The 55,560-nt window shown below is 43.2% G+C and overlaps 1 protein-coding gene across 2 annotated transcripts; it reads left to right on the top strand.

Annotated features, from left to right (window-relative positions):
- The first annotated feature begins 17,610 nt into the window (after window positions 1-17,610).
- sepsecs (Sep (O-phosphoserine) tRNA:Sec (selenocysteine) tRNA synthase) lies at window positions 17,611-52,864 on the top strand. Of its 2 annotated transcripts, none has more exons than XM_029760704.1 (12): window positions 17,611-17,778; window positions 18,192-18,316; window positions 22,248-22,402; window positions 22,539-22,657; window positions 25,340-25,498; window positions 28,318-28,471; window positions 28,718-28,820; window positions 30,185-30,314; window positions 31,754-31,845; window positions 47,323-47,416; window positions 48,160-48,250; window positions 52,129-52,864. In XM_029760704.1, exons 2-12 carry the CDS (start codon window positions 18,203-18,205, stop codon window positions 52,370-52,372), a joined length of 1,455 nt encoding a protein of 484 aa, XP_029616564.1. In that variant the 5' UTR covers window positions 17,611-17,778; window positions 18,192-18,202; the 3' UTR covers window positions 52,373-52,864. The 2 variants fall into 2 exon arrangements, with proteins under 2 accessions (XP_029616564.1, XP_029616562.1); XM_029760702.1 differs by having other exon boundaries at window positions 17,611-17,963.
- Window positions 52,865-55,560: the final 2,696 nt, after the last annotated feature.

Below are 55,560 nucleotides of genomic sequence, written 5' to 3'. Positions count from 1 at the left end.
GTTCATATGTTCATAAATGACCAGCATGGTTAAATAATAATAATCATAGTAGTTGTCGAGGGTGCAACATGTCAGTAACACAAGAGTAAGTGTCAGTTGGCTTTTTCATAGCCGATCTTTGAGAGTATCTCTACCGCTCCTGCTGTCTCTAGAGAGTTGAAAACAGCAGGTCTGGGACAGGTAGCACGTCCGGTGAACAAGTCAGGGTTCCATAGCTGCAGGCAGAACAGTTGGAACTGGAGCAGCAGCACAGCCAGGTGAACTGGGGACAGCAAGGAGTCATCAAGCCAGGTAGTCCTGAAGCATGGTCCTAGGGCTCAGGTCCGTCGAGAGAGAGAAAGAAAGAAAGAGAAAGAGAGAATTAGAGAGAGCATATTTAAATTCACACAGGACACTGGATAAGACAGGAGAAATACTCCAGATGTGACAGACTGACCCTAGCCCCCCGACACATAAACTACTGCAGCATAAATACTGGAGGCTGAGACAGGAGGGGTCAGGTGACGCTGTGGCCCCATCCGATGAAACCCCCAGACAGGGCCAAACAGGTAGGATATAACCCCACCCACTTTGCCAAAGCTCAGCCTCCACACCACTGGAGGGATATCTCCAACCACCAACATACCATCCCGGGACAAGGTCGAGTATAGCCCACAAAGATCTCCGCCATGGCACAGCCCAAGGGGGGGCGCCAACCCAGACAGCAAGACCACGTCAGTGACTCAACCCACTCAAGTGACGCACCCCTCCCAGGGACGGCATGGAAGAACACCAGTAAGCCAGTGACTCAGCCACTGTAATAGGGGTAGAGGCAGAGAATCCCAGTGGAAAGAGGGGAAACCGGCCAGGCAGAGACAGCAAGGGCGGTTCGTTGCTCCAATCTTTCCGTTCACCTTCACACCCCTGGGCCAGACTACACTTAATCATAGGACCTACTGAAGAGATGTGTCTTCAGTAAAGACTTAAAGGTTGAGACTGAGTCTGTGTCTCTCACATGGGTAGGCAGACTATTCAATACAAATGGAGCTCTATAGGAGAAAGCCCTGCCTCCAGCTGTTTGCTTAGAAATTCTAGGAACAATTAGGAGGCCCGCGTCTTGTGACCGTAGCGTACGTGTAGGTATGTACGGAAGGACCAAATCGGAAAGATAGGTAGGAGCAAGCCCATGTAATGCTTTGTAGGTTAGCAGTAAAACCTTGAAATCAGCCCTTGCCTTAGCCTCTTACATCTAGATGTTCCGCTAGCGGAACGTCTGCTCCAATATCCAATGATGGGCGGGGCGCGAAATACAAACTCCTCTAAAATCCGAAAACTTACACTTTTCAAACATATGACTATTTTACAGCTATTTAAAGACAAGACTCTCCTTTATCTAACCACACTGTCCGATTTCAAAAAGGCTTTGCAGCGAAAGCAAAACATTAGATTATGTCAGCAGAGTACCCAGCCAGAAATAATCAGACACCCATTTTTCAAGCTAGCATATAATGTCACAAAAAACAAAACCACAGCTAAATGCAGCACTAACCTTTTATGATCTTCATCAGATGACACACCTAGGACATTATGTTATACAATACATGCATGTCTGTTCAATCAAGTTCATATTTATATCAAAAACCAGCTTTTTACATTAGCATGTGACGTTCAGAACTAGCATTCCCACCGAACACTTCCGGTGAATTTACTAAATTACTCACGATAAACGTTCACAAAAAGCATAACAATTATTTTAAGAATTATAGATACAGAACTCCTCTATGCACTCGATATGTCCGATTTTAAAATAGCTTTTCGGATGAAGCACATTTTGCAATATTCTAAGTACATAGCCCGGCATCACAGGGCTAGCTATTTAGACACCCAACCAGCTTAGCCTTCACCAAAATCATATTTCCTATAAGAAAAATGGTCTTACCTTTCTTGTTCTTCGTCAGAATGCACTCCCAGGACTTCTACTTCAATAACAAATGTAGGTTTGGTCCCAAATAATCCATCGTTATGTTCCATCAACGACGTTTTGTTCTTGCGTTCTAGACACTATCAGAATGCTAAATTACGGTCGCGCGCATGGCGCAGAATGTGACAAAAAATTTCGAAATATTCCATTACCGTACTTCGAAGCATGTCAACCGCTGTTTAAAACCAATTTTTATGCAATTTATCTCGTAGAAAAGCGATAATATTCCGACCGGGAATCTGCATGCCTGTAGACTGAGGGAAAAACCGAAAGCCGGGGGCGGGGCGGGTCGCGAGGGTAAGCATTTCCCCACTGAGAGACCACTTAGCTTTTGCTCTCCTTTGTTTCAGCCAGGGCTTTGAATTACGTCATTCCTGTTTTTCCCGGGCTCTGAGACCCCATTGGAGCCGTGGGAAGTGTCACGTAACAGCAGAGATCCTTAGTTTTTGGAAGAGATGTCAAAGAAAGCAAATAAATGGTCAGACAGGGTACTTCCTGAACAGAACCTTCTCAGGTTTTTGCCTGCCATAGGAGTTCTGTTATACTCACAGACACCATTCAAACAGTTTTAGAAACTTTGGAGTGTTTTCTCTCCAAAGCTAATAATTATATGCATATTCTAGTTTCTGGGCAGGACTAATAATCAGATTAAATCGGGTACGTTTTTTATCCAGCCGTGAAAATACTGCCCCCTAGCCATAAGAGGTTAACAGGAAGCCAGTGTAGGGAGGCTAGCACTAGAGTAATATGATCACATTTTTTGGTTCTAGTCAGGATTCTAGCAGCCGTATTTAGCACTAACTGAAGTTTATTTAGTGCTTTATCCGGGTAGCCGGAAAGTAGAGCATTGCAGTAGTCCAACCTAGAAGTAACAAAGGCATGGATTCATTTTTCTGCATCATTTTTGGACAGAAAGTTTCAGATTTTTGCAATGTTACGTAGATGGAAAAAAGCTGTCCTTATGTTCTTCAAAAGAGAGATCAGGGTCCAGAGTAACGCCGAGGTCCTTCACAGTTTTATTTGAGACGACTGTACAACCATCCAGATAAATTGTCAGATTCAACAGAAGATCTCTTTGTTTCTTGGGACCTAGAACAAGCATCTCTGTTTTGTCCGAGTTTAAGAGTAGAACGTTTGCAGCCCTCCACTTCCTTATGTCTAAGACACAGGCTTCTAGCGAGGGCAATTTTGGGGCTTCACCATGTTTCATTGAAATGTACAGCTGTGTTATCAGCATAGCAGTGAAATTTAACATTATGTTTTCTAATGACATCCCCAAGAGGTAAAATATATAGTGAAAACAATAGTGGTCCTAAAACGGAACCTTGAGGAACACCGAAATTTACAGTTGATTTGTCAGAGGACAAACCATTCACAGAGACAAACTGATATCTTTCCGACAGATAAGAACTTAACCAGGCCAGAACTTGTCCATGTAGACCAATTTGGGTTTCCAATCTCTCCAAAAGAATGTGGTGATCGATGGTATCAAAAGCAGCACTTTTGATACCATCGATCACATAATGTCACGCCCTGACCTTAGAGAGCCGTTTTATTTCTCTATTTGGTTAGGTCAGGGTGTGATGTGGGGTGGGCATTCTATGTTGTCTATTTCTGTCACGCCCTGACCTGAGAGAGCCTTTTTATGTCTCTATTTAGGTTTGGTCAGGGTGTGATTTGGGTGGGCATTCTATGTCCGTGTTTTTATGTTTGGGATTTCTTTGTTTCGGCCAGGTATGGCTCTCAATCAGGAACAGCTGTATATCGTTGTTGCTGATTGGGAGTCATACTTAGGCAGCCTGTTTTCCGTTGGGTTTTGTGGGTAGATATTTTCTGTTTAGTCATTTGTTACCTGACAGAACTGTTTGGCTGTTGTCTTTTGTTTATTTTGTAAAGTGTTCTCTTTTTTCATTAAATTACAAAGATGAGCACTAACCACACTGCGCCTTGGTCTACTCCATTCAACAGCCGTTACAATTTCTTTGTTTTTGGCTGAGTGTGGTTCCTAATCAGAGGCAGCTGTCTGTTATTGTCTCTGATTGGGAATCATACTTAGGCAGCCTTTTCCCACCTGGTTTTTGTGGTTAGTTGTTTTCTGTTTCGTATCTGTACCTGACAGAACTGTGCGCTTTCGTTTCATTTTTGGTATTTTTATTTGAGTGTTTTTGGTGAAAATAAACATCATGAACACTTTCCACGCTGCGCTTTGGTCTCATTCCGACGACAGCCATTACACATAAACTGATATTAGGCAAACTATTCAAATTTTAGCAAGCAGGAAATGGCGGTGTGATTTCTGCATAGTGCATCTTTAATGTAAATGTATAGCATGTCTCTGTACGAGCCATTGGACAAAGCAATTAACAAAACATTATACTTTGTACTCTCACACAGGTTCAGAGTGTTAAGTGCTAAAATGTTAGTGATGACCCGTTTAAAAATGCTATAACATTAAAGGGCTTAATATTATGTTTTTCATCAATATACCATTGCAGAGACTGTCGACATCCAAACAAAGAAAGTGTTTGACCATGTTATGTTGGTCATGCGTCTGACAGAGGAGAAGCAAATTCTTCTGAGGGAGATAGGACAGCGCTGCCAATACCTGAGGGAATTGGTCCAAACTGTCAAAAGTCTGATGTCCACCATTAGAGGACACACAAAGTAAGTATAATCCCGAGGTGGCATTTCAAAACTATCATTGGTAATGAGTCTTTGAGGGTCCAACCAAGGGACATGGTTGACCAGCATCCTATCGACAGTACAACTAGGGCATACCCTCAAGTGGACCCAGACCTTATTGTTACTACCAACCAGGATACAGGTTTTGCAATGATTGCGTTAGTTTTGTATCCGGGGTACTTCCACTCCTCAGCTCAAGCCATGTGCCTAGTTCTAAGCTGACTGTGCGCAGGCTCACGTTTCGCTGCGTTGGCGGCATTATTGGTGCAGCATTATTAGTGCAGCTCCATAATAGCCGTATTGGCGACTCCATAACAGCAACAATTTACAACCACCGCTAGTCCACTTTACATTTTGGCCTTGCCTACTAGTAAAAACGGTAGACTTTTTAGCCTACATTGTTTTGTTAAATTGTAACAGGGGAAACAGTCAAGATTTTTATCTTGCCAACTTTCAAATGCAGAGACAGGCATAATGCTCCAATCGCGCATCTTCATAGCTATGTTCATTGGCCTATAGGTCTAGGCTACATACCCATAAATAGGCTGACATTGACCTAGGTCTATACAGTATGTTAAGATAGCCTATGTAAAAAAACATGCAAATAAGTGAACAGTATGAACTTACATTTATTCTCTCTGGTAGGCTTTTGTGCATCATATTGCATAGGCAATTTATGCACATGATGAAGAACATGTGTGTCCATCTCTTGAGCCCGACTTGTCCTTGGCAAATATGATTAAAAGGTAAAACACAAATCATGGCACTGCCATCTGCGTGGTAATAAATTCAGTGCATCATTGTCCATCAATTTCCGATGTAGACAGCCTAGGCCTATGATTTCAATGGGATCATGGTAAGTGTGGATAGGCTAATGCACCTGCATGATTCAGTTTGAATTTAAAGATTATCATTATCCTATGCACTAATTCACTCCCATTCAGTAATTCAAAACCATTAGATCGTGTAATTAGGAAGCTACACTGTAACCTTCACTTGTCAGCCATAGTTGAAACAACCACTACACCGGCCACTAAAAGCAGCACTTCAAAAAAGTAGCAAAACTTTTGTACCAATCCAATGCTTTTTAAGCAAAGTGGCAGGGGACTAACACCCATAACGGAGAAGGCAGGATAATTGAAAGTAACTTTTGTTTTGGGGTCTGACTAAGAGCACACTGGCTGTGGCTGATATTCTAAAAGTAGACCCACACTAACAAATGACTCGCCAAATGGTTTTGTAAAAATATTTGTTTACTTTCAGTTACAAAGTACATAGTATATTTCTTACTTGGAAGCCCTCTGGTCCTCTTTTGACTTTTCTTCTTCACCCTCTTGTCCTGCCACTGCTATCTCTGCCCCCTCTCCTCTATTCTCTCCTCCTGCCTCTTCTCTCTCCATCTCTCCTGTATCCCCCTCTCTCTGTGCTCCTCCTGCCTCCTCTCTCCATTTCTCCTGTTGCCTCATCTCTCGTCTCCTCCTCTTCGGAAACATGATTCTATCCTGTAGAAGGAAACAATATTGAAAAATTAACACCATAAGCGGTTACCCGCTACCTCTCATCGCTAAGGCGGTGGAATCATTTCACGGAGAAAAGTTCTTCACAAAACTGGATCTCAGGAGCGCGTATAACCTGGTGCGTATCAAGGATGGAGACGAGTGGAAAACCGCATTTAGCACCACATCAGGCCATTATGAGTACCTCGTCATGCCGTATGGGTTGAAGAATGCTCCAGCCGTCTTTCAATCCTTTGTAGACAAGATTCTCAGGGACCTGCACGGGCAGGGCGTGATTGTCTATATCGATGATATTCTGATATATTCCGCCACCCGCTCTGCGCATGTGTCCCTGGTGCTTGGTAGACTGCTGGAGCATGACCTATACGTTAAGTTGAGAAATGTGTGTTTTCCAATCGAGCCATTTCCTTCCTGGGTTATCGCATTTCCACCACGGGGTGGTGATGGAATGCGACCGCGTTAAGGCCGTGCGTAATTGGCCGACTCCAATCACGGTGAAGGAAGTGCAGCGGTTCTTAGGCTTTGCCAATTACTACCGGAGGTTTATCCGGGGTTTTGGCCAGGTAGCGGCTCCCATTACTGAAGGAGGGGCCGGTGCGTTTGCGGTGGTCGACGGAGGCGGACGGAGCCTTCAAGAAGTTGAAGGCGCTGTTCACCGAAGCACCCGTGTTGGCGCATCCGGACCCGTCTCTAGCATTCATAGTGGGGGGGCGGGCGCCTGGCGGTATCCGGATCACACCTCCCAGGGAGTTCGATGGGACGGCCGCTGGGTGCAAGGGGTTCTTGCTCAAGTTGGAACTGTACCTGGCAACCGTCCGCCCCCCCCCCGAAGTTTATTTAGTACTTTAGCCGGAAAGTAGAGCATTGCAGTAGTCCAACCTAGAAGTAACAAAAGCATGGATGAATTTTTCTGCATAATTTTTGGACAGAAAGTTTCTGATTTTTGCAATGTTACGTAGATGGAAAAAAGCTGTCCTTGAAACAGTCTTGATATGTTCTTCAAATAGAGAGCCATGTCTGTACTACAGAACGTGGGAGACCGGTGTGATGTCTTCACTATTATTCTACAATGTAGAAAATAGTAAAAAATAAAGAAAAATCCTGGAATGAGTAGGTGTCCAAACTTTTTACTGGTACTTGCTTAATTCATTTGATTAATATTATGGTGTTTCTATTCCATGAAAAATTAAAAACCCTCTGGGTTTCTGTTAGGATGGAACGGATAATAAGGCGCTGTACAACGTGATGTCCGGCAGTGCAGTACTGGGCTATTTAGCTAAAGAATCCCTGTGTAGTGCTTGTCTCAGAACAGCAGCGCGAAACAGTCCTAAACTTGTTGTAGGCTTTTGCTTCTAACTTCAATATGCTCTTTAAATAAATAACACCTACACAATTTTTAACAGTATATCTAAAAAAAACTAACATTTTAATGATGTGACTCTGTCAATAATTACATTTAGAGGATTGGAGGACTCTATATTAATATCGAAGGGGCATTTTCCGTTAGGCTCTGTGAGAATATCTAAGGGGCTTTTAGATCATTCTAAATGAATTAATAATAATAATCACTTTGTTTAAAAAGTTACACTATTTTGGAGATTTCATTTTAATTGAACCTAGTGTAAGCGAGAAAAAAGCAATTCTTGAACATAGGCCTGTGTAAGATTTATTGCCGGGCTGCGCCCCGTGCGCTTTTCCTCGTGTTTTTATTTTGGGAATGTGTTTCCCTGGCGGACTTTATTAAGCGCCCTGTGCCTTTCGGCTATTGTGTTTTGTTTACCGTGGCATTAAAACACTGTTGCTCCGGCCCTCTGTCTCCTGCGCCTGATTCCGCATCTCCACTGGTCCTAGAATTCTGTGACAGAATCCCGCACCTTCATGGAGTCAGCAGGAGCAAAAGCGCCGTCCATGGCTGAGCAGGTCTCTCAACACGCCAGCCTCCTCCACCGCCTAGGCTCGGCCATGGACCAGGTGTTGGCCCGGTTGGAGAGCTGGGAGAGAGGTGCTTCCCCAGCCAGACCAGCTTCGGTCCCTCACCCTGCGCCCCTACCCACACCCACTGAAGCGGGCACCGGCGGTATCCGGATCACACCTCCCAGGGAGTTCGATGGGACGGCCGCTGGGTGCAAGGGGTTCTTGCTCAAGTTGGAACTGCACCTGGCAACCGTCCGCCCCCCCCCCCCCCCCCCCCCCAACGAAGAGAGGGTGAGCATCCTCGTCTCGTGTCTCATGGGTCGAGCCCTGGAATGGGCCAATGCAGTCTAGGATGGTCCAGACTCGGCTCGGGGCGACTACCCTGAGTTCACCCGCCGCTTCTGGGCGGTTTTCGACCATCCCCGGAGGGCAGGGCGGCGGGTGAGCGGCTATTTCATCTGAGACAGGAGACGAGGAGTGCTCAGGATTTCGCCCTGGAATTCCGGACTCTCGCCGCTGGATCGGGGTGGAACAAGCGGGCCCTGATAGACCTGGTGCGTATCCAAGATGGAGATGAGTGGTAAACCGCATTTAGTACCACATCGGGCCATTATGAGTACCTCGTCATGCCGTATGGGTTAAAGAACGCTCCCGCTGTCTTCCAATCCTTTGTGGACGAGGTCCTTAGGGACATACTCGGGCAGGGTGTGGTGGTGTACATCGATGACATCCTGATCTACTCCGCCACACGCGCCGAGCATGTGTCCCTGGTGCGTAAAGTGCTTTGGCGGCTGCTGGAGCATAACCTATACGTCAAGGCTGAGAAATGTGAGTTCTCCAAACGAGCCGTCTCTTTTCTGGGATACTGCATTTCCACCCCGGGGGTGGTGGTGGAATGTGACCGCGTTACGGCTGTGCGTAATTGGCCAACCCCAACCAATGTGAAGGAGGTGCAGCGGTTCTTGGGGTTCGCTAATTATTATCGGAGGTTTATCCGGGGTTTTGGCCAGGTGGCAGCTCCCATTATCTCACTGATGAAGGGGGGTCCAGTGCGGCTACGATGGTCAGCAGAAGCGGACAGAGCCTTCCATCGTCTGAAGGTGCTGTTTACCAACGCTCCTGTCCTGGCGCATCCGGATCCCTCTTTGCCATTCATAGTGGACGCGTCCGAGGCTGGGGTAGGAGCTGTGCTATCGCAGCGCTCGGGCGTTCCTCCGAAGCTCCGCCCATGTGTATTCTTTTCCAAGAAGCTGAGCCCGGCGGAGTGCAACTATGATGTGGGGGACCGGGAGCTGTTAGCCGTGGTCAGGGCTTTGACGGTGTGGAGACATTGGCTTGAGGGGGCACGTCACCCTTTTCTCATCTGGACCGACCACCGTAACCTGGAGTATATCCGGGCAGCGAGGACGCTTAATCCTTGTCAGGCAAGGTGGGCCATGTTCTTTACGAGGTTTCACTTTACCCTCTCGTACATTCCAGGTTCCCGGAACCGGAAGGCTGACACACTGTCGCGTCTCTACAACACCGAGGAGCGGACCATCGATCCTACTCCCATACTTCCCGCCTCCTGTCTGGTGGCACCGGTGGTATGGGAGGTGGATGCGGACATCGAGCGGGCGGGTCGGTCAGAACCCACTCCACCTCAGTGTCCCGTGGGCCTGAAATACGTTCCGCTTGGTGTTCGCGATCGCCTGATCCGATGGTCCCACACTCTACCCTCCTCAGGTCATCCTGGGGTGGAACGGACAGTGCGGGGCCTGAAGGGGAGATACTGGTGGCCCACCTTGGTTGAGGATGTTTGGCGTTATGTCTCTTCCTGTTTGGTATGCGCCCAGTGCAAGGCTCCTAGACACCTGCCTCGAGGGAAATTACAGCCCCTCCCCGTTCCACAACGGCCTTGGTCTCACCTCTCGGTGGATTTCCTCACGGATCTCCCGCTGTCCCAGGGGAACACTGCGATCCTGGTCGTTGTGGACCGGTTCTCTAAGTCCTGCCGTCTGCTCCCTTTGCCTGGTCTTCCTACGGCCCTGCAGACCGCGGAGGCCCTGTTCACCCATGTCTTCCGGCACTATGGGGTGCCCGAGGACATCGTATCTGATCGGGGTCCCCAGTTCACATCCAGGGTGTGGAGGTCGTTTATGGAGAGGCTGGGGGTCTCGGTCAGCCTGACCTCGGGTTTCCACCCCAAGAGTAATGGGCAGGTAGAGCGCATTAACCAGGATGTGGGCAGGTTCCTGCGGTCGTATTGCCGGGACCGGCCAGGGGAGTGGGCGCAGTTCGTACCATGGGCCGAGATGGCCCAGAACTCTCAGCGCCACTCCTCTACTAACCTGTCACCCTTCCAGGTTGTATTGGGGTATCAGCCGGTCCTGGTGCCATGGCAACAGAGCCAGACGGAGGCTCCAGCGGTGGAGGCATGGGTGAAGCGCTCTCAGGAGACCTGGAACGCGGTCCAGGAGTGTCTAAGGAGGGCTGGTGAACGACACAAAGAGAACGCTGACCGCCACCGCAGTGAAGCCCCCGTGTTTAACCCAGGGGACAGAGTCTGGCTCTCGACCCGGAACCTGCCCCTCCGCCTGCCCTGCCGGAAGCTGGGTCCGCGGTTTGTGGGGCCATTCAAAGTCCTGAGGAGGATAAACAAGATGTGTTACAGGTTACAACTCCCTTCATATTACCGCATTATCCCCTCGTTTCATGTGTCTCTCCTCAGGCCGGTGGTAGCTGGTCCGCTGCAGGACGATGAGGTGCTGGAGGTCCCCCCGCCCCCCCTGGACATCGGGGAGGCCCCGGCGTACACAGTCCGAGCCATCCTGGACTCCCGACGTTGGGTAGGGGGCCTGCAGTACCTCGTGGACTGGGAGGGGTACGGTCCGGAGGAGAGGTGCTGGGTTCCGGCAGTGGACATTCTGGATCCACCTATGCTGCAGGAATTCCACCGTCGCCATCCAGATCGGCGCCTCACCCTCCAGGGGAGGGGTACTGTCACAGTATCAAACGAAGGTGGTGCCCCTCCTCGGTCGGGCGGCGCTCGGCGGTCGTCGTCGCCGGCCTATTAGCTGCCACCGATCTATGTTTCTGTGTCTTTTGGTTTTGTCTGTCTATCCCGCACCTGTTTCGTGTCTGTCATTAGTGGGGGGTTATTTAGTGTGTATTTTCAATTTGGGTTCTCGTACGGGATTGTTTATTGTCCACTCAGGACAGTTGTGTGTGTGGCCTGTTTCGCTGGCCTGTGTAAGATTTATTGCCGGGCTGCGCCCCGTGCGCTTTTCCTCGTGTTTTTATTTTGGGAATGTGTTTCCCTGGTGGACTTTATTAAGTGCCCTGTGCCTTTCGGCTATTGTGTTTTGTTTACCGTGGCATTAAAACACTGTTGCTCCAGCCCTCTGTCTCCTGCGCCTGATTCCGCATCTCCACTGGTCCTAGAATTCCGTGACATATGTATTCTGTGCCCACTCATGGTATCTCTTTTCAGTTACACATCCTTGGAATAGCAGAACAGCATAACGGTCCGGGCGGCCCTAGCTGTGCCTGGTGGTCAAGTTGGTCATGTTCTGTTGTCAGAAGAGGAATGGAAATGTCAGGGTGAAGCGAAAACCTGACGAACCCGCCACGTACTGTATGTTGACTCTGCCTGTTGGAGGTGGAGTTCCATAGCTCACAGATGTGCCTGGCATGGATTGGGACTCCATCTCATTCCTTTTCAACGCGTGAGTGAGTCAATGACTATTCAAGCCATTGATTCACTGATGAATGAAGATGATGAGTGATCGCCAAAGGCAATCTGTAATCTGCGGGCATCACAGCTCGGTAAGAAATGTTTTAGAAATATATATATTTTTTTAACTCTCAGAACATTAACCATGTGTGTTCGCTTGTTTTGTACTGTTCTGTAGTTTCGACCCAATGATTTGCTTCTTGCAGGCCCAGGCATGGATCAAAGCTGGCGAGACATTCAATAATGTCATCTTCACAGACGAATCAACCGTGGCCCTTGAGCAATTTGCTCAAAATTGCTAACCTCTACGGGCTAGGGGGCAGTATTGAGAATTTTGGAAAAAAATATGTGCGCATTTTTAACTGCCTCCTACACCAACTCAGAAGTTAGAATATGCATATTATTGTTTAGGTTTGGATAGAAAACACTCTGAATTTTCTAAAACAGTTTGAATGGTGTCTGTAAGTATAACAAAACTCATATTGCAGGCAAAAACCTGTGAAAAATAGATTTAAAAAAAAGAGAATTTTGTGACTGTACTATTTAGTGTCATTGTTTTAAAGATACCACAGTGAGAAAGGATTCAGTTCGCAACTCCTACTGCTTCCACTAGATGTCAACGATCTTTAGAAAGTTGTTGGAAGCATCTGTCATGAATACAGACCGAATTAGAAAGCTTACAAGTTGACACGTCATCACTTCATTTTTTGCGCCTGCGCATGAATCTGAGAAGAGTGCCTTTGTCATTATCGTTTATTCTAGACACTTGATAGGTTGTGTGAAAATATTACTGATGTTTACTGATGTTTCACGTTAAAAATGGACCAAAAGATTAATGCTGAACAACGTTTGACATGTTTAAACAAACGTAAATAGATTATTTACTAGGTTTTCTTTAGCTTTTCGACGTGACTTTACACTGCCCACCTCATTTTGTGGGAGCCTACTGAACGCTAACTATTTGGACATAAATTATGAACTTTGTCAAAAGAAACCACATTTGTTCTGGACCTGGGATCTCTGGCAGCGCCTTCTGATGGAGATAATCAAAGGTAAGGGGATATTTAGAATGTTATTATCGATATTAGATGATGCTAATGCTAACGGTATAGCTTAGCTTAGCATATAGCTTATTGTTGTTAGCATAGTACCCAGTTTATGCAAAATGTGATTTCCCAGTAAAGTTATTTTGAGATCTGGCCATTCGGTAGCAATTACGAGATGATAATATATTATTCTTTGAATGACAATATTATAATTTACCAATGTTTTCGAATAGTAATTCCGTGATTTGTAATGCTGGATTCACTGGGTGCATTCGAGCCGAAAAAAATTCTGAATTTCACCGCGACTGTAAATGCTGTTTTTGGATATAAATATGAACTTGATGGAACTAAAAATGCATGTATTGTATAACATAATGTCCTATGAGTGTCATCTGATGCAGATTGTCAAAGGTAAGTGCATAATTCTAGCTAGTTTTCTGTCTGTTGATGCCCTTCTTTGAATTGGCTAAACATTACACGCAGCTATTGTCAATGTACTCTCCTCACATAACCTAACTTTATGCATTCTCCGTAATGCCTCTGAAAATCGGACAGCGTGGTTAGATTTAGGAGATATATCTTTCAAATGGAGGAAAATAGTTGATTATTTGATTTTTTGAAATGATTACTCTTGCAGTTTTGAATTCCCCGCCATGGTCACATGACAATGAATCCCAATACCGGGATAAGATCGGGATAAGATCCTCAACAGGTTTTAAGGAAAGCATAAAGATGTTGATGAAGAAATGCTGTTTTGAGTTACAAATGTAACACAGTCCTTAAGCATCGAATACTTTGCAAGTTGAGGGATTTTCACAACAGTAGCCGGGATATAAAAAGTATATTGTCCTGCTAATAAGAATAATTTGCATGATGGGTCACATTCTTTATTGTAACCACAATGTCACACATAATTTGTATCTACCTTTCCAATTACTTTTAGAGTTTGGGAATTACAAATGTGCACTTTATTTTAGTTACATTGTTTTAGTTCGAATGTGCAGACTTTTTTTCTATAAATGATTGTTTTATGTAGGATGCAACATTTTTGTCCAGTTGCAATTTTAAGTAGAGCTAATAAAAAAACACTACTTCTATTAGGCTGTTAAGCCTCATAACCTCATAACCTACCTTGACCGCTGGCTACGTCCCTTCCGTCTTCAAGAGAGCGAGAGTTGCACCCCTTCTCAAAAAACCTACACTCAATCCCTCCGATGTCAACAACTACAGACCAGTATCCCTTCTTTCTTTTCTCTCCAAAACTCTTGAGCGTGCCGTCCTTGGCCAGCTCTCTTGCTATCTCTCTCAGAATGACCTTCTCGATCCAAATCAGTCAGGTTTCAAGACTGGTCATTCAACTGAGACTGCTCTTCTCTGTGTCATGGAGGCTCTCCGCACTGCTAAAGCTAACTCTCTCTCCTCTGCTCTCATCCTTCTAGACCTATCTGCTGCCTTTGATACTGTGAAACATCAGATCCTCCTCTCCACCCTCTCCGAGTTGGGCATCTCCGGCGCGGCTCACTCTTGGATTGCGTCCTACCTGACAGGTCACTCCTACCAGGTGGCGTGGCGAGAATCCGTCTCAGCACCACGTGCTCTCACCACTGGTGTCCCCCAGGGCTCAGTTCTAGGCCCTCTCCTATTCTCGCTATACACCAAGTCACTTGGCTCTGTCATATCCTCACATGGTCTCTCCTATCATTGCTACGCAGACGACACACAATTAATCTTCTCCTTTCCCCCTTCTGATAACCAGGTGGCGAATCGCATCTCTGCATGTCAGGCAGACATATCAGTGTAGATGACGGATCACCACCTCAAGCTGAACCTCGGCAAGACGGAGCTGCCTCAATCGGCCCTAACCCCAATTAATAAATTTGGGCACAGTCTATAGCGTGCTGGACATTTGGCTAGAATGTTGAGGGTTCGAAACCTGCTCCCTGCTTGCTATAACGAATGAATTTGATACACCTGGTATTGGATATGGCTGGAAAAAAACTCGTTAAATAACGAATTTCGTAAATTAACTTTGTGACCAAAAAATATGCACCATCGTTTGTCTCTACATTAACTAACATATTCCTCTCAATTGTAAATTTTTTGATTGACTCGTTATGACGTTATAACTACTTAAATGAGCTTCCCCGTAATGTTTTGTCAGCCATTTTTGCTGAAGTCACCATGGATGGGTGGCCCGCGTTAAATTCGTCATTGGAACCACTCGGTATGATTGGTCATATAAAATCCTTGGGACCCAAATGCATAATGAGTGCTCTAACTTCCCCTTGTGGTGGTCTGGAGCAATGAAGCTGTGACGCTGGGTACCTTTGAGTCCCGCGGTGTAAACTCGCAACTTTTAAAGGAGGAACCACTGTACAAACGCTTGGTGAGGCCTTATTAATGGTTTGTACCCTGTAGTATAACTTTATGCTGCCAGGAGCGCTATTTTGTATTTCTGGGCTCCCAGTCCCCACCTGCTGATAAACTCAGAAGAAAATGCTTAGTCATTGAAGTATTAAAAATGTGAGAGAAGAAATTAGCATTACAGCAGCAATATTAACATCACGGCAGCAACATTAAGACTTTTCGGTTTTCTGATGTTGCCTTCAAAATTAAAAGTATGCGGTCTAGCGGTATGTGTATGACACGGAATCAATAATTTTTTCAGCTTTGCATAGTACATAATGTTACCAAATTTACGTAACTACATCAGTGGAAAATCGACACTAAAGAGAGTTACTACTTTATATAAGGTGGAGCACATTGAGAAATTGTTGGAGCTTAAAGGTAATGCATGTAAAGAACATAATATTCTACAGACCCTATTGATATATGGTGTTATTTCTTGAGGGACTATGGTCCACCCATTTCATTTGTCCCAATCCAATACAGTGTAATAAATGACATATTGGCTTATAGAGAAAAAACTATTATGTGTTGATGTAAAAGTTGGGTTGGGAATACTCAGTATATGGGGTCATTTCATGGGGCTATGAATAATACAAAGTGTTGCTGGCCTTTTACTGTGGTCAAACAGCTTAAAATGGGGTGCCTGGACACTATAGGAAAAACAATTATTTGTGCCAATGTAAAAGTGGGGTGGGGAGTACTCTGTAGGATCTGTGGAATCTATATTATGGTGTCATTTCACGGGGGCTCTGAATAATGCGGAGTGTTGCTGGCCTTTTACTTCGCTCATTACAATGGACACAATACAAATTACTGTAACATATTGGCTTATGGAGAAAAAACTATTATTTGTGCCAATGTACAAGTGGGGTAGGGAGTACTCAGTAGGATAGGCAGAATCTATATAGTGTAATTTCATGGGGGACTGAGGTTAATATGCCCAGCAACACTTTCTACTCCACCCACTCAGAAAAAAGTGGTAGATATTTAAAAAAGTTCTCATTGGTAGGCCTATTTGCACCCCCGAGAAGCGGGGTCCAGAAAAGTTGAATCCTCTGCTTCAACCTTTTAGAAAACAGTAGCAGTTGTAGTGTTTATGTGTGCTTGTTCTCTAAAGTAGTTTTATGAGAAAGCAATGTAAATTCGCTTTTTCACAATGGCATGCGAGACTGTTTTACATGCGTTATCGGAGAGGAAATTACTTAGTTGAAAGAAGTTAAGGTTTTAAGCTTGACCAATACAGCAGACTGATGAAATTAAACTATATGCTTAATAATGAAATTGTATTTAAATTTCAATATCGAGTCAAAAAATGCTACTGATATTTTTATTTATTTTATTTCACCTTTATTTAACCAGGTAGCCTAGTTGAGAACAAGTTCTCATTTGCAACTGCGACCTGGCCAAGATAAAGCATAGCAATTTGACACATACAACAACACAGAGTTACACATAGATTTTCCATATCAGTGCCCATCCCTAATTTAATGGATTTATTTGATGGGAGATTGAAATGACAACATCAGACCATGATTTTTTTACTGACAAATTTTATGAAATATTTAATTGAAATGAATGAATGTATCCTAGTGTGTGTTTGACCATGAACTTTAACTGACACATTTTACAAAATTGGTGACTGTAGCCTGGTTGACATAGCCTGGTTGACATTCATTATGTTTAAATTGTAAATAAATGTGTTTTTTTTTACATAAGCCAATATGAAATGTATAGGCCTACAGTGTATTGTATTGTCTCATCGCTGCAACTCCCGTACGGAATCGGGAGAGTGCAAAGGTCGAGAGCCGTGCGTCCTCCAATAAAACCCAACCAAGCTGCACTGCTTCTTGATACAATGCCCACTAAACACAGAAGCACCAATGTGTCAGAGACCATGTCAGCTAGTGCACAATGGGACAAGGACATCCCTGCTGGCCAAACCCTCCCCTAACCTGGACAATGCTGGGCCAATTGTGTACCACCCCATGGGTCGCCACCAGCTGCGACAGAGCCTGAACTCGAATCCAGTATTTCTAGTGGCAGAGCTAGCACTGCGATGCAGTGCCTTAGACCACTGCGCCACTCAGGAGGTCCAAGTGTATTGCATGAATGAAGTGGATGGAGAAGAAAGTGTTTCTGGGTATTTAGACCTCAGTCCGCCATGACATGACATAACACCATTTATAAATTCCACAGACTCAACTGAGTATTCACAACAATACTTTTACTGCAGCTCCAATAATATTTTTTGCTCTATAAGCCAATGTATTCCATATACAGTGATTCGCATTGTGGCCATTTATTTGACATTGGAACATGTTTTAAATATCACATGTAAGGTAAATGTCACTTAAATATGAACAAATATGAATCATTGTTAATGTTTCGACAATAAACGTTTTCTACTATTACGTGGGACTTTATTTAGGACGTTTCCGATATTCTGTGAACCGGAAGTACTTTTTTTTTTTTGTGTCGGTGACAGAGAAGGAGATCCCTAGCGACTGGTTAGTGACAGTGAAAATAGAAAGAAAGGTAAAGCAGATTAAAAAGATAAACGCTACAATAACCAGTAACCAAATCAAGATTTTCAGAAACGGTGCTGAGCGTCACTTGGATTCGGCGTTTGAACTGAACAAACCACTCGTTCTAGCCTACACACCACACCCAGATTCTGGATTAGTCGTCGAATAGCTTCGTCCCGCAACTAGCCATTTAAGGTGCCATTTATATTAACAAGTTTGACTTACAGATAGACATCCGTAACATAAAAGTAAAGTCTAAATTGTTAATGTAAATGGTCATTTAAATGACTAGTTGCGCGACGAAGCTAGTCGTCGCATAGCGTTAGAAGCAGGTTGTATTTGAGTTTCGTGAGGAACACGTTCGCTAAAGTACAAGTTTATACTGACGAATTGCATATGCAAATCTACATATCTATTTGACAGCAATTGTTGAGATGAATAGTGAAAACTTTTCCATAAGTGAGAAGATTGTGTCGCCATCATACATTCGCCAGGGGTCCCAGGCACGTCGCAGTCATGAGCAACTGATTCGACTGCTTTTGGAACAGGTATTATCCGATTTACAGACCTTAGAATTCTCTGAATAGGGACGTCAAACGTTCAGCCTGCTACACAGACCCTATTGACAATCTAGTCTAGAGCGCCTGGTTAAATTCTGTTTAAGAGCATTTAAAAACGATTTAAATGGTTAATACTAAGACCTATGATTATTGAACAAATGTGTGAATTTGCTTAATTTACTATCATCCTAAATTAAGATATTGAATTATTTTACCATATCTAATTAATGTATATTACTCTACTTTCCATGATGTGGACACTAAATTACACAAACTGACGTTATGACCACATCGAATTGGGGGGAATTACACATCCTTTTTACCTCAGATTGGTGTTTCTATTTGTATTTTTTATGGATCCCCATACTCTTCCTTGGGTCCAGCAAAATTAAGGCAGTTTATACAATTTAAAAAACATAACAATACCTTCACAGATTTCACAACACACTGTGTGCCCTCAGGTCCCAACTCCACCACTACCACATATCTACAGTACTAAATCCATGTGTATGTATAGAGCGTATGTTATCATTGTGTGTGTGCATGTGTCTGTGCCAATGTTTGTGTTGCTCCACAGTCCCCGCAGTTCCATAAGGTGTTTTCTTTTTTAATGTTTTTTTAAATCTAATTTTACTGCTTGCGTCAGTTACTTGATGTGGAATAGAGTTCCATGTAGTCATGGCTCTATGTAGTACTGTGTGCCTCCCATAGTCTGTTCTGGATTTGGGGACTGTGAAGAGCAGGTGATGGTAATCCGAATCATGGTTAGTTTGGCAGCTGGGGTGAAAGAGGAGCAATTACGATGGAGGAAACCAAGTCTAGATTTAACTTTAGCCTGCAGCTTTGATATGTGCTGAGAGAAGGACAGTGTACCGTCCGGCAATACTCCCAAGTACGTGTATGATGTGACTACCTCAAGCTGACTGAACAGTAGTCAAGGTGTGACAAAACTAGGGTCTGTAGGACCTACCTTGTTGATAGTGCTGTTAAGAAGGCAGAGCATTGCTTTATTATAGACAGACTTCTCCACATCTTAGCTACTACTGCATCAATATGTTTTGTAAACTGTCATGGCCAATCTAGTGTTACTCCAAGCAGTTTAGTCATCTCAACTTGCTCAATTTACACAAGATTTATTACAAGTATCAGTTGAGGTTTAGGGTTTAGTGTGTGTTTTGTTCCAAATACAATACTTTTAGTTTTAACTTATTCCTTGCCACCCACTCTGAAACTAACTGCAGCTCTTTGTTGAGTGTTGCAGTCATTTCAGTTGCTGTAGTAGTTGACGTGTATAGTGTTGAGTCATCCGTATACATAGACACTCTGGCTTTACTCAAAGTTAGTAGCATGTCGTTAGTAAAAATTGAAAAAAGCAAGGGGCCTAAACAGCTACCGTAGGGAATTCCTGATTCTAACTGGATTATATTTGAGGCTTCCATTAAATAACACCCTCTGTGTTCTGTTAGACAATAACTCTTTATCCACATTATAGCAGGGGGTGTAAAGCCATAACACACAAGTTTTTCCAGCAGCAGACTATGATCGATAATGTCAAAAGCTGCACTGAAGTCTAACAAGACATCCCCCACAATCAAGACATCCCCCACATATCAATTCTGTCAGCCAATCATCAGTCATTTGTGTACGTGATGTGCTTGTTGAGTTTCCTTCCCTATAAGTATGCTGAAATTCTGTATAGTGTTGTATCTGGTCAAACACCATTTTTTCCAGAAGTTTACCAACGGTTGGTAACAGGCTGATTGGTCGACTATTTGAGCCAGTAAAGGGGGCTTTACTATTCTTGGTAGCGGAATGACTTTAGCTTCCCTCCAGGCCTGAGGGCACACATTCTCTAATGGGCTTAAATTGAAGATGTGGCAAATAGGAGTGGCGTTATCGTCTGCTATTATCCTCAGTAATTTTCCATCTAGATTGTCAGACCCCGGTGGCTTGTCATTGTTGATAGGCAACAATAATTTTTTCACCTCTTCACTGAATTTACGGAATTCAAAAGTACAATTCTTGTCTTTCATAATTTGGTCCGATATACTTGGATGTGTAGTGTCAGCGTTTGTTGCTGGCATGTCATCCCTAAGTTTGCTTATCTTGCCAATGAAAAAGTAATTAAAGTAGTTTGCGTTATCCGTGGGCTTTGTGATGAATGAGCCATCTGATTCAATGAATGAAGGAGCCCAGTTGGCTTTTTAATTTTTATTTAAGGTACCCCAAAGCTTTTTACTATCATTCTTTATATAATTTATCTTTGTTTCATAGTGTAGTTTCATTTTATTTAGTTTAGTCACATGATTTCTTAATTTGCAGTACGTTTGCCAATCAGCTGGGCTGCCGAGACTTAATTGCCATACCTTTTGCCTCATCCCTCAACCATACAATTTTTAAATTTCTTATCAATCCAAGGGGATTTAACAGTTTTTTTTTGTCATTTTCTTAATGGGTGCGTGCTTATTAGTAACTGGAATAAGTAGTTTCATTAATGCGTGAAGTGCAGCATCTGTTTGCTCCTCATTACACACCACAGACCAGCAAATTTTCTTTACATCATCATCTGAATCACTAAAAAACAATTTTTGTTTACAAATAAATGATCAAATCAGGTCATGCTAGAAAAAGTCCCTGCTAAAACAGACTGTAGGTCTGTCTGCTGCCTTTTTCATTGGCACAGCCTAAATGCCAATCTCCAAACATGGGGATTATTGCAAGTGTGGTAAAACATTTTCTTGTATATGCTGTCAAGTCTTCATTCTGCGATCGAGACGGGAGTAACAGCAACCTAATTTTGTTGACAACAATTTATATAAAACAGTGCTACCGTGCCGCTCTTTTTACAGATTTATAAACTCAGCGGAGAACGTGCTGTCCATTCAGCTCCATTATAATCTTGAGGTGTGTTTCTTTAACCTGGGCATCCAATCCCCTTGATGAGAATCTGTAGTAATCTCAACTAATCTCTTTGTGCCAATGTATATGGTAGAAGGCCAATGCGAAAAAGGAAACCAAACACTTTTTTTTGACTGGATAATGTCAACGAATCATCACCTTACAGGTAGTTCTACATAGTGACATGGGGTTGGCTTTCATTTGAGTAATAGCTTCACTGTCATCTGTGTATTTGTTTGTGGACCTGATTTGAACTTGCCATTTGAGTTAGATGGACAGGCGCGTATAATAAAATCAACAGTACCAAACCAAATATATGAATCTGTTTAAAGCAATCGATTTAGTATCATCTTGATGACTATAAACTTTTTATATTAACATCACCAATCTGAGGTTAAAAGGATGTGTAATTCCACTCAATTCATGTGGTACAAATGCAAGCTTGTGTAAGGGAGTAACACAAACTGTCCACATTAGGGAAATTAGCACAATGTAAAATAATCTGACAAAAAATTCTAACGTCAATTTAGGATGATAGTATATGTTGTCCACTCACAAGCTATTGCAACAATTACACCTATTTGTCCAAAAATGTAGAGTGTTTAAAAATGCTCTCAAACACTATTTAACTGGGTCCTCTAGACTAGAGATCCATAGTCTGTACAGCAGCTTGAATGTTCGATTGCACTACTAGTATTGGACAAATTCAGGTAGGTCCCTCCCCGTTTCGTTCTGTTTACTTCCGTTTGGTTCTTAAACGATTTCCGTTGCAAGACGTAATGGAACCAAACAGAAACAAATGAGGGACCTATCTAAATTTATCCAATAGAAACTCATTTTTATTGCAAAACGCAACAGTTTGGACTAATGATTACATCCATGATGTGAATGGAGATGGAGTGCACAACAACCATAACTTAGATGGATACAACACACATTTGTTTACAGTTCTATTTAGCCTACATAATTCAGGTGTTGTGGCTGAAGCATGTACGTTGTTTGCGTATCCTGTACCTTATAGGGCAAATGTCCTGAGGAGGGATGGAGCGAGAGCACAATAGAACTCTTCCTGAATGAACTGGCTGTGATGGACAGCAACAACTTCTTGGGAAATTGTGGTGTTGGCGAGAGGGAGGGCAGAGTGGCCTCTAGTCTGGTGGCCCGACGACATTACAGGTTATCAGCTGTTACTTGTAGCATTTTCAAAATAGACATATTTACTTTAGCTTTGCTAAATTCCAAGTAGCCTTCAGTTTTGTCATACATGTCATGATCATGAGATCTGATCATGAGATCTTATTGCTTTACACAGGTTAATCCATGGGATAGGACGATCTGGTGACATTGCTGCAATTCAACCCAAGGCTACAGGTTCCAGTCTGCTGAACAAGCTGACTAATTCAGTTGTGCTGGACATTTTAAAACTTTCAGGTATGTAACTAAGTTTCCATTCAGCCTACTGATAAATTGATGTGGGGAAAAATCGATAGTAAGCCAACATATCACAATATTATTTTGGACAATATTATATCGATACTTTCACTCCCAAGTATCTATTTGTTTGTTATTTATTTTTTAATAGTATGATTATTATAAACTGAGCAAAAAAATAAACGTCCTCTCACTGTCAACTTTATTTTCAGCAAACTTAACATGTGTAAACATTTGTATGAACATAACAAGATTCAGCAACTGAGACATAAACTGAACAAGTTCCACAGACGTGACTAACAGAAATGGAATAATGTGTCCCTGAACAAAGGTGGGGTCAAAATAAAAAGTAACAGTCAGTATCTGGTGTGGCCACCAGCTGCATTAAGTACTGCAGTGCATTTCCTCCTCATTGACTGCGCCAGATTTGCCAGTTCTTGCTGTGAGATGTTACCCCACTCTTCCACCAAGGCACCTGCAAGCTCCCGGACATTTCTGGTGGGAATGGCCCTAGCCCTCACCCTCCGATCCAACAGGTTCCAGACGTGCTCAATGGGATTGAGATCCGGGCTCTTTGTTGGCCATGGCAGAACACTGACATTCCTGTCTTGCAAGAAATCACGCACAGAACGAGCAGTATGGCTGGTGGCATTGTCATGCTGGAGGGTCATGTCAGGATGAGCCTGCGGTAAAGGTACCACTTGAGGGAGGAGGATGTCTTCCCTGTAACGCACAGCGTTGAGATTGCCTGCAATGACAACAAGCTCAGTCCGATGATGCTGTGACACACTGCCCCAGACTATGACGGACCCTCCACCTCCAAATCAATCCCGCTCCAGAGTACAGGCCTCGGTGTAACGCTCATTCCTTCGACGATAAACGCAAATCCGACCATAACCCCTGGTGAGACAAAACCGTGACTCCAGCAATGGTGGGTTTGTGCCCATAGGCGACGTTGTTTCCAGTGATGTCTGGTGAGGACCTGCCTTACAACAGGCCTACAAGCCCTCAGTCCAGCCTCTCTCAGCCTATTGCGGACAGTCTTAGCACTGATGGAGGGATTGTGCGTTCCTGGTGTAACTTGGACAGTTGTTGTTGCCATCCTGTACCTGTCCTGCAGGTGTGATGTTCGGATGTACCGATCCTGTACCGATCCTGCGAGGATGATCAGCTGTCCGTCCTGTCTCCATGTAGCGCTGTCTTAGGCGTCTCACAGTACTGACATTGCAATTTATTGCCCTGGCCACATCTGCAGTCCTCATGCCTCCTTGCAACATGCCTAAGGCACGTTCACGCAGATGAGCAGGGACCCGGGGCATCTTTCTTTTGGTGTTTTTCAGAGTCATTAGAAAGGCCTCTTTAGTGTCCTATAGCTTGTTCTCCATCTTCTTTTTAAGTAGTGAGCAAACATGTTTTCAGCACTTGTTTCCATGACTTGCTGCAGCAGACATATACAGATCAATATGTTTGGAACATCAAATCGCAATAAAATTGCAGTATCGATTTGAAATATCCTTAGAATAATTTATTTTATCTGCACCTACATTGCATTTGGAAAGTGTTCAGACCCCTTGACTTTTTCCACATTTTGTTACATTACAGGCTTATTCTAAAATAGATTGTTTTTTTCCCCTCATCAATTTAGACACCATACCACCCATAATGACAACGCAAAAACAGGTTTTTAGAAATGATTGCAAAAAAATGACAAAAAATAAAATAATAAATTATCATATTTACATAAGTATTCAGACCCTTGGGTATGGGTATGACGCTACAAGCTTGGCACAGCTGTATTTGGGGAGTTTTTCCCCATTCTCTGCATATCTTCTCAGTTAAAAAAAATAAATAAAGAATCATAAAGATCCTCTCAAGCTCTGTCAGGTTGGATGGGGAGCGTCACTGCACAGCTATTTTCAGGTCTCCAGAGATGTTAGATCGTGTTCAAATCCGGGCTCTGGCTGGGCCACTGAAGAACATTCAGAGACTTGTCCCGAAGCCACTCATGCATTATTGTGGCTGTGTGCTTAGGGTCGTTGTCCTGTTGGAAGGTGAACTTCATCCCATTCTGATAACCTGCTCCAGAGCGCTCAGGACTTCATCAAGGATCTCCCTTTAATTTTCTCCGTTCATCTTTCCCTCGATCTAAGAGAGCAAATATTCTATGCCAGGCAACATCTCACATTAGCTCATTGTTATGGAGGTATCCCCAAAAAATCTATAGAAAACTGCTTAAATGTGAATGCAGCACCTTTGCTGTTGTTCTGGCTGTTTTGTTTGATGTGACTGTCATAGCCAAAGTTGGCTAGCTAGCAAGCAAGGGATAAGAACGTTGTCAGCCATCATGGCAATGGAAAATTTAGAACGAATGACTGGGTTGCTTAATAACTGTCTTGTCTCTGGTAACCTATTAGAACGAACGACCAGCCGGCATGGGTAGCAACCCTAGATTTGTGTCAGGACTATATCTTGTGGAAGTATGAAATAGTATCAATAAATTCATCAAAATAATGTTATTTCAATCATTGTTTGAATATGTTGGAGACCTGTTGTATTAAAGTAATAATGCCCTCAAAGCCAGTGTTTGGAGGATATATTGGCTCGGTTTGCCGGCCAACAAAACCCATGCCAATATATCCTCAACATATTATCACATTATCACTTAATTGTGTGTGTTTGCAGGTGTGCGAAGTGTGGCCAGTTGTTTCGTAGTTCCAATGGCAACAGGGATGAGCCTGACACTGTGCTTCCTAACACTTCGCCACAAGAGACCAAAGGGGCGCTACATCATCTGGCCCCGCATTGACCAGAAGTCCTGTTTCAAAGCCATGATCACTGCAGGTTAGGCACTAACATTAACATAAAAGTATGTTCTGTTCTTTAAATGATCCATCAACAGTTTATTGTACTCTACATTCATGCTCTGATTTGTTATTCTTGCAATAGATTTACCTATCAGTTCAGTTGGGTTTGAAAAAATTACTTTTCTTTTCTAAGAGCTGCTTAACATGCATGCTATACTTGACGCATAGGGTCTAACTTTTGCAGAGTGTGACATGCTCCCATTAATTACAATGAAACCTGGGCATGAGCAGCATGGGTCAATGAGAGGCTCGCCCTGCTCAGCACAAAATTACTCTTGGTTTCTATTTTCAAGAATAAGTCTCATGGCTAGGGTTGCACATTTTGGGGAATATTCAGAGGGGGAAACTTTCTGTGGGAATATATGGGAATTAATGGAAATATATGCAAATTAAAATGAATACCATTTAAATGTAGATGTTTTTTGCATGGGATATATTTACCATATCATATGGAGACAGAAACATAAACCTTTTACCTTATAAGTAGACATAATTGCAAATTATTAAATCCTTCCAATAGAAATAAAAGTTGACTCTTCACATGGGATTATTTCACTGAACAACAAAAGGGAATATTGAATGATCCATCTCATCTCCCAAAAACTTTTTCAACATAAAGCTGTAAAAGTCTAGAAACTAAAGCTTTGGTTGTCTTCCTCTCAGGCTTCCATGTCTTCTCCCTGGACCACCTCAATGTCCACTTCATGAACATCAGATTCTGAGGCCTCATCTTCACTGTCATTTTCTAACCTTGTTGAGGATGGCTCATTGTCAGGCTCAAAAAGCCTCAAATTTGCCCGTATGGCCACCAATTTTTTAACCCTTGTCTTGGTCAGCCTGTTGTGTGTTCCCAAACATGGACTAGTTGCGCTCTGAGGCAACTGATGTTGGTGGGATTTGGAGGATGATGGAGGCAACATGGGAAAGAGCCTCAGATCCACAAAGTCCCTTCCACCAGGTGGCTGATGAGATGTTGGCACGACTGCCATTGCATCTCCATCCCAAAGCCCTTGCATGGAAGTGTACTTTGCCAGACTGCCAAGAACCTTGCCCTCATCCAGCCAAGGTGGTGAGACACTGTAGTGATGACACCATGGACCTTGTTGATCTCTGCACCAGACAGGATGCTCTTGCCAGCATACTTGGGGTCCAACATGTACGCTGCGGTGTGTATGTGCTTCAGGCAGAAGTCTTCACGCTTTTTGATGTATTTCAGAACTGCAGTTTCCTCTGCTTGGAGCAACAGTGAAGTGGGCAGGGCAGTATGGATTTCTTCTCTTACATTCAGAAGCAGAGTCTGAACATCAGACAGGAGGGCATTGTCTCCCTCAATCCATGCAATGGCTACTGCTATAGGTTTCAAGAGATTCAGGCTGCTTACCACTCTCTCCCAAAATACATCATCCAGGAGGATCATACATACTCACCAAACTCCGAATTACTATTAGAAAAATTGGATTACCTTTGCATTCGTCAGAATGCACTCCCAGGACTTCTACTTCAATAACAAATGTTGGTTTGGTTCCAAATAATCCATAGTTATATCCAAATAGCGGCGTTTTGTTCCTGCGTTCAAGACACTATCCGAAGGGTAAAGAAGGGTGACGCGCCCGACGCGTTTCGTGACAAAAAAATTCAAAATATTCCTTGCCGTACTTCGAAGCATGTCAAACGCTGTTTAAAATAAATTTTTATCCAATTTTTCTCATAAAAAAGCGATAATATTCCGACCGGGAAACCCTGTTTTCGTTCAAAGACGAAAAAATTAAAACATGGTGTCGGCTCGTCCACGCGCCCCAGTCTCATTGTTCTCAGATCTACCACTATCCAAATGCGCTACTGTTTTTCAGCCATGGCCTGCAAAGTCACCATTCATCGTTCTGGCGCCTTCTGAGAGCCTATGGAAGCGTTAGAAAATGTCACATTATGCCCTGTTTTGGTTAGAGATGATCAAGAAGGCCAAGAAATAGTCAGAGAGAGCGCTTCCTGTTTGGACTCTTCTCAGGTTTTGGCCTGCCAAATGAGTTCTGTTATACTCACAGACACCATTCAAACGGTTTTAGAAACTTTAGGGTGTTTTCTATCCAAATCAAACAATTCTATGCATATTCTAGTTACTGGGCAGGAGTAGTAACCAGATTAAATCGGGTACGTTTTTTATTCGGCCGTGCAAATACTGCCCCCTATCCCCAACAGGTTAACAAGTTAGAAATTATTTAAACACACTTTACTGTAGGCTACTATTTACTAGTTAACAAAAAACCATATGTCATATACAATATATTCACCCCACCCAGTATTGTAATCAAAACTTACCAGAAAGTATGTAGTCCTTGGCTCAGACAGTGTAGTAGTGTGAGCTCATTAGTGTGCAAGATCTTGAGAATCAGCTGTACATGTGATGGAAGAATGCACTGTGCATGCAGAGGGTTGCAATTCCATTGACTTGGTGATAGTTTAACCAAAATATGCCGCATGACTTAGAATTGCCTTATGTATATCCCACAAAAAAGGTTCACTATTATAAGCAAACTTTTTTTGATGAATTTAAGCAAAATTCCCAGGCTTAACTTCCCATGGAAAATTTCCGGAAAGTTTCCGACCCTTTGCAACCCTACTCACAGCTCACGCCTGTGAACGCTTAATCAAGTATCTTGCTCTCTTGCTCAATTTATGCATCCACTGTGGCAGCTAAAAACCTACTGTTTTTGTGCTGCCCCAGTGTAGTTCACCATGAGGCAACTCTTGTCCAACCCCAACATTGACAACTCTCTTGCTCCTTGTAACCATGGACAGGGTTTGAACCAGTGGTGGTTGAGAACATTTTGGAGGGTGATGAGCTGAGAACAGATATGGAAGCTGTGGAACGTAAGGTGCAAGAGCTGGGAGCAGAGAACATCCTTTGCGTCCACTCCACTACTTCTTGCTTTGCCCCACGTGTCCCCGACAGGTATGCCTTGTCCTCAAGCCATCCAATCATGGTTCAGTAGAGCTGTGAAAGGTAGATGTGCATGTCCAATTATCATGTGCTATAATAAATGGTATGACTGGAAACAAATGTTATTTGTGTAATCTGCATGTTGTTTATTATATCTAATTCATGACATTATTGACAAACATACATCTACATTACTGCAGTGTATGTTAAGTCAAGAGTATGAGGGCATCATTTGATTACTTTTCTCTGTACTTGCAGATTGGAGGAGCTAGCCACTATGTCTGCCAAATATGATATCCCCCATGTTGTCAACAATGCTTATGGAGTGCAGTCATCCAAGTGTATGCATCTTATTCAGCAGGTACCAACTCATACTCAAAATTTGTTACATTACAGCCTTATTCTAAAATTGATTACATCGTTTTTTTCCCTCATCAGTCTCATCTGTCCCTCATCAGTCCCACCCCAAATGGACATTTTTTGAATTTTTTGCAAATGTAAAAATGTAAGATTTTTTTTTCTCACATTTATGGAGAATAAAAAACTGATATCACATTTACATACACTGCGTTTTTTTAAAAATGTAACCTGTATTTAACTAGGCAAGTCACTTAGGAACGAATTCTTATTTACAATGACGGCTTAGGAACAGTGGGTTAACTGCCTTGTTCGGGGCAGAACGACAGATTTTTACCTTGTCAGCTCGGGGTTTCAATCTAGCAACCTTTCGGTTACTGGCCCAATGTTCTAACCACTAGGCTACCTGCCACCCCGCAACAAAAGTTTGGGGTCACTTAGAAATGTCCTTGTTTTTGAAAGAAAAGTAAAACATTTTGTCCATTTAAAATAATACCAAATTGATCTGAAATACAGCATAGACATTAATGTTGTAAATGACTATTGTAGCTGGAAACGGCAGATTTTTTTACGGAATATCTACATAGGCATACAGAGGCCCATTATCAGCAACCGTCACTCCTGTGTTCCAATGGCACGTTGTGTTAGCTAATCCAAGTTTCATTTTAAAAGGCTAATTGATTATTAGAAAACCCTTTTGCAATGATGTTAACACAGCTGGAAACTTGTTCTGATTTAAAGAAGCAATAAAACTTTCCTTTAGACTAGTTGAGTATCTGGAGCATCAGAGACTTGTCCCGAAGCCACTGCTGCATTGTCTTGACTGTGTGCTTAGGGACCTTCAATGCTACAGAAATTCTTTGGTACCCTTCCCCAGATCTGTGCCTCCACACAATCCTGTCTCGGAGCTCTACAGACAATTCCTTTGACCTCATGGCTTGGTTTTTGCTCTGACATGAACTGTCAACTGTGGGACCTTATATAGACAGGTGTGTGCCTTTCCAAATCATGTCCAATCAATTGAATTTACCACAGGTAGACTCCAAGTTGTAGAACATCTCAAGGATGATCAATGGAAACAGGATGCACCTGATCTCAATTTCGAGTCTCATGACAAATGACTCTGAATACTTATGTAAATTAGGTTTTTCAGTTTTTTATTTTTAATACATTTGCATATATAAAAAAAAATGTTTTTGCTTTGTCATGATGGGGTATTGTGTGTAGATAACTGAGGGAATCAAATTATGTAATACATTTTAGAATAAGGCTGTAATGGAAAAAAGGATGGGGTCTGAATACTTTCCAAATGCACTGTATATTATTTTTATACATAGCAAAGTTTGGTTATTTCTATAATCTCATTAGGGGGCTCGTGTTGGAAGAATCGATGCCTTTGTACAAAGCCTGGACAAAAACTTCATGGTTCCAGTAGGTGGTGCCATAATTGCTGGTTTCAATGAGTCTTTCATTCAGGAGATCAGCAGAATGTATCCAGGTTAGTGCTGTTTAAAATTCCTAAGGGCCATATGTGTTTGAACCAGGGCTGCAACCTTTTTGTGTAAAGTTGCCATTATCTGGATTTGTTACTAGTTTATTGTTATCATGTGAGGCTCATGTAGTGTACCGTAATATCCAAACTATAAGCCGCAACTTTTTTCCCACGCTTTGAACCTTGCGGCTTAAACAATGATGCGGCTAATATATGGATTTTTCCCGCTTTCAATTTTTTTTTTTTTTTTTAAAAACATTCTGTGACGTGCTCAGTTTTTTGGCGGCATGAAGCTTTCATTAGACCAATGAAATTGCCGAACGGGTTAAGGTCAAAACTTTTTTGTTTACTGTTTAGATTAAATCGAGTGCTCTCAAACTTCCCATCATTCTGATTACGGTAGTCATTTTGTCACCCTCATCATGGCAAAGACACGGAGAAATGCATATGATGCAGCTTTCAAGTTGAAGGCGATTTGATCTGGCTGTTGGAAAAGGAAATAGAGCTGCTGCACGGGAGCTTGGTCTTAATGAGTCGATGATAAGACGTTGGAAACAGCAGCGTGAGGAATTGACTCAGTGTAAAAAGACAACTAAAGCTTTGAGGGAAGAAAAGCAGATGGCCCGAACTAGAAAATTAGCTCGAAGACTGGGTCAACACACAGAGAGCAGACGGCCGAGGTGTGCGGCTTATTTATGTTCAAAAATAATAATAATTAAAATTCAGTGGGTGCGGCTTATATTCAGGTGCGCTCAATAGTCCGGAAATTACGGTAATTGTTCTGCCAGCCATCAGTGGTTGTATTTCTGTGTGTGTATTTTATACTGTCTCTGATGTTGGTGACAAATTCTGTTTCCCCTCTGGAATATTGAAAGTTAATTCATTTTGGGAGCTCACGGTCTCGATCCAACTCCAATCCTGGGGAGCTACTTGTTGTGCAGTATTGTATTCCAGCCCAGAAGTAACTCACCAGTTTAAAATAATCAACATGTCATGAAATCAGGTATGCTTGTGCGAGGCTATAATAAAGACCTGCATGTGGCTAGTATGTGTTGTAGTAGGATATGTTGCCTAAAAGATGAGAATAGAATAAACAGACTTCCATTTCCAACTATATCAAGTGAGTGCTTATCCTCTTTTTTTTCTTTGTGATCGACTGTTGACTTCAAGCACCCTTTTTCTGTTTATGCAAGACTGTAGAGTTGAGCACATTCCTTCCATTTAGCTATAATAAAGTTCTCCCTGAATTGGAGTTAGATTTTAAGCATTCAAAGCCATAATAATGAGCTTATATTTAAATTATTGTATGAATTGGAACCATTAAGGAACCAAATCGTTGAGGAATTGATATTGATACCGAAATCGATACAATCCTAGGAAGGGTTAAGATTCGAAATTGTTTGTCTGTCCCCTTTAGTATGACACTGACTTCCCTCCGTTTCCAGGTCGCGCATCAGCCTCACCCTCTCTAGATGTGCTCATCACCCTGCTCACCCTGGGAGCCAGCGGCTACAGGAAACTCCTGGCAGAGCAGAAGGTTGGGGCCCAATTCAATATTCATTCAGTTTAGGAAATAAAGTGAAACTGATTAGCATGTATTTTAATTTAGTGAAACATCTTAGTACAACAAGGGTGTAAGTCGCCCGTTATCCGTTTTTTGGCCGATTGTCAGCACTGTGTGTTCTCTACATGTAAACCAGAGATTTTTTTTTTTATTTAAGTAGAGGGGGAGGGCGACAGCAAGGAGATCCATTCAAGTGAAGGTGAGGAGTTTCCAAAATAGCCCCTGTTGGCTCCATTTACTAAAATAGAGCTAACAATACAGTATACTAAAACACGTTATGCACTACACCATTCCCAGACACTCCTAGGCAATATATGCTGAAAATCAGACTTGCAAAAGGGATAAAAATAAACTCAGCAAAAAAAACGTCCCTTTTTCAGGAACATGTCTTTCAAAGATACTTCGTAAAAATCCAAGAAACTTCACAGATCTTCATTGTAAAGGGTTTAAACACTGTTTCCCATGCTTGTTCAATGAATCATAAACAATTAATGAACATGCACCTGTGGAACGGTCGTTAAGACACTAACAGCTTCCAGACGGTAGGCAATTAAGGTCACAGTTATGAAAACTTAGGACACTCGAGGCCTTTCTACTGACTCTGAAAAACACCAGAAGACACACGTTCATCTGCGTGAACGTGCCTTAGGCATGCTACAAAGAGGCATGAGGACTGCTTATGTGGCCAGGGCAATAAATTGCAATGTCTGTACTGTGAAACGCTTAAGACAGCGCTACAGGGAGACAGGACGGACAGCTGATCGTCCTCGCAGTGGCAGACCATGTGTAACAACTGCAACTGCATCACACCTGCAGGACAGGTAAAGGATGGCAACAACTGCCCGAGTTACACCAGGAACACACAATCCCTCCATCAGTGCTCAGACTGTTCGCAATAGGCTGAGAGAGGCTGCACTGAGGGCTTGTAGGCCTGTTGTAAGGCAAGTCCTCACCAGACATCACTGGCAACAACGTTGCCTATGGGCACAAACCCACCGTCGCTGGACCAGACAGGACTGGCAAAAAGTGCTCTTCACTGACGTGTCGCGGTTTTGTCTCACCAGGAGTGATGGTCGGATTTGCATTTATCGTCAAAGGAATGAGTGTTACACCGAGGCCTGTACTCTGGAGCGGGATCGATTTGGAGGTGGAGGGTCCGTCATAGTCTGGGGCGGTGTGTCACAGCATCATCGGACTGAGCTTGTTGTCATTGCAGGCAATCTCAATGCTGTGTGTTACAGGGAAGACATCCTCCTCCCTCATGTGGTACTCTTCCTGCAGGCTCATCCTGACATGACCCCCCCAGCATGACAATGCCATATTGCTTGTTCTGTGTGTGATTTCTTGCAAGACAGGAATGTCAGTGTTCTGCCATGGCTAGCGAAGAGCCCGGATCTCAATCCATTGAGCACGTTTGGGACCTGTTGGATCAGTGGATCAGAGGGTGAGGGCTAGGGCCATTCCCCCCCAGAAATGTCTGAGAACTTGCAGGTGCCTTGGTGGAAGAGTGGGGTAACATCTCACAGCAAGAACGGGCAAATCTGGTGTAGTCCATGAGGAGGAGATGCACTGCAGTACTTAATGCAGCTGGTGGCCACACCAGATACTGACTGTTACTTTTGATTTTGACCCCCCCCCCCCCCTTTGTTCAGGGACACATTATTCAATTTCTGTCAGTCACATGTCTGTGGAACTTGTTCAGTTTGTCTCAGTTGTTGAATCTTGTTATGTTCATACAAATATTTACTCATGTTACGTTTGCTGAAAATAAATGCAGTTGACAGTGAGAGGATGTTTATTTTTTTGCTGAGTTTAGCTCTTGTATTTTGCACTGGAAATGGTGCGCTGGTCTTCCCAGACAGTATTTGGTTACTTCAAACATGGTTCTTCTGTGTCACCATAAAAGGTTGATTCCTATGGTATTCCATACAATGACCAAAATGCTATCAGCTTAATGTTTGCTGAAATCCTCCCAGGAGATACCTCTTGCCACCATATGACCCGGCACTGCCAGAGTTGATTGATTTCAGTTGATTCTGATAATAAATTTTTTTTTATGTCTGAACCAGATTATGGCCGTGTTAGAATGAATCAAAGCCGTATCATGGATAAATTCTGACTGACTGATCTACAAATAATAATGAGTAGTTACGATGCAAGATGTTTTGTAGATCAGTCAGTCTTGACTCTCCTTCAAAGACGGCCGCAATGTTGAACGCGCCCGTTAATACAATCTGCAGCTTACTGATTTCATAACATACCCTTGTGAGTCAACAGCTTTGAATAATTTGTAATAAAAGGACTCTCTCTCAATAAGAGCTGGTATACCTTTAGCTAAGGAAGTAAGCACTGTAAAGTAGGGGACACACAGGACTAATGATTGGTCAAAAACAGACCATCGCCCACAGTCCCAGGGTTTGTGTTCCGTACCATTCCCAGTGGTTGGCTGACTTTGTTGATTCAACAATCTTGGTTAGCATTCGGTGTGAAAAGACATACAAAAAAACATCTGGCCGACCAGTGCTGAATCCTTTTGGTCTGTTTGCCTTTGTTAATTTCTTTGGGGCCATACTTGCCAACATTAGAAAAAGATTAAGGTTAACTTTAAGCATTAGCCAATTAGTCTGCATAGTGTCACGGGATAGAACGCTACGTTGTAGCTGGTCCCATCAGAGAACCTGGCACACGTTAGCCCTATGCTAACATCACCAGGTGGCAGTGATTGATTTCCTGTAACAACTTCCTCATCAGCCTATCAAAGACGTTAAACTTTTTCTCCACAAGTCAATGGCATTTCTTAAAATGGGTCGCCAGAGGGATTTTGTAAACCTCAAGTCAAGGTGTACTTTTGTTGCAATTATCTTCAGCCTGCTAGTGAGCAACCGTGGCAAAGTTGGTTTGACTTTGGATCTCCTGGGCTAGTTGGGGACCATCAATAAGTTACAAAATGTAAATGAGACAATTTTCATGTTGCACACCTTTTAGTTTTCTCATTAAATGTTTCAATATTTATATATCAATTTATAAAATGTATAGTTGGTTTAAGGTTAAGTCATTGAGATTTGTAGCTATTGAATTTTAACATATTGTCCCATGTACATTGTGTAATTTACCGATTTGTCCCAAACTTGCACCATAGGGATTTCCAAAGTATACCTGTATTTACCAGAAGTATTATGGTCAGATCGTGTGTAGCTGCACTCTGAATTGATGGTTACTTGTGTGCTACCAGCTGTCAGCATGTGGGCAGGATTGAAACCAACCCAACCTTCATTTACATTGTGACACAGTCATGACCACAAGTCTCGCAAAACTCAGTTTTGGATGAGACTCACTCTATGACAAAATATGTTATTTACCCCTTTTTCGTGATATCCAATTGGTAGTTAGTCTTGTCCAATTGCTGCAACTCCCGTGCGAACTCGGGAGAGGCGAAGGTCGAGAGACATGCGCCTCCGAAACAGGACCCTGCCAAGCCGCACTGCTTCTTGACACACTGCTCGCTTAACCTGGAAGCCAGCCGCACAAATGTGTTAGAGGAAACACCGTTCAACTGACGACCAAAGTAGGCCTGCAGGCATACGGCCCACCACAAGGAGTTGCTAGAACATGATGAGCCAAGTAAAGCCCCCCCGGCCAAACCCTCCCCTAACCCAGATGACGCTGGGCCAATTGTGCACCGCCCTATGGGACTCCTGGTCACGGCCAGTTGTGATCGAACCCCAGGTTGTAGTGGAGCCGCAACACTGCGATGCAGTGCCTTAGACCGCTGCGTCACTCTGGAGGCCCTTTTATCACCATGTCTTTATTACCAGTCTTTTGGAGCATTATTGCAATGACCGAGAATAGGGTAGTGTATTTGCAGCTAAATAGCTGTAATTGGAATACTTTTTTTATGATGGTCTTAAATGAATATGATTGGGCACTACAGAGACTGTAGGCGTTACCATAAAAGATCAGACACACCAGTAAGATTATCAAAAGTTTGCCTGCCAACAATACTTACCACCCCCTGAGTGTCAGCAGTCAATCTCTTTTGTGTTCATACAGCAAAGACCTTGAAGTCATTGTTAATATACTCCAAACCAGGAGTCAGTTGCGTCGTTTGGCAATGCATGTCCGCGTGTGTTTCTTAGTCAGAGAGGAAGAGGCAAAGTGAGAGGTTTCAGTCTCGCCAAAATCTGTACAAAATAAGCCCAATGTGTTTCTGTGGGCTTATTTTGGACCTAAGCTTGTTGCCTGCCTTCCTGCCTTTGGGACAACGACTCCCATTGTTAGGGCAGAGACATGAGCATCTCGTCATTATATACAGATTACTGGCTTAGTTAATGGTCTATATTCCAATGTTAACTAGCTAACTATGCTAATGTTGCTATTTTGTATAACACCCTTGTTCATACGAGCCAGATGGCCACAGCTAGATAACTACCTAGCAAGATGGCGAAGAAACAATTTAGTTCACTCGCCATAGTCCCATACTGCCAGCGCCAGTAGCCAAATGTTTAGTTAGCTAATGTTAGCATATTCGCTAGCTAGCACAACATTAAGTTAGCTTAAGGACACTGGACTAACTCGGCAGTGAACACGAGAAGGGTCAATCTGCAGACCTTGTTTACTACATGCCGTGCCCACAACGTGCTGCGCCCAATACGCGCGTCACTTACTACATGCTGCGCCCACTGCCATTGAGGCTGCTAGCGACACAACATGGCCAAAAGTATGTGGACACCCCTACAAATTTGTGGAGTCGGCTATTTCAGACACACCCGTTGCTGACAGGTGTATAAAATAGAGCACACAGCCATAGACCAACATTGGCAGTAGAATGGCCCGTACTGAAGAGCTCCATGACTTTCAACGTGGCACCCTGATAGCATGCCACCTTTCCAACAAGTCAGTTTGTAGAATTTCTGACCTGGTAGAACTGCCCCGGGCCGAGGAGACGCACACAAGCCTAAGATCACCATGCGCAATGCCAAGCATCGTGCTATAGCTAGCTACTTCCCTCGCAGTAACATTAACAGAACTATGGGAAAGCAGTGCTCAGCTGGCGGGGGCAAAGGACACTGTGTAGCTAGCTAGCAGCCTCCTTCTGTGGGGTTTTTCAGCAGTTGGTGCATTACCGCCACCTACTGTGCTTTGAGTGTGGGCCAGAGACGGCGCTAGTAGCCTCAATGGCAGTGGGTGCGGCATGTAGTAACCGCAGTCTGCAGATAGACAGACATTATTGGCTAACACAGGCAGCTGTTTCATAGAAATGAATCTATATTGACTTAATTATGTCAATACTAGCTGCAGCGGTTAGCTAACTTGGAGGAAGTACAGCGCCTTCAGAAAGTATTCATAACCCTTGACTGAATTCCAAAATTGATTAAATAGATTTTTTTTCTCACCCATCTACACACACATACCCCATAATGACGAAGTGAAAACATGTTTTTTGACATTTTTGCAAATGTATTTAAAGTTAAATACAGCCATATCTTATTTACATAAGTATTCACACCCCTGAGTCAATACTTTGTTGAAGCACCTTTTGACGGTGATACCGAAGACGACTCAAAGCTGTTATGTCTGTATCAGCTTTGCACATCTGGATTTGGGGATTTTCTCCCATTCATCATTGCATATTTCCTTAAGCACTGTTAAGTTAGGATCAGCAGTGAACAGCAATCTTCAAGACTTTCCACAGATTTTCAATGGGTTTCAAGTCTGGGCTTTGTCTGGGCCACTCAAGGACTTTCACATTCTTGTTCTGAAGCCATTCCAGCTTTTTTTTGGCTGCATGCTTGGTCATTGTCCTGTTGGAACACATATCTTCACCCCCAGTCTAAGGTCGTTTGCACTCTGAAGCAGGTTCTCATCAAGGATTTGCCTGTACTTGGCTCCATTCATTGTACCCTCTATCTTTACCAATCTCCCAGTCCCTGCCACTGAAAAGCATTCCCATGGCATGTTGCTGCCACCACTATGCTTCACGGTAGGGATGGTGTTAGACGGTGATGAATTCCTGTGTGAGGAAAGGTCATACTCTACGGATGTTGTAGAGCATGAACCTGAAGGAACAAGTCACTGCTTTGATGTTTGCAGAGAACAACAGGGTATTGTTCAGGGTCACGCCAAGTTTCTTTGCACTCTCAGAGGGGGACACCATGGAGTCGTCAACTGTGATGGTTAGGTCCTGGGCAAGCTGAGATGTCTACCAGGCACACAGAGATGCGTGTCGCCACCTGGGTGTCAGAAGGGGGGGAGGGAGAAAAATAGTTAAGTGTCACCCACATAGCAATGATAGGAGAGACCATGTGAGGATATGAAGGGCCAAGTGACAATGTGAAAAGAGGAGAGTGCCTAGAACCGAGCCCTGGGGGACACCAGTAGAACGAGCAAGTGGTGCAGACACAGATCCTCTACAAGCCACCTGGTAAGAACGACCTGCCAGGTAGGATGTAATCCAGGAGTGTGCAGAGCCTGAGACACCCAACCCTGAGAGGGTGGAGAGGAGGATCGAAGGCAGTTGATAGATCTAGGAGGATAAGAACAGAGGAGAGAGTGTCAGCTTTGGCAGTGCGGAGAGCCTCTGTGACACAGAGGAAAGGAGTCTCAGTTGAGTGATCTGCCTTGAAGTGGGACTAGTTAGGGTCAAGAAGATCGTTCTGAGAGAGATAACTAGAGAGTTGGTCAGAGACAGCACACTCAATTGTTTTGGAAAGAAAAGAAAGAAGGTATACCGGTCTGTAGTTTTTGACATCAGGGGTTGAGTTGGTTTCTTGAGGAGGGGCCAACTTGAGGTCAGAAGGTACGCAGTCAGTGATCAAGGGATGAGTTGATGAGCGAAATGAGGAATGGGAGGTCTCCAGAGATGATTTGGAAAGGGAGGAGGGGATGTAGTCAAGTGGGCAGGTTGTCGGGCGGCCAGACATCACTAGTCGCAGGATTTCATCTGGAGGGAGAGGGGAGAAAGAGGTCAAGGCCACAGGAGGCTGCTGAAGGGAGAACGGCTCATAATAATGGCCGGAACGGTGCAAATGGAATGGCATGAAACACCTGGAAACCATGTGTTTGATGTATTTAATACCATGCCACTTATTCCGCTTCAGTCATTACCACGAGCCCGTTCTCCCCAATTAAGGTGCCACCAGCCTCCTGTGGTCAAGGCATATGGCAAAATCAACTGTTCACAGGAGACAGAGTGAGTCAGGCCTTCATGTTCGAATTGATGCAATGAAACCACTACTAAAGGACACCAATAATAAGAAGAGACTTGCTTGGGCCAAGAAACACGAGCAATGGACATTAGACCGGTGGAAATCTGTCCTTTTGGTCTTATGAGTCCAAATTTTAGGTTTTTGGTTCCAACTGCCATGTCTTTGTGAGATGCAGAGTAGGTGAACGGATGATCTCCACATGTGTGGTTCCCACCGTGAAGCATGGAGGAGGAAGTGTGATGGTGTGCTTTGCTGGTGACACTGTCTGTGATTTATTTAGAATTCAAGGCACACTTAGCCATGCTGGATATCACAGCATTTTGCAGCGATACACCATCCTATATTAGTGGGACTATCATTTGTTTTTCAACAGGACAATGACCCAACACACCTCCAGGCTGTGTAAGGGCTATTTGACCAAGAAGGAGAGTGATGGAGTGCTGCATCAGATGACCTGGCCTCCACAATCACCTGACCTCAACCCATTTGAGATGGTTTGGGATGAGTTGGACCGCAGAGTGAAGGAAAAGCAGCCAATAAGTTCTCAGCATATGTGGGAACTCCTTCAAGACTGTTAGAAAAGTATTCCAGGTGAAAATGGTTGAGAGAATGCCAAGAGTGTGCAAAACTGTCAAGGCAAAGGGTGGCTACTTTGAAGAATCTTTGTTTAACACTTTTTTTTGGTTACTTCATGATTCCATATGTGTTATTTCAAAGTTTGACTTCTTCACTATTATTCTACAATGTAGAAAATAGTAAAAACAAAGAGAAACCCTTGAATGAGTAGGTGTGTCCAAACTTTTGACTGGAACTGTATTATAATAGATGTGGCCTAAAAACGAGATTAAATTAACAATAGTGTGATGGGTGTCAGTATTATTAATTGTAAAATTGAGAATGAAGAGACTGATGACCAGCGCTGTGTTCATTGACAAAGAAAAGAATGGAGCTTACCAAGTAAGCTCTTCTTCCATATCATCCTACAGAGGTCCATGCAGGCCAGATGTTTTGATTGCTATACCCTATCAAAAAGAGCAGATTCCAAGGTTTCTAATGAACCTGTTTTTGCCAAACAACATCATCATCAAATCAAAGTTTATTTGTCACATGCTCTGAATACAACAGGTGTAGACCTCACAGTGAAATGCTTACTTACAAGCCTCAACCAACAGTGCAATTTCTAAGGAAAAAATAGGTATTAGGTAAACAATAGATAAATAAGACATAAGTAAATAAATAAAGACAGTAAAATAACAGTAGCGAGGCTATATACATGTGGTACTGGTACAGAGTCAACATGCAGGGGCACCGGTTAATCGGGCTGATTGAGGTAATATGTACATGTAGGTATAGTTAAAGTGACTATGAATAGATGATAAACGGAGAGTAGCAGCAGCGTAAAAGAGGGGGTTGGCGGGACACTATGCAAATAGTCCGGTTAGCCATTTTATTACCTGTTCAGGAGTCTTATGGCTTGGGGGTAAAAGCTGTTGAGAAGCCTTTTGGTCCTAGACTTGGTGCTCCGGTACCGCTTGCCATGTGGTAGCAGAGAGAACAGTCTATGACTGGAGTGGCTGGGGTCTTTGACAATTTTTAGGGCCTTCCTCTGACACCGCCTGGTAAAGAGGTCCTGGATGGCAGGCAGCTTAGCCCCAGTAATGAACTGGGCCGTTCGCACTACCCTCTGTTGTGCCTTGCGATCGGAGGCCGTGCAGTTGCCATACTAGGCAGTTATTCAACCAGTCAGGATGGTCTCGATGTTGCAGCTGCAGAACCTTTTGAAGATCTGAGGACTCATGCCAAATCTTTTCAGTCTCCAGAGGGGAATAGGTTTTGTCGTGCCCTCTTCACGACTGTCTTGGTGTGTTTGGCCATTCTAGTTTGTTGATGTGGACACCAAGGAACTTAAAGCTTTCAACCTGCGCCACTACAGCCCCGTTGATGAAAATGGGGGCGTGCTGAGTCCTCTTTTTCCTGTAGTCCACAATCATCTCCTTTTGTCTTGATTACGTTGAGGGATAGGTTGTTATTCTAGCACCACCCGGCCAGGTCTCTGACCTCCTCCCTATAGGCTGTCTCGTCGTTGTCGGTGATCAGGCCTACCACTGTTGTGTGGTCTGCAAACGTAATGATGGTGTTGGAGTTGTGCCTGGCAATGCAGTTGTGGGTGAACAGGGGGTACAGGAGGGGACTGAGCACACACCCCTGAGGGGCTCCAGTGTTGAGGATCAGTGTGGCAGATGTGTTGCTACCTACCCTTACCACCTGGGGGCGGCCTGTTAGGATGTCCAGGATCCAGTTGCAGAGGGAGCCGTTTAGTCCCAGGATCCTTAGCGTAGTGATGAGCTTTGAGGGCACTGGTGTTGAACGCCGAGCTGTAGTCAATGAATAGCATTCCTCACGTAGGTGTTTCTTTTGTCCAGGTGGGAAAGTGCAGTGTGGAGTGCAATAGAGATTGCATCATCTGTGGATCTGTTTGAGAAACCCTGGAGTAGGTCTAGGGTTTCTGGGATAATGGTGTTAATGTGAGCCATTACCAGCCTTTCAAAGCACTCGATGGCTACGGACATGAGTGCTACGGGTCTGTAGTCATTTAGGCAGGTTACCTTAGTGTTCTTGGGCACAGGAACGACAGTGGTCCGTTTGAAGCATGTTGGTATTACAGACTCAATCAGGGACAGATTGAAAATGTCAGTGAAGACATCTGCCAGTTGGTCATCACATGCCCGGAGCACATGTCCTAGTAATCCGTTTGGCCCAGCGGCCTTGTGAATGTTGACCTGTTTAAGGTCTTACTCACGACGGCTACGGAAAGCGTAATCACACAGTCGTCCGGAACAACTGATGCTGAAATGCATGCCTCAGTGTTGCTTGTCTCGAAGCGAGCATAGAAGTGATTTAACTCGTCTGGTAGGCTTATGTCACTGGGTAGCTTGCGGCTGTGCTTCCCTTTTGTAGTCTGTAATAGTTTGCAGGCTCTGCCACATTCAACGAGTGTCGGTGCCGGTGTAGTACGATTCAATCTTAGTCCTGTATTTGCGCTTTGCCTGTTTGATGATTTGTCGGACGGCATAGCAGGATTTCGAATAAGCTTCCGGGTTAGTCCCGCACCTTGAAAGCGGCAGCTCTACCCTTTAGCTTAGTGCGAATGTTGCCTGTAATCCATGGTTTCTAGTTGGGGTATGTACATACAGTGACTGTGGGGACGATGTCCTCGATGCACATATTGATGAAGCTAGTGACTGATGTGATGTACTCCTCAATGCCATCGCAAAACAGTCCTATAGATTAGCATCTGCTTCATCTGACCACTTTTTTTATAGACCGAGTCACTGGTGCTTGCTGCTTTCATTTTTGGTTGTAAGCAGGAATCAGGAGGATAGAATTATGGTCAGATTTGTCAAGTGGAGGGCGAGGGAGAGCTTTGTACGTGTCTCTGTGTGTGGAGTAAAGGTGATATAGATGTTTTTTCACCCTCTGGTTGCCCATTTAACATGCTAATAGAAATTTGCTAACACTGATTTAAGTTTCCCTGCATTAAAGTCCCTGGCTACTAGGAGCGCCGCCTCTGGGTGAGCAGTTTGCTTTTTTCCTTATACAGCTGACTCAGTGCAGTCTTAGTGCCAGCGTCCGTCTGTGGTGGTAAATAAACAGCCACGAAAAAATAGATAAACTCTCTTGGCAATTTTCTTTTTACATTTTAACATTTTATTTCACTTTTTATTTAACCAGGTAGTCCAGTTGAGAACAAGTTCTCGTTTACAACTGCGACCTGGCCCAGATAAAGCAGAGCAGTTCGACAAAAACAACACGAGTTACACATGGGATAAACAAACGTACAGGTGCAGTGATCGGTAAGCTGCTCTGACAGCTGATGCTTAAAGTTAGTGAGGGAGATATGTTTCCAGCTTCAGTGATTTTTGCAATTCGTTCCAGTCATTGGCAGCAGAGAACTGTAAGGAAAGACGGGAGATAAGAGATACGGCGGAGCTATACCTAGCAAAGCCTTATAGATGACCTGGAGCCAGTGGGTTTGGCGACGAATATGAAGCGAGGGCCAGCCAATGAGAGCATACGGGTTGCAGTGGTGGGTAGTGTATGGGGCTTTGGTGACAAACGGATGGCACTGTGATGGACTCCAATTTGCTGAGTAGAATGTTGGAGGCTATTTTGTAGATGACATCGCCGAAGTCAAGGATTAGTAGGATAGTCAGTTTTACGAGGGTATGTTTGGTAGCATGAGTGAAGGAAGCTTTGTTGCGAAATACGAAGCCAATTCTAGATTTAATTTGGGATTGGACATGCTTAATGTGAGTCTGGAAGGAGAGTTTGCAGTCTAGCCAGACACCTAGAATATGTGGACAACTACAAATATCTAAGTCAGAACCGTCCAGAGTAGTGATGCCGGGCGGGTGCGGGCAGCGATCGATTGAAGAGCATGCATTTAGTTTTACTAGCATTTAAGAGCAGTTGGAGGCCACGGAAGGAGTGTTGTATGGCATTGAAGCTGGTTTGGAGGTTTGTTTACTCTTCTGGCCCTTTGGACCCTGTGTTCAGAATGTTGTCTGTGTAGAGGTGGATCAGAGAATCACCAGCAGCAAGAGCGACATCATTGATATATGTAGTCAAAAGAGTCGGCCCGAGAATTGAACACTGTGGCACCCCCATAGAGACTGCCAGAGGTCCCAACAACAGGCCCTCCGATTTGACACACTGAACTCTATCTGAGAAGTAGTTAGTGAACCAGGCGAGGCAGTCATTTGAGAAACCAAGGCTGTTGAGTCTGCCGATAAGAATGTGGTGATTGACAGAGTCGAAAGCCTTGGCCAGGTCGATGAAGACGGCTGCACAGTACTGTATTTTATCGATGGCGGTTATGATATCGTTTAGGACCTTGAGCGTGGCTGAGGTGCACCCATGTCCAGCTCGGAAACCAGATTGCATAGCGGAGAAGGTACTGTGGGATTCGAAATGGTCGGTGATCTGTTTGTTCACTTGGCTTTCGATGTTTAGGCTACTGATATTTTCTTAATTGACCGCGCATCTTACTGACCGTGCGTCTCGGTGGTTTGGGTATTTTATTTGTCAAAAATACACTTACTGTGTTCCAACGCACATGCTTTTTGTTTCATAGTTGTAACAAAGGCATCCAACCTTTTTACACGCTGTATATCCTACAGTAACAAAGTAAGGAAAATGTAATGTAATGTTCTTTCAAATATTTAGATTTAACATTCTGTTTCCTAAGACCTATATAAACACAACCAAATGACATTGGCACGAAGGGGGGGAGGGCAGGGGGTCCGACTTCATGCTGCTTTGAGGATGAAATGCTCAACGTTTTTGTGTTCTATGATATTTGTCTCAAGGCACTGCTAGAGTGTAAAATACACATATTTAGGAAGAATCAGGGACAGGTGGGTTCAATGTTTTTATTGAAATTAAGTTCTTGACCGTCTTGGCGGTTCTAGTGTTAAATGCTTAATAAAAATGGAGGGCAAATGTATCTTTGTCATATAAACCATATTGCTTATAGTAAATTACAATGGATTAAGAGCTATTGCTCATTTTTATATTTATTTAACCTTTATTTAACCAGGCAAGTCAGTTAAGAACAAATTCTTAAATAAAAATTATTCCATTGGTCGTTCCCCACCCAGAAGACCCCTCCCTCCCTGTAATGGAGTCTCTTAGCAGGTATTACAAAATTAACTAAAACAAAATAACCAACAAAAATGTTAGACCTGGATAAGTCGGGGTGGGTAATGAAGAAAACAACCCGAAAAAGTAAATATAACAACAGATATGCAAGCCTAAACAGTCAAATAGCATACTGTAGCTGTAGGCGCACAACAGGCCCAGCATCATCCGGGTTAGGGGAGGGTTTGGTCGTGGTAGGCCGTCATTGTATACTACCCACCACTGCGACCTGTATGCTCTCGTTGGCTGGCCTTCGCTTCATAATCGTCGCCAAACACATTGGCTCCAGGTCATCTACAAGACCCTGCTAGGTAAAGTCCAAAATTATGAACACCATCAATCTTATACTTTTTAACTATTTGGTCTTTAACCTTGCAACATCATTGGAACATCATTCCACCTGCCAATCAACATTGTCTCTCAAAGTTTGGTTGTGGCTGGCTAATCCCTTGTTGTACAGACTAGTATGGCAAGCAAGCAATTGTGAGAATGCATTTCATATAATGGAAAGGTTAATGCCTACTTACATGTTTGCATCAATTGCCCGACTCTTTGAAAGTAGTGTAATGATTATATATTGCATTTGCGTACGTGATGAATGATGATCGCTGGCAATTAACTGCAGTGATGGATTATTACCACATATCATGGAATACCTGTGTGTACGTCTATAAGGAAAAATGGCATGGAATTATATGATATGGATGGTTGAAACAATAGAAAGCTAGGGTGATGTATTTATCTGAAAAATGGGTAAAATTTGGAAGTATATATTTCTCTAGCACATCAAAGTTATGTTTGTTGTGTTGAGATTCACGCCCGGTAAAAACCCTAGTCTATTGCGCAATATATTCCAAAATTCTAACTAAATACACCAGCGACACCATTTAGGAGATACAGATTGTGAGCATAGTGTTTCTGATCGGTTTGACAATTGTCTTCTAATGTATTTGTCTGGCTAAAATGCAATTTTATGCACATTTTGTGCTTGGTTTTCAGAAAAATGTAGCCTATGGAAAATGAAATGAAAAAACGACAAGGTCTAATAGATCTAACTTGTGATGCGTGGATTTGATAGATTTATTCAATGTATTTTCGCTGTTATGAAAATAACTAATGTTAAACCCATGTAGTCAGGCAATCCCGCTCGCTTCAGAGCACATGCCTCACTAGGCTACATGACATGAACGAGCGCGAGTCTCGTGCACTAAATGATGCCAGGTAAAAATGTAAGGATTCTGTGCCTTTCACCGCTGGGAGAGGACTGCAGAGGTTTTATTATGTATGTATTTGGGAAGTGTCTCCCATTCTTCTCTGCAGATTCTCTCAATCTCTGTCAGATTGGATGGGGAGCGTCACTGCACAGCAATTTTCAGGTCTCTCCAGAGATGTTCGATCGGATTCAAGTCCGGGCTTTGGCTGTGCCACTCAAGGATCCTGACTAGTCTCTCAGTCCCTGCTGCTGAAAAACATCCCCACAGCATGATCCTGCCACCACTATTCATTCCAAAGAGTTCAATCTTGTTTCTCATGGAGAGTCTGAGAGTCGTTTAGGTGCCTTTTGGCCTTTTGGCAAACTCCAAGCGGGCTGTCATGTGCCTTTTACTGTGGAGTGGCTTCCATCTGGCCACTACCAGTGGTGGAAAAAGTACCCAATTGTCATACTTGAGTAAACGATACCTTAATAGAAAAGAAACTCACCCAGTGAAATACTACTTGAGTAAAAGTCTAAAAGTATTTTCTTTTAAATATACTTTAGTGTCAAAAGTAAATGCAATTGCGAAAATATACTTTTAAAAGTAAAATTATAAATTATTTCAAATTGCTTATATTAACCAAACTGCACAATTTGTTTGTTTTTGTTAATTTACGGATAGCTAGGGGAACACTCCAACACGAAGCATATGTGTTTAGTGAGTCCGCCAGATCAGAGGCAGTAGGGACAAAATAACCTAAATGTGGAATAAGTCAAGGGGTCTGAATACTTTCCGAAGGCACTGTATACTTGGGATATTGTTTTTCAACAGGAAAAGTTTAAAAAAATTGCTGGATTGTGTCTTTAATGTCAGACCAGGCAAGACTGAACGGGCATTATAAAGAAAGGAAAAGCTGCACACTAGTAGATCCGATGCATTAATCTATTCAACAATCTTTTGACAGCTAAACTGTCTTAATCAGGGTGCATAGATCCCCAAATTTATATTGGTGTATTTATTTTCAAGTGACCTATATTCTGTTTGTAATGAAAAGCGCTATATAAAATACATATTATTGTTATAATGCTAGCACAGTTTGGGAACGGGAGTTAAAAGGAGTGAAAACTAGCAGTTGAGAACTGACTAAATCAGTCTGGTAACCATCTGAGGGACTGGTCAGCATCATCCCAGGGACCGGTGCCGGTCACAGACCTGAGGTTGAGAAACACTGGTCTACGTAGAGGAAAACTGCTAGATAAGTAATAAACAGCCCTCTGCTAAAATAAGGCTGAGGGAGAGAGTGGGAGCGTAATGCTATTTATATCCATCTCTGTTTGCATGGCCTGAAGGAGATGTACACCTACCTGGCACAGGAGCTGAAAAGGCTTGCTGCGGCTCATGGGGAGAGACTGCTGCACACCCCACACAACCCCATATCACTGGGTAAGATACAGCGCACACAACCCCATATCACTGGGTTAGATGCACCCTCACACAACCCTATCACTAGGGAAGATACAGCGCACACAACTCCATAGCAGTGGTTAAGATGCCTCTTACACAACCCTTATCACACTTAAGAATTGCAATACCTCAGATCCAGTAATTTAGGGCTAATCCAGAGATAAGAAATTAGCCCAGAGGTTCATCCAGAGATCTCTGGATTAGCCCTAAATTACTGGATCTGAGGTATTGCAATTCTTAAATCAGAGTAAAGTTGCTTTCACATTACACAATATTCGCCTGAAATTTCATATTGGTACGATATTCTTAGTTTGGGGCATCCTATGGGAATATTGGAGCAAAATGTGTGTGGTGTGAAAGTTTCTACGAATGCTGTCTACATCCGAAATCTAAACATGCTTGATTGACCCCAATGCAAATTTCATTCTACATTACAACTTAGTGTGTAGAGTGAAAGGTAATATATTTCAAAATGTCTATTAGTAGCTATTTTCTCTCCATAGTCAGTCCTTGTAAGCTTGCAATTAATCTAAAGCTTTAACTCCAGTAAAGTTCAAACAAGCTAGCGTATGCATGTCACAGCACTTTTCTGCTCGACGCATGCTGGGTGAATATTGCTTCTATGTCTGTAAAATTGGGGACTTATGACAAAGTAAAACATGTACATTTCCTGTGAATTCCAATGTTGTGTTGACCTTTTGTTTGTGCATGTTTTCATGTAGCCATGTCTCTGGATGGCCTCCAGACACAGAGCAGCAAGTCTGTGACTCAACTGGGCTCCATGCTGTTCACCAGGCAGGTGTCTGGGGCCAGGTAATTATTTAACTAGGCAAATTCTTATTTACAATGAGGTCCTACCCCGGCCAAACCCTAACCCGGGTGACACTGGGCCAATTGTGTGCCGCCCTATGGGACTCCTAATCACGGCCGGTTGTGATACAGCCTGGAATCGAACTAGGGTCTGTAGTGACGCCTCTAGCACTGACATGCAGTGCCTTAGACCGCTGTGCCAAACAAAGTATTTTTCCCCAGCTCAGTGGAGACCAGCGGGACAATTTAATATGTGAGTTGAGGTAGTGGGGGGAGTCTCTGAAGAACCTCTTTGTATACAAAAAGTAGCCAGTGCGGGGCCCTTCTGGTAGTCAGAGACTCCCAGCCAACAGAACTATACAAAATGCAGTGATGTGTAAGAAAATTGTCCCCAGTGATAAAACGCAGTGCTGAGTGATAGAATGAGTCTAAAGGTTTTAAAACAGAGGCTGCCGCATGCATCAAGTACTGGGAGAAGCATTGCTTGAACAATCTTCCTTCTACTTTCCAAAGTGAGGCAGGATTTATTTCTATAAAAGAAACCAATCTTAATTCTGTGCTTTTTTAGTCAGTTTTTCAATGTGTGTTTTAAAAGAGAGTTTATCGTAAATCCAAATACCGAACTACTTATAATGGAGAACTTACTCAATTTGGGCTCCCTTTAATGTGCAAATACACATGTCGTCAGGGTCAATATTACAAGACCTAGAGACAACATAAATGTGGCTTTATTAGGATTTAGAACTAGTTTAAGATTAGTATGCAATTATTTCTTTTTTTAATTGAGTCAAAACCATGATGGTCATGAATGGCCTGCTGCACTGAGTGGGCCCAGGAGTAAATAACTGTATCATCCACGTAGAGATTAATGTTACAGGTTTTAACAGATAGACTAATATTATTTATATAAATCGCGAAGAGAACAGGGCCCAAAATCGACCCCTGCGGCACACCTTTTATAATATTGAGGAAACTGCATTTGATACCGTCAGTAAGCACACATTGTGTCCTGTCCATTAGATTGTTTTTGAACCAATTGCAAGATGCCTGATCTAGGCCTATTTCAGACAACCTTTGAACAAGTATGAAATGGTCAACTGTATCAAACGCCTTTGACAGGTCAATAAATAAGGCTGCACAATGATTTTTATAGTACATCATTTAAGACAAGTGTAGCCGCTGAAACAGTGATAAAACCAGATTGGTGCTCATTAAGAATAGAATGAGAAGGTAAAAAAGTTATAAGCTGAGAGTTGGCGAAGGAAATTGGACGGTAGTTATCCAAGTCAGAAGGATCTTTGTGTAGGGGGAGGACTTGTGCCGTTTTCCAGACTTTGTCAAGTTTAAAATACAACATACAAAATGCATATAAATAAAAATAACAAGTACTGGTAGATAGAACAGTCCAAGTAAACCAAGACAACAGCCATATTTGTAAATTAATAAAGAAAATACAATCCTCAACATGTCTCTTACTAATGTCTTCAAGTGACCAAAAAACACTTGGGAGTCTGATTTTAGGGTATTTTTGAATACATTCCAGTTATGGGCATGTAAAAACTAAAAGCCGGTTTACCTAGGGACAAAAGGGTTTAAAAGAAATTGCCATTCATGGGCGCGAGTGAGGTATTTCTCCTGTATGTCATGAGCGATGTGAGGTAGTATGGTAGTTTCTGCAGGAGAGCTTTGTAAAATATATCCTGGTTTACAGAGGGGTCAGAAGAGTGAAGCACAGTGTCATCAGCATAAAAGTGTTGCTTCATTAAGGAACCAATATCGGTAATATAAAACGTGGACAGAACTGTCCCTAAAATGGACCCCTGAGGAACACCTTTTGTGGCCTCTAGGAATAGTGAAGTTTCAAATGTTATTAGTCGTATGGAATGTGCATGGTATACATGCAAGTTCCTTTTTGACAATGCAACAACAATAAGATATAATGAAATATAAGAATACAAACATAAAGTAAATGGCAGCAACTATACATTAAGATCTATCCGTAAGGTAGTTATTGTACCACTAGAGGACAATCTACGCAGTAAAGTCCACAGTACAATAGTTTTTTTAAATGGTTTTTAAACATTTTTTATCTAAAGAGCATGCAATAACATTATCAACAAAGAAAGCAGCTGAGATGGTACTATGTCCCTGTCTAAATCCTGATTGATACAGTTGATGTCGGAAGTTTACATACACCTTAGCCAAATACATTTAAACTTAGTTTTTCACAATTCATGACATTTAATCCTCGTAAAAATTCCCTTCCACAACTTTGGAAGTATGCTTGGGGTCATTGTGCATTTGGAAGACCCATTTGCGACCAAGCTTTAACTTCCTGACTGATGTCTTGAGATGTTACTTCAATATATCCACATAATTTTCCCGCCTCATGATTCCATCTATTTTGTGAAGTGCGACAGACCCTCTTGCAGCAAAGCACCCCCACAACATGATGGTGCCACCCCCGTGCTTCACAGTTGGGATGGTGTTGTTCGGCTTGCAAGCCTCCCCCTTTTTCCTCCAAACATAACAATGGTCATTATGGCCAAACAGTTCTATTTTTGTTTCATCAGACCAGAGGACATTTCTCCAAAAAGTACGATATTTTTCCCCATGTGCAGGTGCAAACCGTAGTCTGGCTTTTTTTATGGCGGTTTTGGAGCAGTGGTTTCTTCCTTGCTGAGCGGCCTTTCAGGTTATGTCGATATAGGACTCGTTTTACTGTGGATATAGATACTTTTGTACCTGTTTCCTCCAGCATCTTCACAAGGTCCTTTGCTGTTGTTCTGGGATTGATTTGCACTTTTCGCACCAAAGTACGATCATATCTAGGAGACAGAACGCGTCTCCTTCCTGAGTGGTATGACAGCTGCGTGGTCCCATGGTGTTTATACTTGCGTACTATTGTTTGTACAGATGAACGTGGTACCTTCAGGCGTTTGTAAATTGCTCCCAAGGATGAGCCAGACTTGTGAAGGTCTACAATTATTTTTCTGAGGTCTTGGCTGATTTCTTTAGATTTTCCCATGATGTCAAGCAATGAGTTTAAAGGTAGGCCTTGAAATACATCCACAGGTACACCTCCAATTGACTCAAATGATGTCAATTAGCCTATCAGAAGCTTCTAAATCCATTACATCATTTTCTGGAATTTTCCAAGCTGTTTAAAGGTAGAGTCAACTTAGTGTATGTAAACTTCTGACCCACTAGAATTGTGATACAGTGAATTATAAGTGAAATAATCTGTCTGTAAACAATTGTTGGAAAAATTACTTGTCATGCACAAAGTAGATGTCCTAACGGACTTGCCAAAACTATAGTTTGTTAACAAGAAATTTGTGGAGTGGTTGAAAAACTAGTTTAAATGACTCCAACTTAAGTGTATGTAAACTTCCGACTTCAACTGTATGTGTTTAGAATACAGTTCCTGGATAAGGAGGAATGAAGTTGAGTTTATCAAGAGTACATTCAATTGCAACTTTTTATGCATTTTCTTTTTTATTCTGGTCCCACCTAATAGTTTGTGATGAAGCAAGGAAGACAAAAGGAAGGTGGACATATTTTTAAACATCCTCATAAATTATTAATTTGGTCTTTCAGCTGTGATATTTTTTTTCTTCCAAGTGTCAAAGCACCTTGTCCTATTACCACAGGGTTACCTCCTATTTTCCTGGAAGTGAACACATTCATTTTCAATGTTTCAAAGAAATGAATCTGTCATACATTAATTGTATAGCCTAGTACAGCTGAAATAACATTTTCCCCTTTTCAGATATTAATTACCTTTGCATGTTCGTTCAAACAGGAAGCAATTTTCAAACAGGAAGCAAAAGACAATTGCTGCATGCAGAAGGTGTGGTAATGGTAATGTCTGTTTTCAGGGTGGTTGCCCTTGGTAACAAACAGATGGTGAGCGGTCACATGTTCTGTGGCTTCATGTCCCACTCGGAGGCGTACCCACACCCCTATCTCAACGCCGCCTCGGCTGTTGGCATCACACGGGATGACGTGACACTGTGCATCAAAAGACTGGACAAGTGCCTGAAGAGCCTCAGGAAGGAAAGCAGTACAAGAAGTGGTTCACCATTGCCTCTCACAGGCCAGGAGGACCATGCTGGAGAGTGAAGAAAAAGATGTAGGGAAAAAGTGCTCATGTACTTTTTCAGATAGTAACATTTTATGCCTAGTGAAAATCTTCAAACCCCTTCCTTTCACAGTTGTCACATTTTGCTGCCTTAAATTTTAACCTTAAAAAGGATTACAATTACAGGAGTCTTCTCAAATTAATAAAAAACAAAGATTTATTAATTGCATAGGTCTTCACACCTCTTGCTGTGGCATATCTAAGTAAGTTCAGGAGCAAATAAATGTGACAGCTGTGGTGTGAAGACACTGTATATGAGCTTAAACCTGAAATAAGGATTGTTGGTCCATGGAAGTATAGGTCTTCTAAAATGTCACCATTATTAACACGACAATACTGCATTCCAGCGGCACTGTGGAAAACAAGTTCTGTGTGACTAATGCTATTTGCTTGTACAGATTTACACTGATAATTTATCCAATGTCTGTATGAATTGGTTGCATTCACTAAAGACACCACTGATCATAATGACATTGAGGCAATAGTGTGGGTCTGTATACAGTACCTTCAGAAAGTATTCACACCCCTTGACTTTTTCCACATTTTCTTGTTACAGCATGAATTTAAAATGGATGTAAATTTGTTGTCACTGGTCTACACACAGTGCCCCATAATGTCAAAGTGGAATTATGTTTTAGACAATTTTACAAATTTAATAAAAAATGAAAGGGTTGAGCCAATAAGTTTAACCCCTTTGTTAGGGCAAACCTAAATACTTACCCAGAAAGACTCACAGCTGTAATCGCTGCCAAAAGTGATTCTAACGTATCGACTTGGGTGTGAATACTTGCACTAAGTAACCAAAAGTATGGGATACCTGCTTGTCGAACATCTCATTCCAAAATCATGGGCATTAATATGGAGTTGGTCCCCCTTTTCTGCTATAACAGCCTCCACTTTTATGGGAAGACTTTCCACTAGTTGTTGGAACATTGCTGAAGGGACTTGCTTCCATTCAACCACAAGAGCATTAGTGAGGTTGGGCACTGGTGAGTGATTAGGCCTGGCTCGCAGTCGGCATTCCAATTCATCCCATGGGTGTTCAATGGGGTTGAGGTCAAGGCTTTGTGCAGGCCAGTCAAGTTCTTCTAAACTGATCTCGACAAATCGTTAATGTATGGACTTTGCTTTGTGCACGGCGGCATTGTCATGCTGAAACAGGAAAAGGCCTTCCCCAATCTGTTGCCACAAAGTTGGAAGCACAGAATCATCTAGAATGTCATTGTATGCTGTAGCATTAAGATTTCCCTTCACTGGAACTAAGACCAAGCCCGAACCATGAAAAACAGTCCCAGACCATTATTCCTCCTCCACCAAACTTTACAGTTGGCACTTGCATTGGGGCAGGTAGCGTTCTCCTGGCATCCGCCAAACCCAGATTCATCAGTCGGACTGCCAGATGGAGAAGCGTGATTCATCACTCCAGAGAAGGCGTTTCCACTGCTCCAGAGTCCAATTGCCGCCAGCTTTACACCACTCCAGCTGACGCTTGGAATTGCATATGGCTGCTCGGCCTTGAAAACCAGACGAACAGTTCTTGTGCTGATGTTGCTTCCAGAGGCAGTTTGGAACTCGGTAGTGAGTGTTGCAACCGAGGACAGACGTTTTTTACGCACTACACACTTCAGCACTCGGCGGTCCCGTTCTGTGAACTTGTGTGGCCTACCACTTCGCGGCTGAGCCGCTGTTGCTCTTAGACGTTTCCACTTCACAATAACAGCACTTACACTTGACCGGTGCAGCTCTAGCAGGGCAGAAATTTGACAAACTGACTTCTTGAAAAGGTGGCATGCTATGACGGTGCTATAAGGCCAATCTATTGCCAATGTTTGTCTATGGAGATTACATGGCTGTGTGCTTGATTTTATACACCTGTCAGCAACGGGTGTAGCTGAAATAGCTGAATCCACACATTTGAAGGGGTGTCCACATACGTTTGTATATATAAACTAAGCAAAAAAAAGAAACGTCTCTTTTTCAGGACCCTGTCTTTCAAAGAAAATTCGTAACAATCCAAGTTACTACACAGATCTTCATTGTAAAGGGTTTAAACACTGTTTCCCATGCTTATTCAATGAACCATAAACAATTAATAAACATGCACCTGTGGAACGGTCGTTAAGACACTAACAGCTTACAGACGGTAGGCAATTAAGGTCACAGTTATGAAAACTTAGGACACTCAAGAGGCCTATCTAATGACTGAAAAACGGCAAAAGAAAGATGCCCAGGGTCCCTGCTCATCTGCGTGAACGTGCCTTAGGCATGCTGCAATGAGGCATGAGGACTGCAGATGTGGCCAGGGCAATATATTGCAATGTCAGTACTGTGAGACGCCTAAGACAGCGCTACAGGGAGACAGGACAGACAGCTGATCATCCTCGCAGTGGCAGACCATGTGTAACAACACCTGCACAGGATCCGAACATCACTCCTGCGGGACAGGTACAGGATGGCAACAACTGCCTGAGTTACACCAGGAACGCACAATCCCTCCATCAGTGCTCAGACTGTCCACAATAGGCTGAGAGAGGCTAGACTGAGGGCTTGTAGGCCTGTTGTAAGGCAGGTCCTCACCAGACATCACCGGCAACAACGTTGCCTATGGGCACAAACCCACCGTCGCTGGACCAGACAGGACTGGCAAAAAGTGCTCTTCACTAACGAGTAACGGTTTTGTCTCACCAGGGGTTATGGTCAGATTCACGTTTATCGTTGAAGGAATGAGCGTTAGACCGAGGCCTGTACTCTGGAGCGGGATTGATTTGGAGGGGGAGGGTCCGTCATGATCTGGAGCGGTATGTCACAGCATCATCGGACTAAGCTTGTTGTCATTGCAGGCAATCTCAACGCTGTGCATTACAAGGAAGACATCCTCCCTCATGTGGTACCCTTCCTGCAGGCTCATCCTGACATGACCCTCCATCATGACAATGCCACCAGCTATACTGCTTGTTCTGTGCGTGATTTCCTGCAGGACAGGAATGTCAGTGTTCTGCCATGGCCAGCGAAGAGCCCGGATCTCAATCCCATTGAGCACGTCTGGGATCTGTTGGATCGGAGGGTGAGGGCTAGGGCCATTCCCCCAAGAAATGTCCGTGAACTTGCAGGTCCCTTGGTGGAAGAGTGGGGTAACATCTCACAGCAAGAACTGGCAAATCTGGTGCAG

The sequence above is a fragment of the Salmo trutta genome, chromosome 8 (genome assembly GCF_901001165.1).
Source record: "Salmo trutta chromosome 8, fSalTru1.1, whole genome shotgun sequence".
Taxonomy (NCBI): domain Eukaryota; kingdom Metazoa; phylum Chordata; class Actinopteri; order Salmoniformes; family Salmonidae; genus Salmo; species Salmo trutta.
Note: the sequence above shows the minus strand (reverse complement) of the source record. Positions and strands in the feature narration are given on the sequence as shown.

Bases quoted from the DNA above. Each gene is read 5' to 3' on its own strand.
- sepsecs (XM_029760704.1), top strand. From the start codon at position 18,203: ATGAATAGTGAAAACTTTTCCATAAGTGAGAAGATTGTGTCGCCATCA. The intron at 22,658-25,339 runs GTATGTAACTAA...GTGTGTTTGCAG, and splicing joins GGACATTTTAAAACTTTCAG to GTGTGCGAAGTGTGGCCAGT. The intron at 48,251-52,128 runs GTAATTATTTAA...GTCTGTTTTCAG, and splicing joins AGGCAGGTGTCTGGGGCCAG to GGTGGTTGCCCTTGGTAACA.